This window comes from Camelus ferus, chromosome 11, assembly GCF_009834535.1.
Source record: "Camelus ferus isolate YT-003-E chromosome 11, BCGSAC_Cfer_1.0, whole genome shotgun sequence".
In the NCBI taxonomy this organism is placed as follows: Eukaryota; Metazoa; Chordata; class Mammalia; order Artiodactyla; family Camelidae; genus Camelus; species Camelus ferus.
In genome coordinates this window covers 15,408,965-15,462,347 of record NC_045706.1, presented here as the reverse complement: position 1 = coordinate 15,462,347, position 53,383 = coordinate 15,408,965, and the positions used below count along the sequence as shown (strand labels likewise).

Genomic DNA, 53,383 nt, shown 5'->3' with positions numbered 1-53,383 from the left:
ACATGGGAGCAGCAAAGGCGAAAAACAAAGGCCTGTAGGTTCCCCAAATGCTTTGCTCTGTGCTCTGTGCAGGATTTCTCCAGCCTTCCCTGGACAGGGGCTGGAAGCCCCAAAAATCACGGAGAAGGAACTCTGCCCCCACCAGAGGGATGAGGAACCGCAGTCAGATTTCATTTAAAGAAAAAGCTACCTAACACTTCTTCTCTAAGGCTGTGATTACACTCCACAGCTCCGGAAAGGCGTTAAATTCAACTTGTATTATCACTTCTGCTTTTAAAAGGCACTTTTTACGTATCAGAAATTGTGAGGCAAAACAACCCCACTGAACTGGAAGTGGGACGGTTTAAGGACGAAAAATGAACACACGCTGCCGGGGCAAGAGACATATCTCCTTCATGGACTTTGTGGTTGGTCTTCCCTGTGTCCATCCCACCCCTCCCCCATCCGGTAGAGCCCCTCCCCCTTGGCACAGTGATTACATCAGGCCCTCCAAGCCTTAGCCAATGAGCACACATGCTCCCCGGGCCCCTGGGATCGGTTCAGACAACATGTGTTAGCCGGGTTCCCCAGGAAACAGAACCTGATGCAAAGGTTTATGTGCAAGGACTTATTCAGAAGTGTGATCCCAGGGAGCAGAAATAAGGACGCAAGAAACGGAGGCGGGGGGAGAGTCAACAAGAGGGTCCTTTCTCAAAGAGGCGACGGCCTGATGTAAAGTGCATCGGGTCTCTTGGTCTCCACCTTCCAAGAGGCCACACCAACCACTACTCAGGAAGATCTGCCAGAGGAAGAGTATCTATTGGCCTCAGTCTCCCATTGGTGAGAGTTTGGCCCCACTGAGTGTTAACTCCCCCACACATCCATGCGATGTATGTGCCCAGGGAGTCCCACAGCATCTTATGGCTCAATAGCAACAAGAAAAAAGCAGCAGGTCAAAGACACTGTCGGTTGTGCCCCTGTGAAGATGGCCAGAGCCCACCCAGAGCCAGCTACCCCTGCCAAGGCTGGACCGGCACAAGCAGGCAAAGGACCTAAGACAGGTGAGGCTGGGCAAGTGGCTCCCGAGAGGAGGCTGACATGCTGTCTGATCAGCAGAGAGTCCAGGACTGGGGCTTGGTGGTGGTGAGCCAGGGCCAGATTGTGTGGTCTTGTTGATCCTTGATCTGGATGCTTCTGCCAACAGTATCCTATATGGTTTGGCTATTTTTTTTTTAAGTCTTGATTCATAGGGAGATTATGATCAATGAAAACCCCCACATTTTGTTTCACATCAGTTCATGTTCAGTAGACAGGCACGTGAGGTCTTTCTGACCTGAGACAGAGCAATCATTCCTCTCTAAGTCACCTCCTATGGACTGGGGCCTCCTTGCTTCAGCCGGTCAAGATCTCTTTGTGCCTTGGTTCTGTCATCAAGAATATGAGGTAATTCTTCTCAGCTCTGAATCATTTCCAGTGCTCTCCAGGGAGGTGGATGAGAAATGGTTTTGAAATTACAGAGAGATGACAAATGTGAAGGAAAAAGAAAGCTACCAAGCCTTCACTCTGTCATCGTCACTCTGGTTAGACTGGGGTTGTTCCTCCCATGCTGGGGATGTGTGCCAACCTTAGTTTAGATTCACCCAAAAGCATGACTCAGGGTCTGGACTTGGGTGCAGGTCATTTATTTGGGAGGTGATCCCACAAGACAAGACTGAGGGTTTGAGGTGAGTGAGCCAAAGCAGTCAATAAAGGGCACATTCTGAGCTAACCACTATCACAGGCAACCACAGCTCCTTCTTGCTGAGGATCCTCTGAAGAATTGTGTAGAATGTGCCCCCAAACTGTGCCGCTGAAGGACACGAGGCTGGGACACTTATCCACCCAAATGTCATCTCCCACTGGCTGCAGGTTACTCTCGGGTTCAACAGCTCCCTACACCTCTAGGTTACACCTGTCTACGAGCTGAATCGACTTCTGCAGCTTTGAAGAAAGCCCAGAGGCAGAGAAGCAGAAGGACACTGCTTCAGGAACTGAAGGAGGTCCTGGTGACATGCTGGAGCTATCGGCGAGCCGAGGGGATGCGGCATAGGGTACCCCAAGGGTCAGTCACTCAAGAAAACTGACTGTGGGGAGGGTAAAGGAAAGGGTTTACATGAGATCCACCAGGAACTCCCACTGTCCTCTTTTCTGGCTGATAGTGTCTATTCTGTTCCATCCTTCCACTTCTCTGTGCTGTGCAACGCTGTGTCCAGATACTAGGGATGGAAGATTCATGAAGCAAGAGCTGTCACTAGCTTTCATGCTTTCCCAGGTCAGAACTCCCACTGCACACTCATGCCCATCGCTTGGTGTTTACAGGTGCCTGGGGGAAGTTGTTGGTGGCGTTCATGTGAGGTTAGACAGGGGCAGAGCAAACTTCCATGGGCACCTGTTGGTGGCTTCAGAGCCAAGTTCCTCCATGCAGCCATAATGCCTGCACACTAGATGGTGGTGACATCTCTCTGTAATAGTTAAGTATCTCTCCTCACCCTGGTGAGGTGACCTAGCTGGTCAGGGTCAGGCTTTACCTTGAGATGTCAAGCAGACGATCTGTTGGTTTATGTAAATTGGGTCCATGGGAAATAATGTGCCCAGGAAAATCACAAAAAAATATTTTACCTCCCTTCAAACATAAATCTGGTTTGAGACTACTCTTTAATTGAAAGTTACCATTTGCCCTGGAGGTGGGACTATGTCATTTGGTCTAAGACAGAGTCCGCAAACTTCTTCTCTAAAAGGTCAGATCATAACTATTTTAGGCTTTGCAGGCCACATACAATCTCTGTTGCATCTTTATTTTCATCTTCTTTTTTTTTTTAACAAATCTTTAAAAATGTAAAACCATTCTCAGCTTGGGTACCACATACAAACAGGCCACAAGCAGCCCACAGGCCACAGTGCACCAACCCTCGTCTCAGGACTTGCTCATAAGACATCAGACGCGACTAGCCCTGAACTTTTCTTGGGAGGAGGAACGTGAGAAAAAGGATTTGGAATTGGTTCACCCCCGTCTGACCTGGGCTTTAGCTGTTTGCAGGCAGAATCTTATTCCAGCGTGAACAGAAATACCCAACTGCCGTGGATGCCATTCTTGGACTGGGGGACCACAACACACTCTGTGGGTGAGATGCAGCTTCCCCTCTGAGTCAAGAAATGGTATTCTCACTGCTGAAGGCCACAGAATCAGAGAGGAGGCAGCCCCTGGATTTGGGATACACAGGTCTAGCTGTCTGGGTCCAGTCAAGAGAAAGAAACCACCCAGTAATATGAACAGGGAAAGGTTAATATATTGAATTATTAACTATAGCAGGGAATTGGAATATCAAGAGATTGGCCAATAAGAAGTAAAGAGAACCTTAAAAAATACAGCAATTCCAGATACAGTAACTTGCAGATAACGCACATCCTAGTTTGTCAGGACTGCCACACAGAATGCCACAGACTGGGCGGCTTCACAGCAGAAATTTATGTTCTTACAGTTCTGGAGGCTGGAAGTCTAAGATCAAAGTGTCAGCAGGGCTGATTTCTTGTAAGGCCTCTCTCCTCGGCTTGTAGACAGCCATCTTCTCCTGTGTCTTCACACGGTATTCCCCCTGTGTGTACCTGGGTCCTAATTTTTTCTCGTAAGGTCATCAGTCACACTGGTCATACATAGCCTACCCTAATGATCTCACTTTACCTCTTTAAAAACTGTCTCCAAATCAAGTCACATTCCTTGGTAGTGGTGGTTAGGATTGCAACTTACAAATTTTGGAGGCAGGAGACACAATTTATTCTATAATAACATAACATAACATAACATAACATAACATAACATAACATAACCTGCCTCTACCTCTAGAGGGCTTGAGGAAGAGCCCCCTACCTTCTCCCCACCCCAGGGCTGTGATCTAAACCTTACTGGGGAGAGCACGTTCATGGCTCACTAGATGCAGGGAAGTTACTGTGGTGTTGCGCTAGTGGAACTTGCTAGAAATCTGTCCTCTAGAACTTTCTGGAAATCTACCCTCTAGGTGCCAGAGAGGTGTCTGCTCAAGGAGAGATGTCTCAATGGTGGCACTTTGCTACAAAATCACCTGAACGGGGCGCCGGGGAAGTTGTTAGCAGCAATAGGTGGTACTACTGGCCACCAGGCACAGCAGGGGCTGGGCAGGGGGAAGTAGGTATGCTAGAGGAACTTGAGAACCACCCTTTTTGCGGAAGCCGGATGCTTCAGAAGCACGACAGACACACAGAACCAAAAGCCTTTTCTCCTGCAATCTTTCTCCAGCGCCCCCTACTGGCAAAGTTGAACATGCGGTTACAGGCAATGGAAAACCACTTAAAGGGCCCGGTTCCATTTTCACAGAACAGATCTGGGAGCTTAGAGGCAGTGGGTAATAGGAACAGCATCAATTCCTCCTTTCAGGGAATTTTGCCTGGACTCCCACTCACCCCTTTCCCTCCTTGCAGAAGCCTGCCGGTGCCTCAGCCAGAGTCCGGGTTTGAGACTGTGAGCCGTAAGAGTGGCATTTCTGTGACTTCAGGGATTATCCTTCAGTGGAGCCCTGTATGAAGTCATAGCCTGGCCTGCGCTGTCCTGTAAAGAACTGGAAAAGCAATCATTGGTGGAACCCCTTGGGGGCACTGTGCCCAGCAGGGTGAGGGTGGGATTGGGGAACGGAGCAGGGTTAGCAGCAGCAGCCTGGTGACCAGAGGAGAGGGCTGGAGGGAACGTATGGAAGGACCAGCCCAGGAGCTCCCATGAGGCCAGCCCTTGGGAAACCATCTGAATAATGGAGTTGGGGATTTTTCTGGAGTGAAGAGGAAGACTTGTGCTCTAATCACGAGTTTAGAAAGGAAACATAGAACAATGACATGGGGCCAAGGCTGGAGAAACACAGGAATTGCAAGCAGGAGAGAGTATCATTTAGATCTAAAGGGTCAGTATGATTATTATAGAGGGAAAAGTTCAAAACTGTTTCCCCCTTTCCATAGCACCACGATTTTATTTGTTAGTACTGTGACAATCCAGCCTTGGAGTAATATATTCGGAGTTCCCCCATGCCAGCCCACCCAGCACAACTGAAAAATGAAAGTTTTCCTTCAGATCTGCTTTCTGTCTGAGCCAGCCACAAATTCCTTTGTGCAACACATTTTAAAAATTGCTCGATATAATTTATGGTAGGACCTTCATGTGGATGGAACATTCATTCTTTTTCTAGGCAACTTGATCCTGGTTCTGCCACTAGCAAGCTTGGGATGGGGGCAATTGCTCTGAGCCTGGGATTTTTCATCCATCGTATGAGCAGAAGAGTCAGTTATTAAGGCCCCTTCCACATCTAACACTGTGTTTCATCATCATTCAGGAATAACTTGCAAAAACTTAAATTTATAAATATAGATAAATTAGAGCATAACTTATTTGCTTTACTAATAGGATTTTTCATTTCTCAAATGCTTCACAACTGAATCTTTCAAAAAGCAAGTTATCTTTGTGTCTACCATGATTCCGTTTGCCCTCAACATTTCAGAAGTATGAGTATTAAAGAAAGAGTAGTGCAACCTGTCTCAGTCTGTTCTGGCTGCTGTAACAAACATACGACAGGCTGGGCAGCTTATAAACAACAGAAATTTATATTTCTCACAGTTCTAGAGGCTAGGACACCAAGATCAGAGTGCCAGCATGGTTGGGGTCTGGTCAAAGGCCTCTTTGAGGTTGTGGACTGCAATTTTTTTGTGTGTCCTCACATGATGGAAAAGGCCAGGGAGCTCTGTCTGGCTTCCTTTACAAAGGCACTAATCTCATTCACCAGCGCTCCACCCTCATGATTTAAGCATGTCCCAAAGACCTCACCTCCTAATGCCATCACATAGGGGATTAAGTTTCAACATATGAATGGGGGTGGGGGACGGCAAAAGTGGTCAGTCTAAAGCACAGCCATATTGGAAACAGCGTAACAGCTCGCTTAAAATATTCAGGATTTCAGGATTCTCACATTAGTTAATTAGTTAAGAAATCAGTATAATTTATTACCCTTACACTTGCCTGGGGCCATTCTTTCTTAAATCAAGAAAGTGTCCTTACCTGGTGAGATTTTTATGGACAATATTGAAGTCTCAGGCCCAGAGAAGAGCAAACAAGCAAAAAGACGAGATGTGGTTCTTGCCTGATGTCACACGATGAAGATTCACTCCTTTCAAAGCAGCTATCTTTGGTATGAATAAAACTGGTATAAAACTCCTCAGCTATTTACATCTCAATGTGACTGAGTTCATTAGTGGGTCCCCTGAGGAGTCTTGGAGAGCAAAGCGTTGGAGGCCTCACTCGGAGGCTCGAGGGCGAAGAAAGACCAATGTGGACGCGTGCACGCGTGATGCGGGGTGCGTGGATGCAGGGTAGCGGGGAAGTGGACTTGGTGGGAGTACACAGTCTCTCCCGTATTAGACTAACTCCTGGCCACGTACCCAGTGGCTGACACACGGGGGCGCTCCGTAAATAGTCCATGGATGATTCTGGCGCTACATCCAGGCCAGTTGAGTGTGTTAGGAGGTGGGAACGCACTCGGGAGAGAACCGAGTTAGCGTCCGGCCGCCCACGCGCGTGGAAGCAAGTTCTGGGAGGCGGGAGCGCCCCGCGGCTCGCACGTCTGGCCCTTGGGAGAAGGTAACTCCCGCAAATGCGGGCGGCCAGGCCCGCCGGGAGAAGGCGCGAACCTCACAGACTGGGGTCAGAGTCTGGCTGGGGAGGGGCCTTCGGGCCCTGGGAACTGGCTCCCGGAGCTGGTTTGGAGGCCAAAGTCGGGGTGTAGACTCGGGGCAGCAGCGGGAGGGCAGGAGCGGGGACTCTGACGAGCGCCCCATCCTGGAGCACCGGGAAGTCGGCAGGGCGCGCTCTTCAGTTCGCGCGGCGGGGGACACTGCGTGCGGCAGGCTTGCGGAGCGCGCTCTCCCGGTCACCGGGAGCGCGGTCACTTCTGCAGAATTTCCTCGCGGAGACCCCGAGCGCGGCGGCGGGATCCCTTTAGTCTCCGCAAACTTCGCCCAGCACGCTCTGCGGTGCGCGCGGCCAGCCCGGCCAGGGACGCTCTCCGGGTACGCCGCGCGCGGTGCCCGCGGCCAGCCTTGCCGGGGGCGCCCTCCGGCGACGGCGCGCGCGACCCTGGGCCCGCCGGGCGTGGCGCGCTCTCCCCGACGGGGCGCGCGGCGGCGCGGCGGTCCTGCGCGCCCCCGACTTCGCAGAGCGCGGGGTCCCGAGCCGGAGGTGGCGCCCCCAGCCGCGCCCGCCCCGTCCACCTCCCGCCCGGGGGCGACTCCTCCCCCAGCTGCGTCGGGGCTTTTACTTTCGCTTCCGTTCGAGCGACCCGGGGCCCTCGCCGCGGAGGGACGGAGCCGGCCGCCAGCTCGGGCCGCCGGGCCACCGTGGGAACGGTAACTTCGGCCCCCACCTCCACCGGCGCGTCTCCCGCCCAGTCGCCGCACTTCCGCCCTGCTTTCCTCTGCTTCCTCCCTTCCCGCCCGGGTCGCCTCTCCCCTGCCGCCCCGAGCTCTGTCTAAAGGAGCCGGGTCCTTGGGGCAGGGCGGCCCGACGGCGGGCGCTGAACTAAGGGGAGAAGGCTCTCCCCGCCCCCCAAGCATCGCCTGCTTTGCTCAGCTTGTCCTCCCTTCCCTCCTAGACCCGTACTACTGGGGATTTGGAAAGGGGGGCTGGTTTTAGGAGGGCGGGAAGGGTTCGTTCTCTGGCCTGGCTGACAGCGAGGGCTCCCGTGTTAGACAGCCCTGGGTTCCAGTTCCTGCTTGTCAGCTATGGAGCCTTGGCCCTCTCCATGCCCTGTCTGTGAAATGGGGATGGTGGTCAGGTTGACAGTCGCTACGAGGATGGAATGAGGTGATAATGGTTCATTGCAGGGCCTCTGTCAGGGCTTAGTACGATACACATGAGCTGCTGTCACCGTTGTTGGGGTACCCTTGTGTAGGGATCTTCAAGGACCCTTGAGGAAATTTTGTTTTAAAGGACGGGCAGGACTGTCAGGCTGCAGCCTTTGACTCTTGTGTTCAAATTTGCCTTTTATGAGGCAGTAAAATTAATTGTGGGTGATTCGAAGTGAGTCATTCCCAGGGCTTTTCCTCTTGAATTCCTGGGTTGGCCAAGAACATGGCCCTAACCTTTGTTTACTTACAAGCTATTTCCTCCATCAGGGTCTACAGCCTGATCTTCATCATAGGATAGCCAGACATCGCCTAGGTTCATAATCCACTTCTGCCTCTTATTAGCCATGCAGCTTTGGGCAGGTTACTTAACCTCTGAGGAAAGCAAAGTTTCTTCTGCAGTACAGGCTCCAGCCTCCTAGCCGTGCTATATCAGATGACAGTGGAGTACTTGAGTGCCCAGGAGAGCCCCCTCCTCCAGGTGCTGGAGGTGAGAGGTGGAGGTCCTTCCAGCTTCTTCTCTCTGAGCCTCTTAGGAAGATTGTCTTTACTTGGGCAACAGTAAGGCTGCTGTCACAAGTTGTATTGTGTCAACATTCATAATAGGGGAAGCAGCTGCACTGAAATTCAGACAGTAGCTGGGAAGTGACTTTCTACCAGATGTGTACCAGTCGCCTGTTAAGCATGTATAGAAATAATTGCTAGAGGAATCTTTTTTTCAGTCTCCACAAAAGCTGCTTGAAATATGAATGTGATTTCCAAGTACCAATGAGGGTTGACAGTTGAATGTTGCCTTGATCTTGAGTTCTGTGGACAGTGGTGATAATAAGGAATATTTATAGAACATTTATAGACGCCATGCTTAGCATTTTACATGGATTGTTCCTTTCGTCTTCACAGCCATGTGTGATTTAGGCATTACTGTTTTCCCAGTTTTACAGATGAAGAAACTGAGTTTTGGAGAGGTTGAGATCTTTTGTTCAAGGTCCCATGGCTAATAGGTGGACCCCTGATCTGCAGTTCACCATGACTGGGCTCTCAACCACCCTCCTGGGTCCCTTTAGTTCTGTTGTCTGTCCCATATCAACAGTTTATTCAGGGCCCTGAAGGATTTAAAAATTTTAAGTACATTTCAGTTGTAACATTTATAAAGAATTATTTATTAAGTGCCTACCGTGTACCTGACACTTTTCTATGACTGGAACAAAAAAAGGATGTTTAAGATAAGCTCTCAATCTATAAATAAGAGTCCCCGTAGGTAAAAGAGTCATAATAATATCTAAGAGTGCTTACAGAGAGTTCCTGGCACTGTTAATGCGTTGTATGAATTACATATTAATTAATTTAAAGGGAAGATAGATGTGTTTAACAATTGAATAAGAAATATTCCTTGAATAACTGACTGCTCTTTGCAGCCTAAGTTTTAACGAAGGGAACGAATACAAGAAAATAAGGCCAGGGCATGCCCTCTCCAGGTGTAGCAGACAGAGGATAGCCTTGGATTGTCTTGGGCTGTGGAGATGAGTAGAAATGAAAGGCCATCACCAAGTCTTGGCTTGACTGAATGATGTGACCAAAATCAGGCACCCCACCCAGACATCACTCTCGTACTGGGTGAACTTGATTTCACCCAGAAATCAAGCGCAGCCTCAAAGGAATAAGAAAGTCGCTGAATGTTTAGCCTTACAGATTTAAGAGTAAAGTCCCACCACACTGCCTTGCTTCAGATGCACACTCCAGCAGGTTGTTAAAAAGGACTCTTGCTGCCCTCTAGACAGAGTTCAGCATCCACCCAGGAAGATGCTGTAGGTTTCAAACGGAAGACCCTTCTGGCCTAATGTTTGCAGAGAAAGCTCTGAGAGTCTCTCGCCCCTGAGCCATAGAAATCAGCCTGTAGCGAAGGCCAAAGTCCCCACTAAGCATCTGGGAAGGATGAGAGGTTTAAGCCATGCCCCTCCGGTGATGGAGCATGTCAGGTATTTAATAAGTGTGCGGTGCCTTGTGCCTCCCTCACTTCCACCCTCTCTGCTCCACCTTCTCAGACTAACATTTCCTCCCCTGAGAACCCTCCCTAACTCCTCAGGGGCTCAGTCGGGTCCCCTACTGTGCCTACAAGTTGTTCATCCTAATGGCACTGACCACAGTTGCTCTCAACATTGGTGCCATCTGTTTATCAGTGCCTGTCTTCCAACAAGAAAGGACCAGGTCAGGTGTATCCCTGGCTCCTAGTACACACCTGGTGCACTGGACTTCCAGGAAACATACACATGTATAATATACATATAATGGTCGTGTTGTTTTATCATTATGTGTCCTAGATTCAGTCTTTAAGATTAGCCTTGTTAAAAGACTCAAAGCTTCAACACCACATGTCAAAGTTAGTGTCTTTTTCTGGTGGACTTTGGTATAATATTAACTTGTGACTTTGAAAATATTTCAGTGCTTTGCTAATAAAGCTCCATGGTGAAAAGTAAGGCTGTATAAAGGAGATGAAATAAAAACGATCGAGTGTTTCCTTCATGCCTGGAATCGTGTTCATCTCCTTTGGTGTTAGGGTTATCTATGTTTTCGAGAAACATTTTGGGTCCTAATCTGCAACATCTTACTGCCTCCCAACCGGAAACAGGCTAGTGGTGACAGTGGGAGGTTCACGATGTGTTGAGAAACAGAATGGCTGTGGGACTTCTCACTATCTTTGTAGAGGTTTGGCCGCAGGACTCACACTCCCTCTCTCCTCTCCTCACTGCCCAGCTCAGGCCTAAATAAGCTGTAAGGTGACATGACGATGACACATGGGGCTTCAGGCCACAAGGACAGTGCTTTGTCATCCTGGACGTCTCCCCCAGCTGGATTCCTTCTGCCCACCTCCAAAAGCCATTACCTGTGCCCTGGGGCAAAGTGTGTTCTGTCTGCCTTCTTGTTTTCCAGCCACATGAAGACATCCCTGGGAGGGCCTGATAGGAACATAGACCTGCATCTGCCAACCGTGGCCCGCTCTGTACGGTTGCTCAGAGATTGAGACCGGCAGGAGTCTGGAGAGGCTTCCCTTTGTTACCGAAGGCCAGTCCCTTTACGGGAAAGGAAACAGGACTTGGTTCCGGAGAAATGACTCTAGAACAGCCTCTATCACTTTTAGCTTATCCTCTTCCCCTGGGGCGTCTGTTTCTCCCAGTTTTCCATTCGATGCATATTTATTTAGCAAGTACCATTTGTGTGCCACTCGCCTCTGCCATAGTAAACTTGCACTGTTGTGTTGGAGCCAAGCAATAAGTAGAGTGCAAATAAACAAGACAAATACAAGGGCCATATGTAAAGGAAAGGAGGGGAGGGAGGGAGCTGGTGATGCAGTTGTAACCACGGAGTTCTCCCTGCAAAGGTGCCATTAAACTGAATTCTGAAGATTGAGAACTAGCCAGCCAGGCAAAGATGGCATGGCCAGGAAAGTTATGGGTGGTGACTTCCAGAAAGGGAGAACCAAGAGTCTTGATGGGGCCTGAAATGAGCCCAGTGGGCCCAGCGACGCTCGGGTGCTGGGAGGCTGAGTGGTACGATGTGAGGGGTGGGCTCTCAGTGCTTGCTGCTGCCTTCAGATCCTAGTCTAGTTGGCTGGTTACTTAGCCTGGGACCAGTTACTAAGCTTTTCTAGCCTCAGCTTCCTCATCTGTCAAAAGATAGTCATCACAGGGCTGATCTAACAGCATTTGGGGGAGGTATTGAATAAGGTCATGCTTACGAAACAATTAGCACAGCGAATAATCAAAGTGAGTTTCTGTTCTTATTGTTGCTGTTTTTACTTCTCAAAGTAGAGGGAGTAGTAGGTGAGTAGGGGGTCCTATTGGCTGCTGGCTCTCCTAGATCTGGGGGTGGAAAACCTCTTTAGTCTAGGTGTTTGGGGCCATAGGCGCTCGGTCACAATTACTCAACTCTGCTTGTGGTGGGAAAGCAGCCACAGACAATGTATAAATGAATGGGTGTGGCTGTGTTCCAGTAAAGCTTTATTTATTAAAACTGTTGGTGGGTCATAGCTTGCTGTCGACTCCAGGACTAGATAATGAAGAACCTTAAAATCCAAGGAGTTCAGATTTGAACTTTCCAGTTTTAGAGACCTCTTGAAGACTTGAGCAGGAAAATAATTCAATGGGGATCTGTTTTAGTAGAACCACGTAAAATCGTCTGAAACATGAGGAGCGCTTTATGCCCCAGGTCGCTGCTGTTTTTGAACTGAGTTGGAGTGATGCCAGCAGAAGAGTTCAGGAGTTCAGGAGAAGTTTCTTATTGTTGCAGACCTTGATGGACCTTCCTCAGCTTCTCCAACACAGGAAACATTTAACAATTGTGAATGCTGCATTGGAAGCTCCCAGAGGGGCAGGGACTCTGCTTTCTTGGCCGCTGTGTACCCAGTCTCTGAAATGAGGCTGAAACGGAGCTGGCACTCAAGCATTTGAATGAATTTGTTGGTCCAGCAACCCTGGAGTCCAAATATGCAGGGTTGCTCATCTCTAGGCTTAATTAAAAATTGTGTCACCAAGTGAGTGTTATTTAAAAATATCATGAGGCCAGTGATGCCACTGGGTACCAATTTTCTCATTGGCTTTCTTCCTTGCAGATGGCAGACGATCAGAGCTCTGTTGTGGAGCAGGGGGCTGGGGATTCAGCAAGCAACGATTTAGTTGATGCGAAGCCAGATCGGTCCTCTTTTGTCCCATCGCTCTTCGGGTAAGTTTCCTTCCATCCTTGCTGAGTTAAAGAGGAACCCTGGGGCAGCCTGCCATGCCTCTGTCATCTCCGCCCACCCATGCGGAAAGCGGGCATTCCAGAAGGTCTATGCTGTGTGTGGGAGATTTGCACAGAATCCTGCTAGCTGTGTGTGACAACACATGGGGTTCCCATGAGCACTCCCATGTTTCCAGGGCAAGCCCAGGTGTAAGGGACCCAAGCCCTGGGGGTCTTCTGCTCAGTTTTTGTGCATCTAGATGGCAGCTGTCCAGGAGTGAGGGGCTGGCCCTGTCAGAGGTGATTTGCGGCCAACTTCCTGCAGGGCAGAGATGGGCTTCTACTGCAAGTTGGGACCAGGCTTGGCTGAAAGGCAGAATCTGGGATTGGTGGCATAGGAGGTTTTAGGGTGGTACTCCATCGAAGGGGGGAGCATCTTGTCTGCTATTCCTTCCGTTTCCTTTCTGGAGTTCACTTTTTAAATTCTAAATTTTACATTTAATAATAATAATGATAACTTCATTTATTAAGCCTTTGTATGCCAGCTCACTGTTGCATGTAGTCCTCACAGTCCCAGGAGATGGTTCTATTACCATTATTTAGCAGGTAAGTGAACTGAGGCGCTAAGAGGCTTAGTAGCCTCCCTTTCTGATGGCGGTTTATAAATGATGGAGCTGAGATGAGAACCCAAACGGTACCAATGCCACTCACTCTGCTGTGCTTTCCATTTAAAAGTAGGGCTGCAGGGATGTGGAGGAGCCCTTTACCTGCTCTTAACCTTGATCATGGAGGGGCAGTGAGTGGGGCTTCCTGGCAAGAGGCAGGAGAGGTCTTTGCATCAAAAGCATCAGACTTCTTAGAAGCTCCTATGCCAAGCCCCATGTAAGAGGGACAGTGAGGGGGATAAAGGTTAGGGAGTGCTCCCAAGCAGCGCTCAGGAGGGGTAGAGCTGATGATGAGGGGCATCCTGGCTCCCTACAGCATCCCACAGGAAGCCCTGGGTCAGATCATCCCAAACAAGACTCAGAAAAGTGAGAAGATGCCAGCATCCTGGACCTGAATTCCATTGGCATCATAGCCATTTAGGGCCAAGGATATCTGATGAGATGACCAGAAAATACAGCTCCATGTCCTGAAAACTTTCCAAAGCTACGAGGTTAAGTGGTCCAGGCTAAACCGTTCCCCAGAGCAGACCCTTTAGAGCAGTGGCCTTCAAATGTTTTTGCTCACGTGCCCCTGAAATAATGTAAAACTACCCACCCTCTCCTATACTTTAAGGCGACATATAAATTTCTTGTCAGAATAGCTGCAAAGGATGTAGTATCTCAGGTTTCCCATCTCTCCAAATATTAGGGTTATGCAAGTTGCCTCTAAGTGAAAGAGAAACAGAAATTGTGTAATAGTCATTTCGTAAGTCTCAGTAAAGCTTTTTGTTGTACTTTCCAGAAAACAAACTGTTTGTTGTAAATACTGGTATTTAAAAATCATCTCTTTAAGTGTATCCAGTGAAATCTAAATCCTTAGTAATTTTATCCATTAAAAATGTACATGAACAAGCTGTCTTGTAACATCTAGAATTTTTATGTTATTTCTTTTTCCCCACTGAACTCTTTTCTTCATGGTTTCTCCCTACAATATTTTATTCTGATGTAATAGATTTGGTCGCTTGAAAGTCATTCATCAATCACCTCTTCATACATCTCTGTGACCTATATGTGTGCATACGTATGCGTGCTTAAGTTTGAAGACATTTTTCCATTAAAAGAAATTCCTCCTAGACTAAGTTACTGTTTATTATTAACCATGGATCCAAGTAAATACATGTTGATAAATTAGTGCTGTTAAGTCATTTTTCATCATAATAATTATTAAATAAAAATTGCATTGAGACTGCAATTTATAATGGACTGGAAGGGCATTTAAAAAGCTAGTTTATGAATAAATGGATAAATAATATGTATTAGAATACGAAAGAGTTCAGTATCACCTTTTTTATTTTTAGAGATAGAAGCACTGAGAAACCATGAATAAATACATGGGATGGCAGGAATTTTGTTATAATAATGTCGCTTAATTCTTTGAATTCCTTCCAAGTTCTCTGCCAAAAAATGACAACGCAATTAGGTCCTTCTTCAGCTGCATTGAAAATAAAGAATTGGAAATTACCTGACTTAGAAAAGAAATTATTATTCAGCCCTGAGAGACATTTTGGTTTTTTCAGTTTCTAGGAAATACACCAAAAAGACTTTATCAAAACTTCTCTAACAACTGTTAATTAAACCTGTTCCTTTTTCACTTAAAGGCAACTTGTTTAACCCAAACTGTTCCAATAGAGATAAGAAAATTAAAAAAGCATTAATGAGCATTTGTCAGTATCCCTTTTTTTGGGTAAGATGCTTTTAAGTTAGATGCTGATTATTTATACATTGGTCCTTTCTCCTCCTAAACCTCCTCTCCTTCTTTGTTCTCTGCCTCAGTTGTTGTCACTATCATTCATCAGCCAGCCGAGCTGGAATCCTAGAAGTCATCCTTGACTCCTGTCTTTGTCTTGACACTTGCCTTCCACCTCTGCTCCTCATCAAATCAGTCATTAGGATCTAACAGTTTTGCCCCTTCCACTCTTTCATTTTATGTTCTTCCCCTTTTCTTGATTAAAAACCTCTTAAAAGGTGGCTATTCAAGGCCAAAGCCAAGGTCCTAGCTCTGAGGAAGTTCATGATGTTGGTGGCAAAGACAAGCTCCCGTGTTGGATGATATTATTCAGAATATTTTCTGCCCCTGCCTCTGGGACCTGGAGAAGGAATGTGCATCTCAGCCACACTGGTGTCTGGCTCGGCCATTGACTTGCACTGGCCAGTGGAATGTGAGCACATGTGACGTGCTCAAGTTCTGAGCAGAAGCTCTAAGAATTATTGGGTGGTTCCACCATTGCTCTTTTCTGCTGCTGTGACACCACCATGTCCCAAATAGGACCTGCCCCTTCAGCCTAAATCACAAATGAAAAAGATGAAACATGGCAGCAGCCAATACATATTATATACTCAGGATGATCAAGAAATAAAGCTTTCTTGTTGTTAGGATATTGGAATCACTTGTTACTGCATCATAACCTAGCCTAAACTGACGGATACAACTCTCTTCGGGATCATTTATAGAGTATCTGAAGCTCATGTACCATGCTACGGAAATCAGGGAGGCATAATGATGCCAGGCACAGTGTTCCCCACCGAAGTAGGAAAGCTTGATGTGCTGACAATCACAGATACCTCACACATGAAGATTCTTCTTCTGGTCATAGTCCTGTTTGGCAAAGTAAAATTTTACTACTTTGAAGATGAGATTAGCTGTAGGAGTTTCAAAAAGAGGTGAACAAAGTCAGACTTAAAAAAAAATCTGTTTGATGTATATATAATGGGGAGGGGTGGCAAAACAAGAGCTGACTGAACCAAGAGATGGTTATTTAAAATATGTATATTTTTTAAGACCTCAGGAGCTGCACTTGTAGCTCCTTCATTTGTGTGAGTAATCTAATCTAGTGTGCTGAGTAATCTAGTTGACGAAGCCAGTTCTCCTTGTCAGACCAGGCAGCCACACCAGACTTGCTTTCCATCAGTCTAAATGAAAGGTCTGAGGCCGTTTTTTCAGTTCAGCGACTGCTGTTAGGCACCCCCGTGGCTGCCGTCTTCTGAATTCTAATTCTCAAGTGGATGGATGGATGGATAGGGAGGCAAAGAAGGAAGGAAGGTGGGAGGAAGGGGCACAGAGCCCAGTGCTGTGTTTACCTCCTTGAATAACTGCTCGGTTTGCTCTCCCAGGGCTCTCGCTCAAGTGAGGGTGATAGTGTCTTTAGGAATAATCAGGGGGTGAGAGAGGCAAAGTCATTAGACAAGAGTCACGTTACCCTCATTCTGTTCTCCATATATTTCTTCAGTATTTTCTCAACATGTAATTGGATCTGAAACAGCCCAATGTGGCCCCGAATAGTCCTGTTTCTTTCCTTTCACCCTTATCAGACTCTTGTATAAGTAGGAAGCCCCTGTGCACAGCACGGTGTCAGATTCAAGGAGACTCACGGATACTGATGTGTGAATTGTCCCTTTGTTAGATGACATGGAGGTTTCAACGTCATCTAAGGTCCAGGGTGGGTGAGAAGTCTGCCCAGCTTTTATGTAGCAGGAGATGGGAGACTGAGAAAGGGGAGGTGGTATCATACTCAGGCAGACCAATTTTAGGAAAACTACAAGTGGAAATAGAGGATCTGACAGTCCATTCACTCAAAACTTTCTTCTCTGCACCCCTTGGAAAGTCTCTGAGTACCCTGGTTGGAGACCACTGCCTTAAAGGCCCATTATTTTGCAAAAATGGATATGTTCTGTGATGTGGGGTTTACCCCCTTAAATTTGGGGGAAGGTAAACAAGCCTGGAGTATCTTCTGGTATTCTAGTCCGTTGTACTTCTTCTATAGCATGGCTGATACTGCCATCAGGCTTCATGTTATCAAAATAAATAGTAAGTATCCTTGCAACGTATTTAAATTAGATTCCATTTTCTGAACTGCTTATTTCAGTTGCATGCATTCTAAGACATGATCGTTGAATTAGTAAGCAATACTGAGCTACAATAGGTGTCAATTTAATGTCTTACTTGCCCAGGTTGTGAAATGTTAGTTGCTTATTTTCTCTGCCGTCACCCGGCATCTGACTCATCCCCACGTGTTAGGTGATACACCGACCACCTACCGAGGATGCAATCATTGCAAATAAAATTTTATCAGAATTTGTAACATACCCTTAAAATTTAGATGTTTCCTTCCATTTTTTTTTCACTTCAGTAGGATGGAAGTTTCTTTTATCTAGTGAAGTGTCTCTGGCTTTCAAATTAACCACTTGAGATGCCATTTTTGGTCACTAATTCATAATTTCATCCATTCGTTAAATATTTATGGAGTGACAGAGAACCAGGATTTGAACGTATGTCCACCTGCCTCTCAAGCCGAGCTCTCAACCATGGCTCTCTTGCCGCCTTTTTCGGCCAGGTTCTGTGTTTGGTCCTGGGTCTGCTGCCGGGACCAAGACCAACAAGGTCAGCATGGCCTCTGTCTCAGACACCCCCATTCTGGCAGGGAAGGCAGACATGGAAAGGGTAATTGAGGTGCAGTGGCGCCAGGAGCAGGTGGAGCAGAGATCGGGGGAGAGGGGCTGAGCCAGGCTTTAGAAGGGCTTGGCTGCAGGTCACATAAAGGATTTGGGATCAATCCTAAGGACGGGGATGTCACTAAAGGGTTTAAGCTGTAGAGTAACTTGTTCAGTTATCCCTGCAAAGCCCCACAAGACCACCGGAGCTGCAGTGTGGAGAGGGAGGCTCTGAGGAGTGGGGAAGTGAGTTAGGAGGCTGTGGTGGTTTCCCAGGTCTGAGAGGGTGGTGTAGATGGAGGGGGACTGGGGCCTCCAGAGATGCCTGGAAGGTAGAAGCCACCAGACTTTGACCAAGTGGAAGGAGAGGCCAAAGAAGGGATGATGACCAGGAAAGGGGCACCTGGACCACAGGGAATAGTTGAAGTTGGCTGGTGCCCACCAATCCCTGTTGCTGGGCAGAGGGGAGACGCAGTTTATATCTGCTGCCGTTTGTTGTTCCCCTTGCACCTGCTGCCTTGTCTTTGCTGACCGAGACCTTGTGAGAAACTTGGATGGTGTCAGGGACCTCATATGTGATGGGGTGGGACTCTGTGACTCAGTGTGATTTGAAGCAGAGAGGGAGTGTCCATTATCACACCTGGCCCACAGGACATCCTGCACTTAACCTCTGTGCATTAGGGACTCTAACTGGGATTGTTTATCTTGCTAAAATATAACTAACTAACGGGGGTGGCCTGAATATGGCATCGGGGGTTGGTTTTTTTCCTGCACGTCTGGCAGGTGCTGTAGCCTCTCCCGTGGTCCCGTCTGTGGTGTGTTTGGAACTTTGCGTCCCACACGTCAGAGGGGTGGGTGCAGCATGTGGAAGCCTTGCTGGCTGCTCCTGTCCCCTCCTGTCCCCTCGTCAGCTCCCTTCTCTAGGCTGTCAGAATTGCAGTGAGGTGAGGCAGTGGAGGGGGCAGTAGCACCCCCATCCCTCTCTAATTGAAGACCCTCACCCTCCGCTGGAAACCTCAAGGATTCCCAGAAACGGAAAGACACCTTTTCTCCCTGAAGCCTGCGTGGGACTCAGCGGCCCAGACAGTTCCAAGCCTTCAGACTTGTCTTCGCTCTTTTGTCTCATTGCCACTAGATGGCGCAGCAGCATCGTTTTATTCCCATTTCATCGGGCCCTGAATAAACCAGACTATTCTTTAATTCACTTTTCTTAAAAGATAAAAATGTATTAAAATGTCTTCTTACCTGATTATTGAAGAAAAATTTGGGAAGCACAGAAAACCACAAAGAAGACGCATTTAGAATGTAATTTTAAAATTAGTAGTGTTTGGACTTCAAACAATGACTTAAAGTAAGTACAATCTGCCCTCTGTATCCATGGGTTCCACACCCGTGGTTTCAACCAACCTTGGATCGAAAAATAGCAGAGAGGTGAGGGGAATTCCAGAAATGTTCCAAGAAGCAAAACTTGAAATTGCTGAGTGCCGGCAACTATTTGCGTAGAATTTACATTGTATTAAATACTATAAGTAATCTAGAGATAAATTTGAAGTATAAGGTTATATGCAAATACTGCTCCATTTTCTATGAGGGACTTGAGCATCCGAGGATTTTGGTATCCTCGGGGGTTCCTGGAACCAGTCATATGAGTGAACAATTGTATGTGCACAGTCTACGTTCCTTATGAGCCATAGTTTATGAACAAGATTTATATCATCTGCAAACTTGAAGTGGGATCCCCCTTGGTATAAAGGTCATCCCTAGCACATGGCCCAGGTTACCTGCCATCCATGTTAACGATGTGGCCCCTGCCCTGATTATGAACTCAAGTTCTTACTGAATGTCTAAGCACAGCTACAGAAAATAGCTAATCACAGGAAATGACCAATTGTTGAATTGTAGAGTATTGGGAGCTATGGGAGGCTGGAGGAAGGATGAGGGGGAGGGCTGGAGGAGGAGTTGGGACTTGTCAGAGAAAAGGCCACAGGGTTATCAGGGGACTGGAAGAGCCTGCCTGCCAGGGGCCAGGGCCACGGTGGGAACGATGGTTAGGCCAGGCCACGCAACGCAGGTCCGGGAAAGTGGCTGGAGGCCCTTGGACAGGGTGAGTTTGGTCCTGGTGGCACCACCTGGAGCAGTTGCAGAATCGAGACCAAGCCCTGCCAGGTGGCCTGGAATATGTCCCCTGCTAGGAACACTTCAGCTGTGAAATCAGGCTCCTTTCTGACCTCTGCTCAAGGCCAATATTAAAGGAACTAAAAAACAAAGTAGCCAACAGATTACACACACTCTTAGATTTCCCCAGGGCCTTGGTGGAGCCTTGAGTGTCTCTGCTGAGGGGTGTGTTTATCCTTCCCAGTCCCCAGTGAAAAGCGCAGGAGAAAAAGCTTGTTTTCAAAGCTTGATAAACTCCCTATTTTTGAGGCACTGACTCGGATCACACGGGCTTTCTCCTCTGTGTCATCTTTGTTTTCCAGCCTTTGTCCTCCTGGAGTGTGTTTCATAAAAGCCACTTGGTTGTAATTTTTCTTCCTCCTGGACTGCAACTTGAGTTGCTCCACCAGTAAGTGCTATCTGTAAGCAGGTCCCTGTTTTAAAAAAATGTGTTGTTTGTGTAATTATAAGAAAGATCCAGGTGGTCTGCCTTTTTCATTTTGGGAGGGGTTGGGGGAGTTGTTTAGAAGAAGCACTGCTTTGGAATTGGAGAAAAGAATAAAGAAAGAAGGTCTTAATTCATTCCAAAGACTATGTTCCAAATTGAGTGAAAGCTGTTCAGTCTCACCCATTGATTGAAAGAGGCCAGGCCTGAGTCCTGTAAAAGAAAAGGAACATTAAACCATACCTGGGGCAAGGGCCAGGGGAGCTGGGGAGACTATAGCTCCGTGGTAGTGTGTGCTTAGCATGCACGAGGTCCTGGGTTCAATCCCTAGTACCTCCATTTTTAAAAAAAAGAAATTAAATAAATAAAAACATAAATAAAACATACACAAGGAATTTACTCTTCAGTAAAGGAAGCCTTCAAATTCAGGCTCCAGAGTAATGGATGCCTGTCTCCCAAATGGGTTTATAAAGAGTAGTAAAGATTTGATGCTGTGTTTGAAGCAGTGATGGTACCACTTAAAATGACAGCAGTGTCGGTAGGAAGTGGACACCCCAGGTTCAGATCCTGCCCTGCCTCCCACTCCCTAGTTGAGCAACTGGAGCAAGTGTTTTGACCTTTGTGAGCCTCAGTGCCCTCATCTGCATAATAGGGATATGAATACCTACTCAGTGGGTTATTTGTGAGAATTAAATAAAGCAGCTGTCAGCTTGCTGAATTACCTGATGCGGAAGAAATCATGAGTCATAATTGCAAACAGGAAGATTCCTTAAAAGGTAATTTATCCAATTCCCTCCTGTAACCATTAAAGAAGGTTAAGACCAGAGAGGTAAAGCTCTCTACCCAGAGTCACCCAGCAGGACCTGGACCAAGACCCAGGTCTAACTCAGGGTCCTGCGCTCCCCCTCATCCGTCAAGTGCCACCCACAACCGTAGTGGCATCGAGCTATTCAACCACATTAATCCACCAGCAGAGCGGTTTTTTCTTCCACCTAAGTGGGTCAGCAGGTTTAATTCTTCCTGGAAACTGCTCCCTTTCTGCTCCACTGCAGCTGAGGGAGGGGATACGGACAGCGTTTCAGCAGGGCCCACGATGGGCTTTCTGGTAGAGAGGGCCACGTGCCCATTTCAGGAGCAGTGAGCCACACCTCTAAAATGCGGTCACGGGGTCTGGGAACTTTGAAGTCATACGTGTGTAGTGAACTTCTGGTTATTTTAGGTTATTGCTCTTCTGGGAAGGAAAAAATAAGCTCTGAGGTTAACAGAAGTGAGGAAGGGAAGTGAATGACCAGGTCTTCACAGTGATGGAACTTTTAATACACCGCTAGTGTAGAATGAAGTCCAGGAATAGGAAAGTACTATGAAAATAAGCGCTGTTCCTTCTCAAGGGAACGTGTCGTCCCAAGTGAGGAATGTGCATTAGGGCCCTGCAGGTTCAGACCCCAGGCCTAACGGCGCTCGGGGCTTTCTCCCTGGCGTGCATTTGTTAGGGTGGGTTTGTCTGCTGCTCAGCTCAGAGTGAGAAAGATGGGTGAAGCGGTTGTGTGAGAATAAGGACTGGGCATGTGAGCGGTTCTAACTTCTGGAGCCTGCAATACAGACACCACTGTGTCTTCCATTCCGTTCGAGGCTATTTAAAGAGAAGTCAGTCCTTTATTTCTCCTGAATGATTTTTTTAAGACATTTTTCAGTTTTTACTGCCATAAATCTCTGGGGTTTTTTGTTATATTTTGTTTTGTTTTGTTTTTAGAGGGAAGTAGGGAAAATGTGGAGGTTGAGAATTCTCCTTAGCCTCTTCTACACTGACTTTGTTTCCCAATGTAAGTGAAGTTTTGCAAACTTGAGTTTCAGAAAAGAATATGTGGAGTCAGTTTTCTCTCCTTCACAGACCTGAGGATGGCAGGCGAGGTTTGCCCGGGAGAGCAGGTGGCGTGGCTCTGCTTCATCAGTCTCACACCCTTCGTTGACTATGACCTTGAACCAGGAAATTGAGAAAAGCATTGCTGAGCTGTCTGCTTAATAATTTGGTTTTCCCGTGTTCAACCTTTTCCTCATTGCATTTGAAGAAGTGAAGCAAGAAAGTGTAGTAACTCCTGAATCATTCCCTTTATTCAAGACCCTCGGAAAAACATTTATATGACTCATTTGAAAATTAAGGGATTTGGCATGCCTCTTTGCCAATCAATCTTCTTTGATTACTTATATTACCACCTTGAATACCTTTATAAGGAAAAAAATAACCTAATGAATTTGAACTCTTTGATTCAGCATAAACTCACTTCCTGTTTTTGTTCACTCTCTTACATGTAATGGTACATATTTTGCAATTCCTGCGTGTGCTGTTTTGCCCCCGTTTGTAGATTTGGCACTTCGGTGGGTTGACCACGTCTGCATGCTCATCACTTTAAACAGCTGTGTAGTATTTTATTCTACTGATCCTCAGTCCCCTGCTTAGCTGTTTCCCCATTGTTTTCACCTTTTCACTCTTAAAGATGGTGCTACTGGCTGCATCTTTGTGGAAATGCAGGATTTTCCCCCTAGGGACCCCATGTTCCTAGAAAGTCACTTTTTCTCTAGGGAGCTGTCCCAGAGTGGGGAGGATGCAGCCATGTGGCGCCTGGGCATTTCTGCCGGTCAGCAGAGAAGGGGGAGGCCAGTGTGACTTTCCCAGCCCCAGTGTGAATGGTCCTATGGAAAACTCCAGCGTGCAGCTCACTGCTGATTCAGTCACAGGCCTTCAGGGCCAGGAGGGCTGTGCCAGTCTTCTGCCCCTGCTGAGCTCCGAGCATGTTGAGTTTTTATTATTTCAGAGAAGAAGGAAACTCACTGCCTGTCATCGCAGGGCGAAGCCTAGTTCTGATGCAGAGGGAGATGCTTTCAGATGGAGACATGAGGTACCGCCTTCACTCTCTCCTTTCCTCTTGGTCTTGTTCTGTGCCTTGGTATGTCAGGACTGCTGGGGATGCCCTCTGTTGAAATCTTGAAACCATGAATGAATCATCCCAAAAATATTTAGACAAAGCAGCTACGAAAACCAGAGCTCTAGTTCCGAATGAAGTAGCCCCGGGGAAATGTGTGCTCGGTGGTGTGTTTACTTTCATGCTGATGAATGTCTGCAAACAGACAGAGCTACTGGGAATCCTATTCATGGAGGCACTTTAGAAAATAAATAGGAGGAGGTTTGCGTGCTTATATACCCTTCCAAATATAGAAAGATATAATTCAGGTTCCAAGCAGCCTGGGAGATCTGTAAGAAAATAAAACCTGTATTTATCCACTTCGGTGATAGGGAAAATTGTACCCGCACCCAGAGTGGATTGTAAAAATTTATCGCATAGTTTCTAAGATTTTTTTCACTTCTCGGTGAAGTAGGCACAGTCTTTTTATCCTACACTGTTTTCTGGTATGAGTTGCTGCAGGCTCTTCAGGGAAGTCTTTTTCCATAAATAACCAGCAGAGCTTGGTTGTAATTTTTTCCCTCTTGACTTTGTTGACATGATGGAGTTGGCCTCGCACTGCAAAATATGAGGTTCCAAAAAATGACTCTCGACCTAAGAAGTTAGGGTAATAATCTAGTTCCTTCTTGATAATCCGTGCTGGCATTACCTGTGTTCCTAGCAGAGATGTGAGCTTACCGGAACGCATCTGGAAGATGAAGACAGTGGTACTTGCCCATATTAGCAAGGAAATACAACACCAGGAGACGTTAAGGGTGGTTAAGAAGCACCGTCATCAACCAACCTGCTTCTGTAAATCCTCTGCCCATTGTATCTTAGTGCAACTTAAACCCACTTCATAAGTCATTCTACCAGGCTTTCCTGGTTGTTGTGATCTTGCTTGTCTGGCCCTAACCAAGCACAGTGATTTTGCGGCCAGATTTATTTTTTAAAATCTGCAGCTAATTATGGAACACATGAGCTTTTAAGAGGATTTGGAACTTTCAAAATTCTCTGGTCTGGTTTCTCATAGCCTTGCACTTAGCAGCAGGTTCCAAAACCAGACTCCTGCGTTTCGCCTCAGCATGGGAACGTTGGCCGACTCGCTCGTGTTACCAAACGCAAGTGGGTGTGCCCAGCACACAGGCCATACATGTCGGAGTTTGGAGCAACGGAAGGTTTATTGCGGGGCTAAGCAAGGAGAATGGGTGGCTTGTGCTCAAAAAACCCAAACTCCCCAATGGTTTTTAGGGGGAAGTTTTTATAGGCAAAATTGGGGATGAGGACGGGAAGGAGGTATGGCTTTCTTCTGACTGGTTGAATGGTGACAGGACAAGTCTTCCAGGAGTCTTGTGCTCCAGCTTGAAGTTATCATCCTCCGTCTGAGTGGGGGCCTTAGTTCCTGCAGAAGAACTCAAAGCTACTGTCACGTATATTCCTTCAGGAGGAACCCGGCCCTTGCCCCATGGGATGCACTGTTGTTTCTTGACTGCTCCTCCTTGGTTTCTGCATTCCCTGCCTTCTCTGATTAGCAACTGTCTGAATCTGCCCTTTGGAACTCAGGGAAGGTCAAGGAGGCAGGCTGAATGAAGCCTATTTCCTACAAAGAAGAAATGAGGGTCGGCGGGGAGGACACAGAAAGGATTTGTACCAGGGAAAGCCCCATTTCATTCCGAATGTAAAAAGGTCAAGTTAAAGACTAAGTTTATCGGCAGGAAATCAGCAGGGGCCGGGGGTGGGGATGGGGCCAAGGGGTGGAATAAGGAGTAATAGAATCTGGCTTTAAAAATACCCTGGCCAGCCTTCCTTTGCTGTGTGTTTCTATACCTCTCGTCTGTACTTTGCAGAACAAATGGGGTAATGATTATTAACACACTTGGTAAATCATAAAACACTATTAGAAATATTAACAATTCTTGTTCCTGGTGACTTAGGGGATATCTAAAGTAGTTCCTCCACCGTTTGTACCGTTTGTCAGATTCAGGAGAACTGCTGGTTTCCACTGGTCTAGACTTGAAAGAAGCGCAGGTGCCCACCTGTTAGGGTCCGTGTAATGACAGTTCTCACGTGTTCTGGCATCTCCTGCAGAAAGGCCGTGTGGACCCGGGACGAAAAGAACAGCCACTTTCAGAAAATCTTATATTTGGGGGAGGATCCCCAGCTGAAGAAGTTTCTAATCTGGATCTTTGCAAGCTTCTTATCATAACCCTCTCCATTCCCTCACCCGCCCCGACCCCTGGGGAACCTGCGGTGCTGAGCTGTGGACCGTTGCCATCTCTCGGCAGTTGGCTAATTAATTAGCACCATCTCTTTGGAGCCCTTGAGGGCCTTGCTTCTGTCCAGTAGCAGTTGTTTATCTGATGATCTGCTTGGCTCCAGCCATCGATCTCCAAACAGACAGTAAGTCTTTGTGATCTGCTAGCACTGGGATGGCAGAGTTCACCTCCACCGACTGTGCTGGTGGTGAGTGACAGGGCCACCAAATGTTGTGCAAACAAGGGAGAATAAGGATGGCGTTGCCTGCACAGTGGCATTTTCTGGAAGCGTTTTGGTTGTGATGTTATAGTAATTTCGGTTTAATGTTCAGCTTGGCTGTCACCACTGGGAGACCTTCAGTTTTCATGAAGAGCCATAAACCCTACACTTGACCCTAAATATAACCACGCCGCTGCCCAAGGGTATCTCCCCAAGGCCTGCTCCTCGAGGCACATCTTGTTTGACCTTCTGGGCAAGAGCTAAGGAGCCCAAAGGCTGCAGCCACCTGGGGAGAGGTGTTTGGTAGGGTGGGACAAGCTGGTGCTCTCTGCCCTGCGGGGAGGGAGGGAGACTGGCCGGGCAGGGACCTCTGCTTCCATGGGCTCTGGAAGGGACCAAAGGGGCCTGACCCAAGAGCAGAGACAGCAATAAAAGGTCAGGGCCAGGAGAGCCCAGGCAGTGGGCAGACAGGCTAGTGCTGAGGCCCTCAGGCATCAGAGGGTGTGAGCGCCTGGCTCTGGTCCTCTGGGTCTGGCTTGGGAATCTGAATTTTACCAGGAAACTCCTGGCATAAGGGACTTGGTATCAGACCTCAGAATAAACCTGGAATCTACCACTGTCGCTTTGTTATCTTGGACCAGCTAATATGACCTTTTTCTATGAAATGGGATTAATGCCTTACAGAGTTATTGTAAAGATTGCATGAGATAATATATGTAAAGCAGGAAGTATTTAGTAAGTGGTACTTATTAAAACTGTATTTATTGTTGTTGTTACTGTTGACACATAGAGGAGGAAGAAGTTTAAAAGGCGAGGGAGAGGGGTGAAATCACAGTAGAAAACAGAAAAATGGGGTGTCCAGGGAGTCCTTTCGACAATTAACATAAAAAAGTATAAATCCAGAAAATCCGAAGTGGTAATTTTCCAAACAGGCCAGATCTCAAAATCCATCTGCAGCAAGTGATTTTTAGCTATTAAGTTAGAAGTTTTATTTGAATCTTTTGAGTAATTAACCTATTCACATATATAAAAAAAAAAGATATACAGTCAAAATTCTTTCTCCTTTCTGCTGTCCTGCTCTTGGTCCCCTAGAACACAGGTAACCACTTTTGATGATATTTAATAAATAACATTAGTAATAATAGTGGCATTTATTTACCACTTACCACATGCTGCACTGTTCTGGTGCTTTGTGAATTCTAACTTGCTTACCAGCTCTAAGGCACATGCTGTAATTTTGTCTTTTTTCAAGTGAGGAAACTGAGGCACAGAGAGGTTAAGTAACTTGCCCACAATCACTCAGCTGTGTGGGGGAGCAGGGTTTCAAACCCAGGCAGTCCAACTCTGGAATCCATGGATTTATCCATTATATCATCCTTCAAGAGTCTCTATGTATAAATACAAGGAATATATTACTTTTTCCCGAAAGTTAATGTTCTCAATTGTTCTGCCCCTTTGTTTTGTTCCACACTTAACACTACTTATTGGAAATCACCCCACATCAGGACAGGAAGAGCTTCCTCATTATTTTTTAACAATATTATGTGATTTGGAGTCAAGATCTTCCCCTTTATAGTCCAACCAGTGGAGCCCAGCAGAACCCTGTGGGGCCTCCCCAAGTACAAAGGCCCCTCTGTGTCCCCTGCCTCTTGTTTGTAGAAAAGCTGAAGTCTCCCAGGCCTCCCAGAGTCACAAAAGAGCAGGCTCAAGCAGTTAATGAGGAGGACAATAGAGTTACAGACTCAGTGTCTGATGACAGAATGGGATCACCACTATTGCTCCTAATAATCTGTATCTTTAGAGGCACTGAAATAATTGTAGCTTGTTCTGCCCGTACGTGTAAGCAGGCAACTAAAATTGTCATCAGGGAGATGCTATAGACCCATGTCGACATCTTCCACTCTTAAAATACGGTGCCCTGTGTCAGCTTGAAGAAGTTACAGAAGACGGACCTTCGCCCCTAGTCCCGTAGAAATGGGATGATGTCTGACAGTGTAAGCAGCTCTTTGGCCCCTTTTCTGTTTGTTCATCTCTGTTTTCCTCAGACCTTAATTATAGAGATGAGATCACTAGGAAACATTTAACATAACTCCTGATTTTTGCTCTGTTGAATGTACACAAATGCCTTGTTTGAACTATTGATTCCTTTCCTGGATTACAAGGAGTAAGAGTGAAGAATTAAGTAGCTGAAGACTTTATACCCCTGGCTCCGCCTTAGCAAATCTGCAGGCGGACCACGCAGGCAAGAGAGCATGCAAAAGGAGGTCAGGAGAAGTCAGCAGGTCTGCTCACGGTGGGAAAGTGACGAAGAATCTGACCTCCTACCTTAATAATTAACTGAGATTGTCTTCCTCTTTTTTCCTTTAAAAATCGTCGTGGCTGAGCAGAATCTTTGGAGCTGGTCTGTGGACATGGGTCCACCTTCTCCTGCAAATGGCCAGCTTTGTCTGAATAAAGCACCTTGCCTTTCTACTGACGTTTGCCCCTGGATTATTAACTGTTGAGTGGCAAGCAGCCGAACCTAGTTTGGTAACACCAGGAAGTAGAGACTGAACTGGATCTGGATACCTGCCCTGCTGGTTATTATAGGAGTGAGTGGTCAATTGAATCAACTTATGTCTGCCAGACAGGTCTTTTCATTGAGACCTGCTGTAAAGGTTCAAAACTGGAAATGAGAGCAGCAGGGGGAAAAAGGGAAGAGAACTTGTCAGTCCAAAAGTGTTCCCAAATCACATTAGATATTACACACGAAAGACTCGAGCAAAACAGTTGTCCTGTGTTCGCGCAGAATTGGCAACTGAAGGTTCCCTAAGGTGGGGTCCCTCTCAGGAATCTGTCCCCTTCCTGAATGTGAGGCTGTACCTACCTTGTGTCTCTGCAGCAGCCTGGCAGCAGGAACTGGCAGATGGAAGTGACGGCACTGCTCCCACGGGAGTCTCGGGGAGGATGGGGTGAGGGGGAGATAATCCCCAGAGCCTCACAACTAGTAGGTGGTAGGCTCGAGTCTCTTGGACCCGTTTTCTTGCAGTGTGTCTACAGGCAGTAGACGAGTCCACTGTGTTTTTTCCTGGCACTTTCTCCCTGATGCCTCTGGACAATCGTTTCTCCCTCTGATTTGTCTCTTGTTACATGCTTTAAGTTAATCACCAGATTGGCTTCCTGAAGCTTAAGCTACAGATGGACTTTTCCCAAGGCCACTGCCTCTTAGGAAGATGAATTCGGTGGCATTGAGTTGATAGTCGCTCTCTGACGCATTTCTGTGGTGTGGGAAGACCTGGGTTTAACAAAAAGCTATTTTGGTTAGAAGGAAAAATTAATATTGACTGACTCAAATCCAGGAAGAAAAAGCAAATATTAAGCTCATTTTGAAACAAAATGAGAGTTCAGTTTAGGGGAAGGATAGGTAAGGGAAATTTTCCTTACCTCCTTCTTGAGATATTTACCAAGGATAAGAACCACATTTCATATTCATTTTTAAGGTACTTTTCATAGTCATGGGAAGTATTCTCTTTACAATGTGTATATCTTTATTCCCCTTTTGTGTTCCTTTTTTTTTAAGCAGTTAATTTTCCAAATTCTATTCCAATAGAAACAGAGTCCTTTTTTCTAACTTACATCTGAGCCTGTTTTTCTTATAAATGATGCTCGCTAATGTAGTTTTTTGCTTATCACTGAGGATGGGCTAATGGCAGCCCAAAAAACAATCACAGTTTGTTTGTTTTTTGGATATCATGGTACAGTTTGTTTTAAAATAATCCATATTACGGAAGACGGAAGTGGAATTTTATCTCTCAAGGGGCATAAACTGCGACCTCCAGCCTGCCACACTCAGTGATCCTCTTGTAGGGATCTTTGGCCTTAAATTAGCTGAAGACCTGTCGGGAGCCAATGAGAAGATGCAGGTGGGAGTTTTATCAACATCCCAGCCCCTAGTAATAAGCCCTGACAAATGCTAATTGTCATTATTACTGCCTACAAAATGAGAGTGCATGTGCCTCCTCCACATACCTCAGAGGCTTCAGCTGAAGACCAAAGATTCTGCGTACACGTGAAAGATGGGGCAGGCATTTCAATCTGCACAGAGGGCACTATCAGTAGAGGTCACTGACAGGGTGGCAATAAGGAAGTAAACCCTACTCCTCCCCAAATGGCGTGTCCTTGAACAGTGCAGACTCCCACTTTGCTGATACGCATCTCCTCTGAGCTTTTATGGAGGCCTGGGAGCAGGAGGAAACTCCACGGGAGCACTCGCTGCCACAGACCTCCCATCCACTTTGTGACAGTCGCAGAGGCCTTGGCCCTGGCACACGGGCAGGTGGATGCAGACCTCAGTCTGACCGCAGGGCCGGTGCTCTTTTGTGCTGCCTCTCTTGGGTAAGAAGCTTAAAGAAAAACTGGCCTCACCCCTGTAAACAGACAGGGAACAAAGGGAGGGGCGAGTCTTGTGAAGGTAGGAGACCAGACTGAGGACATTTCTCTTTAAGGTACAAAATGATATCAGGGATGAAACGTGCCCTTCTAGAAATAAAATGAGACCATGGGAGAAATTTGGCATTATAAAAGTGGAGGATGAAGTCATGTTGTAGTTGAAAATAGCAATAAGGAACCTGAAGGTTCGACACACAGATCTCACCTGTAATCTGGACCAAGGTAGGAAGGGAAAGGGAAATGGCCAGGTCCCTTTGGAGATTGTGAGAAACTCAGATAACGTTCAGTGGAAACTCAGAGTGAAATACCCTTGGGCGCACCCTTATTGATCAGGTGACAAGCTCAGTTTTTACTTTCACTTTACTTCTCCCAACTTTTGATCGAAGCTTTGGGAGGATGGCGGACAAGTCATTCTAACAAATACTGAAGAGCACAGGGCTCTGGAACTCTGACATAAGTCGGTGGCTTGTGTGGTTGTCCCACTTTGCTGATCATTAGGTGGGGGATCTTGGACAACTTCCTGCCTCTCTGTGGACCTCAGTTTCCAAATCCACGATAGGAGCAAATAAAACCTGAATCTTTCATTCATATGACAAAAAATTTTAACCTAACTGCCCCACATAAAACCTCCCGTATGGTATTTAGTAGAAGTGGCAAGAGTGGCTTTATTTGACTTGTTCCTGATCTTAGGAGGGAAGCATTCAACCTTTCACCATTAAGTATGTCGACAAAAATTCAGTTAACTTTCAAGTCAAAGAAAAAAAGAGGAATTTTATCCGAGCCAAACTGAGGATTATAACCCAGGAAGCAGATTCTCAGAGAGCTCTGCGAACTGTTCCATCTGTGAGAATTGGCTCAGTCATAAACATTTTTGAGACAAAGGACCATACTTCAAAATGACTCACTGATAATCTTACATAAAATTCACCAAAGATACACAGTCCAAGTAAGCATGTACAAAACCAGCAGCAAGTCACCATGACCCCCTACAGAGCTGGGAAAAAATGCTGTTCTTTAAAGAAGCTCCATTGCTAGCATCAGAAGAAAGAAAAAAAATTGATCTTTACTGCCAAGCAGGCATTCCCAACTTTGAGGTGTTCTGATTAAAATGAAATGCAGATGCACACTGCACACTGTGGAGGGAGGGAGGAGGCCCAAACAAACACTGAGAATTTTATGTTTAATTTTTTTTGGTCCTGCCTTAAAATACAGATTTTATTTAATCAAGTATGACATTATCAGTGGGTTTTTCATAGATGCTCTTTTTAAGTTTGTCAGTTCCACTGTAACCTAGTTTATTTAGCATTTTTACCGTTAACAGGGTGTTGGATTTTGTCAAATGCTTTTTTGCACCAATTGATCATATGGTTTTTGTCCTTTATTCTGTTAATATGATGGATGACACTAGTTGATTTTTGGATGTTAAACCAACCTTGTATTCCTGAGATCAGTCATACTTGGTCATGGTGTATAATCTTATTTATAGATTGCTGGATTGGCTTGCTAACATTTCATTAAGGATTTTTGCATCTGTGTTTGTTAGAGATATTGGTCTAGTTTATAACAAATATTTGTTGAGCAGCTCACATGCCAGGCATTGTTCTAGGTATTGGGGACTCCGCGAGTTTTCAGAACAGATTGAAAGATCCCTTCTCTCATTCAGGTGACTAACTAGCAATACAGCTCCCCGCTGGCATTTGACATTTTTTTCCTCTGCCCTCTTAACTATGCCCCATGTTCCAGTCTTGATGCCTGAGTGCCAGACTTTGCTAAATTGAATGGTTACTGTCTGGAGACTGGAAGGGGCCTACTATTTTTAAATTGCTCTTCCTTTTTTATTAATGTAAATGTTAATTATGGCATCCACATAGCAGATTACACACACTTAGGAGTTTCCACTAACTGATGCACTCGTGTAACCAGCCCCCAGATCAAGAAACAAAATATGGCCAGCATCTGAGAAAGTCTGTCCATCGCCTACAGTCCCCAACCCTCCCACCATAGGGGAAAACTGCCTTTCAACTTTGAATACCAGGTATTCATTTTTTGAACTTTATGAAAACAGAGTCATACAATAGGTACCCTTTCGTATATGGTTCTTTCACTCACGTATCAGATGTGTGTGATGCATCCATGTGGCTGTGTTGTCATGATCTGTTCACTCCCATTGGAGGCATACCATGCATGTTTTATTACACCTGCTTTACCGTGCATCACAGATACTGTGTTTTTTTACAGATTGAAGGTTCATGCGACCCTTTGTTGTCAGATGATGGTTAGCATTTTTTAGCAATAACGTATTTTCAGATTACGGTTGTGTACATTGTTTTCAGACATAATGCTGTTGCACACTTAATAGACTACAGTATAGTGTAAATGTAACTTTTATGTGCACTGAGAAACCAAAAATATCCCACGTCTTGCTTTATTGTGGTAGTCGCTTTATTGCAGTGGTCTGGACCGAACCCACAGTATCTCCGAGGGATGCCTGTCTATTCTGTTGCATTATATGAATATCCCATGGCTTATCCATCCTACTGTAAATGGACATTTGGATTATTTCCTGTTGGGGGCTATTACTAAATAGTACTGTGTGCTCATGTGCGGACCTGGCTTTGGGTAAATGTTTGCTTTCCTTTGGGCTGTATACCCAGGAGTAGAATTGCCATGTCATAGGATATGTTTAGTTCAGTTTTAGTAGATTCTGCTAGTTTTCCACAGTGGATGTACACAGTGGGCGCCCTCCCCCCCGCAATGTATAATAATTCCAGATGCTAAATAATTCCAGTCACTATAGCCTTTCTGAGGAATCCGTACTGGTATTGCAGTGTGATTTCAACTTGCATTTCTCTAGCATCTAATGAAATTAGGCAGGAGATCCTGTTCACTTTAAAACTGACAATTAAACAGAATCATCGGTCCACCCCAAGGTCTTTTTTTCAAGACACTGCAGCTTTCCTGGGTACCCCTTTCATGCTGGGAGTAAAATTAAGAGGTCATTACTGTCCAGACGTCTTCCACAGCCCCTGACTGGCTTCATATTTCCCCAGTAAGAAGAAAAATGGCTCAGGGAGATCAGTCAAGACCCCCCGGGACCGAGTGCCTACATATCAGTATAACATGAATTTTGAGAAGGTGGGCAAATGCATCATAATAAACAACAAGAACTTCGACAAAGTGACAGGTAGGTGCTGTGGGCACGGGCTGACCTCTTCTGTTCCCTTCCATTTTCTTCAGCTTGAGTTAAGACCTGTACATTCATCAGAAAAACGCCGCGCCCATCCGCTGTGGCCACCGCCCCTCCGCAGGTGGTACTCCCGTGCCCAGGAGAAAGGGACGCAGGGAAATCCGGAGCTTTCAGACTGAGATCCCACCGTGTGCATTAGCTGATATGGGACTTGAACCAGAGGGCCTTAGGGGAGCCTTTTGGCCTTGGCTGGACCCGAGAGATGTCGTGATGGGGCTCACCTGTTGTGGGTGGGCTGTCACCATCTCCTCTGAGTTTGCTTCTTATTTCGGTTGTGCATCTGAATTGTGACCTTGGCAGCATCTATGCCGGAGCACCTGGCCTGATGGTGCCAGCCCACAGGACTCACCGTGCACTCGGTGTCTGCTCCCACAGGAATGGGCGTCCGAAATGGAACAGACAAAGACGCCGAGGCTCTTTTCAAGTGCTTCCGGAACCTGGGTTTCGAGGTGGCCGTCTATAATGACTGCTCTTGTGCCAAGATGCAAGATCTGCTGAAAAAAGGTACGCTCCTGCCCCTCCTCTGCCTCCTGTCTTCTTCCTGCTCCCAAGTGGGGCAAGGCTCCACCCGGTCTCCGGAAGACGCCTTCCCCGTAGGGGAGGGATTTCAGCGGGAAGCCTTTCCTTCCTCCAGTTACTCCATCCCTGTCTCTGGGGCACCTGTCTCTCTCGGGAAACTCAGCTCCCTCCCTAAAAGGATGGAATCAGCTTACATTACAGCAAGAGAAGTAGGTCCCATACCTGCAGAACAGTCTTAAGCTCAAAAGGCTAATCCCTAGGGAAGTAACAAATCTAGCTTTCTTTGCAGAACGGAGTTTAAGTGTAAGCTTTCCCTGGTGCTGGACAGAGAATAACCATCCCTGTACACTACAGAACTACCTTGTTTTAAATATACAACATGTTCACAAAATTGTTTTCTCAGATCTTTAACACAACCCCTGCCACGTTGGCCAACAATATTACCATGCCCATTTCATAAATGTAGGGACGGAGCTTAGGATAAGGGACATACTGAAGGCTCAGTTAGTTGGGGCAGAACCAAAACTCAAGCCTTGGTCTTCTGATCCCAGAACGATTACGTTTTCTGTCACATCACACTCTCTGCTGGATGCCACCTAGGGCACTCTCGCATTTAGGGCAAGGGTTTGAAAGTAATGCCTTACTCATCAATGAGTGGCCCATGGGCAGTGAGTGGGCACACAGTTTGGACCACTGCTGCCTTTTTGAGCTATGTAGCTAAATAAGAAAAAGAGATCCCCCTCTCCCTTATAACACCCTCTCTTAAATACCCTCTCTTACGTTTTTAAAAACTAGGCATCTTTCCCTAATTTCTTCAATCATGAATCCTAAAAGCCGACCTTTTATGCCCTTGTAGGCCACAGGGTGGAGCAGACTGGAAATCAGGAGTAGAGTTTAGGGTCTAGTCCAAGTTCCAGCAGCTGGGCGTCCTCGTCGAGGCGTCTGTGCCCTCCTGGTTTTTTGCTTTCCTGAGATACGGATCCTGACACCAGCTCCTCCTGCTTCTTGAGCTTGCAGTGAGGATTAGCCGAGAAAAAGCTTGTGAACGTGCTTTGAGAAGCAGCCTATACCGACGTAAGGTTCCAGTTGCGGTTTCTGTTCTTATGGAGAGTGAGTTATTCCACCCGAGCCCAGGGCATGCCATGATCACAGAATTCTCATTTATTGTCCCATCAGAATAGCAAAGTGGTCATTTTTCTTGACTGGGCAAAGTTATAGGACCTCTCCAAGATTCCATTTTTTATCAGTGAAATAAAGATAAACCAGGCCTACTTCAAGGGGCTCTTGTAGGGATTAACTCAGATAACTCAGGTGAAGTACCTAGATCACTGTCTGGATGTGGCAGGTGCTCGAGAAGTTCTAAATCTTATTCTTCCCTCATTAGTGGTCATGGCGAAGAAGGAAGGATAGGTTGTAAGTTAGCTAGCTAGCTGGTTAGTCAGAACCACAGAACCACAGATAAGTTCAAGCTGAGGCAACCTATTACGTAATTTATTATTCCTCTCGTCAGTATCCTGGATTGACAGCCAACCTAGCATGTTTTTCTCTCCTTTTTTGTAATTTTATTTTTTGTTTTTAAATTGTAAAATAAAGCTTAAATTTACCATCTTCAGCATCTTTAAGTCTGCAGTTCGGTGGCAGTAAGTCCATTCACATTGTTTGGCAACCGTCACCACCATCCACCTCTGGAAGAACTCTTTTCATCTTGCAAAACTGCAACTCTGTCCCTAGTAAACAGTAACGCCCCATTTCCCCAAACCCCCAGCCCCTGGAAACCCCCATTCTCCTTTCTGCCTCTGTAAACCTGACTCCAGGAACCTCATAGAAGTGGAATCAAAATAGTTGTCCTTTAGTAAACGGCTTATTTCGCTTAGCATGATGTTTTATTTTCTTTAGCAGATACTCGCACAATACTTACGTGGTCTGCTTTACAAATATTAACTCATTTAATAGGTACTGTTATATCCATTTTACAAACAAGGAAACTGAGGCACAAAATAATTGTCACTTGCCCAGCGTCACAGACCTAACAAAGACCACATCCTTCAGCAACTCAACATACTACCTGCCAGCAGCTGCCTGAACCCTTCCTGCACTTGGTTTGGGCTCTTTTCCTCAGGAGGCAGCCCCATTCTGGTTCCAGACAGAGTGAGAATTCTAGAGTTCTCCATCTCTCCAACTTCTCCCAGTGCCATTGTCCTCTCCAGAGGGAGCTCCTTCACCCTCTCTCTGCCCACTCTAACAGTTAGTCACAGCTGCCAGGCCGGAAGGGAATCTGAGGTCCCGCAGGACTGGTGTTTTAACTTTCCAATGTTTACTTTGCTTGCTTGCAGCTTCCGAGGAGGACCACAGAAATTCAGCCTGCTTCGCCTGCATCTTATTAAGCCACGGAGAAGAAAACTTAATTTATGGAACAGATGGTGTGACAGCAATAAAGGACTTGACAGCCCATTTTAGGGGGGACCGATGCAAAACCCTTTTAGAGAAACCCAAACTCTTCTTCATTCAGGTAATCACTTTTCGAAGCTAACACAGTTGAAAATAGGTAAAGATGACAGAGTGACTTGGAGTGTATCATTTTTCCAAATCTACATGCTGTTTCCATCGGGGTATGCAGATTTGAGTTTTGTTTTTCCGCCTCTAAATGCTTGGCTACCTGTGTTTGCACTGTATCACAAATTATAAGAGTCTTTAAGACACTGCAGTATTTTTACTTGCTTTACCTACTAACTCGACACAACAACATTCATTCATTTTTTTCATTCATCAAATTATGGTTGAGTCCCATTTGCAGCAAGATGGATGGACCTAGAGATTATCATATTAAGTGAAGTAAAAGTCAGACAGGAGAAAGAAAAGTATCATATGATATCATTTACATAATAAGGAATTAACAAATGAAACAAATGAACTTATATACATAACAGAAACAGACTCACAGACATAGAAAACAAACTTACAGTTACCAAAGGGGAAAGAGAGGGAGAGGGATAAATTAGGAGTTTCGGATTTGTAGATACACACTACTATATATAAAGTAGATAAACAAGAATAATCTACTGTATTGCACAGGGAACTATATTCAGTATCATGTAATAACTTATAATGAAAAAGAATACATATATATATATATATATATATACACACACATGTATAACTGAATCACTATCCTGTACACCAGAAACTAACACAGCATTGTAAATCAACTTTACTTGAATTTAAAAAAAAATTATCATTAAGTTGCTGGTACACGCCAAGCACAGTTCTGGAACAACCCTGGGACACAGCAGTGAACCACACACTTGTTCCTATTCCCGACTTCATGGCGCGATCTCTGCTTTGATATTTAGGCTTGCCGGGGGACAGAGCTGGATGATGGCATCCAGGCGGACTCAGGGCCCATCAATGACACAGATGCCAATCCCCGATACAAGGTCCCTGTTGAAGCCGACTTTCTCTTCGCCTATTCCACAGTTCCAGGTATCAGGTCCATTGTCTGCTAACCAGACCGTGCCATTCCACCATCGAAATGCAGGCTTGGAGCTCTATTCCTTCCCTGTTGCTGCAGCAATAAATTACCACAATATAGAGGCTTAACACACACAGATGTATTGTCTGACAGTTCCAGAGGTCGGAATTCCAAGTGGGTTGGCAGGGTTACATTCCTTCTGGAGACTTCGGTGATGGGGGGTAAAATCTACATCCTTGCTTTTCCCAGCATGTTAGAACCTCCAGCATTACTTGGCCTGTGGCCCCCTTCCTCCAGCTTCAAAGTCAGCAGCTTCACATTGCTAACCCTTCTTCTGTCCTCGCGTCGGTCTCTCTGACCTCCGGTGGGAAAGATTCTCCTCTTTTTGACGCCTGTGATTAGATTGGTTCCACCTAGGCAATCCAGGAGCCTCTCCCCGTCTCATTTCCTTAACTTCAGTCACATCTGCAAAGTCCTTTCTGCCATGTCAGGTAACATATTCGTAGGCCCCAGGGTTAGGGTGTGACATCTCTTGGGGGGGCCATGGTTCTGCCTACCGCGGGGATGTGTTCACTTTCCTCTCTAAGAAAACTGAGTTTTCTCGTTTATGATGATGACGATTGGTCATTATAAACACAGACATTTCTATAGCACTTTACAATTTGCAGTGTGTTTTTCATGCCTTCTACCTCATTCCTGTGATACTTGTGTAGGTAGTTAGGAAAGGTGTTACTGCTGTCTTAATTTTACAGATGAAAGAAGAAAATTGAGCTTGGGCGAGTTTAAGTGATGTCCCCAAGGTCACATAGAGATTTTGGCAGATAGTAGAGCGCCAACTCAGACCAGGAATCCTTTATACGGCAGCCTGTAAACAGGCACCAGAAATGCCAGTAGTGAGCAAGCCTCCTCGTTGTTTACCAAGCTCTGGGTTTGCCTGAGTCAGTTCATTGTAGTTCCTTTGTTTTGGGTAAAAGCCATCGCTAAGTTAGAATTCTCCCAGCTGCAGTAATAGTTTGGCAAGTGCTTGAGACAGAGGTATTGGTTACAGTAAATAGATCATTGTGTTTGGAAAAGCAGCTTCAGCAGGATCTCCAGGTGGGGTTTTGTGAGAATGATAACTTCAGAAGTTTTAAGGATCCTGTAAGAAAGTAATTTGATCTTCTGCGCTCAGAGGGAGGCCGAGTCCTGGGGGCATGTATCTGTGTAAATCAACCTGTAGGTCGAGTTGTAGCGCGCTCTGAGCCAGGCCTGGCAGAACTCAAGGAAGAAGGGTGAATTCTGGAGAGGCAGGTGAGAGAGGCTTCTGGGAAAAAGAGCTGCTGTAACTGAGTCTTGAAAAAGTAAACGGGGGGGGGGGGGGGGGAGGGAGAGATGGTTGAGCAGATGGGGTGCCTGGGGCAGACAGCTGAGTGCACTGGTGAAACTCAGAGGCCTGGACCACAGGGTGTGTTCGCCTGCTTGGGCTGCTGTAACAAAATGCCACAGATTGGGGGACAGAAATTCATTTCTCACAGTTCTGGAGGCTGGGAGGTTTGAGATCAAGGTGCCGAGCAGCGTGGCCTCTCATGAGAGCTCTCACCCTGGCTCGTAGATGGCCATCTTTTCACTCACATGGCAGAGGGAGAGAGAGAAAGGCCATAGCCCAGGGTGTGACAGGGCACTGGCAAAGTTCAAACCTGGGCAGGTAGGCAAGGAGCCCGTTGTATTGAGCCATGCTGAGCAGCCTGAACTTCACCCTGTGCAGGGGAACTGTTTTAGGTAGGGGAGTCGCAGGATGAGATTTGCATTTTAGGATGGTGACCTATAGGACAGGGGTTAGAGGACACACATCCCACATGGAGAAGCGGGGACAACTGTCATTTCAGAAAAGGCCCCAAACACTAAGAGCTGAGTTGCTTCTTGGTGGAGAGCAGAGCTGTGGCCAGATCAGCTGATGCGATCTCCTTTCTCTCCTGTTGAAGGCTATTACTCATGGAGGAACCCAGGGAGCGGCTCCTGGTTTGTGCAGGCCCTCTGCTCCATCCTGAACGAGCACGGGAAAAGCCTGGAGATCTTGCAGATCCTCACCAGGGTGAATAACAGGGTGGCCAGGCACTTTGAATCTCAGTCTGACGACCCGCGCTTCCACGAGAAGAAGCAGATCCCGTGTGTGGTATCCATGCTCACCAAGGAACTCTACTTCTGAAGATAACCTTTCCAGGGGCGCCTTCTGCTGAGAAGCCACATTCATCTGTTGATGAATCAGATTTTTTTTTTTTTTTGATGCTCTTGAAAGATCCGGAAATTCTAAAGGATTTTATTTTCAGGAAAATTATTGATTCAACAGGAAAGAAACTTTCTGGTGCTGTCTTACGTTCTCTGAATTTTCAGAGACTTTTTTTTTTTACACTGTTATCCATTTGATGACTTTTTCTCTTGAGATTAATTTTCTGTTTGTCTTTCTTTCTCCTTGTTGTCACATTTAGTATATACAACAAAAATGACCTCCGCAGATGACTTTTGTCTGTGTCCAACGTGATTGGTGGTGACACTGGTAGACTGTCAGAGTCATATTTGTACCCCGGCAAAGAGAGTGCTTGACTGACAAAACAGCCAAAGGGATATTCATTTGCCTGTATTGCAGAAAGTGGCAACTGAGTGTGGTTTGAGTGATTTTTTTTTTTAATTGGCTTAGGGCAGATTCTCAATGCAAAGATTCCCAGATATGTTAGAAGGGGGAAAAGTTAATGATTCTGTTACGCAGCAGTCAGGATCCAGTCAAGAAAACAGAAACCATTCTATGTGTTTCAACAGAGGAAATTTAATAGAGGAAATCGACATACGTAGATGATGAAAGAGAAGATAAATAAAAGGAAACTGTTGCCACCCCGGTCTATGAGAAGATGTGGTTCCCTGAGTCCAGAAATTGGGGTGGTCCACAGGAGCTGGAACCATGTTGGGGGCTGGCTGGTAGAGACTGGTACCACCCAAGAATTGTGAGCAGTAGAGCCATGGCAGGGCAAAGCCACTGCCTGAGATGGGGCAACACCAGATGAGTTGGACATGGAAAAACATCCTGGTTTCACCTCTTCTTCTGCCCTCTAGTCTTCCTCCAGCACCTCACCTCCAGCAGCCCTACCTGGAAGCGGTCTGGCAAGGGCTCTGTGATTTCCTGCAATACAAAGCATAGCAAGGGATAGTGAGGCAGGGGAGGAACAAGAAATAAACACAGGCCTGGCTTACAATGTGAATAGAAAGAATCCTACTTTCTGATGTTCAGTGATTCATCCATTCAGTCATTTATTCATTGAGTTGTCCAGTAATTTCTGTATTGCCCACTATGTGCAAAATCATCTGTTCTAGCTTTAAAGTATCCTTGGAACTTTTTAGGTTATTCCAAGCCTTATTCTGAGTAAATTTTTTGTTACCTCTAATTTTCTAAATGGGGAAGGTTTATGGCAAAGATATTTGCACTTTGTCTTCAAGGTAGTGTTGCCTTTTGAATTCTTGACAAATTACTATTTTATTCTACCTAATAACTTGTTAACAAACAGATGTTTATATTTATTGATTAAAATGTGGTTGCTTAATTCCTAACCTGCTCAGTTTTGCTTTCCTTTTGAAGTTTTGTTTTGTTTTAAACGGCAGTGGGAAAATGAGAAAACAGGATAAGAATTGACGCTAGTGACTTGACCTCAACAAAAAATGTAGGTCATGTTTCTTTTGAAGCTAGAACACTAATAAAACAAGTAAACAATCACCAAGGAAGCTGAAACTCTTCTCATAAAAGGGTTAATGAACTTGTAAAGCTGTTTGTGATGAGCTGCCATTTATTAATTTGGCAACAAAATCAGATGGTGTAAAAGATGGTATTCTTTCAATAAGAAAACTAACTTATGGCCAGTTTATTAGACTTGTCCCTGGTTTCCTGCCATCTAAAATATACCAAATGTTCAAATTTTAAGTGGTGATCATGAGTCAAGAGAATCAACAAGCATCTACCTTACTTTTTTCAGAATTCACAGGCTGTTCCCTGGGAAATAGAGTATCCTATTAAAGGTCCCTGACTTAGAAGGAAATATGCCTAAATGCATTGTCGTTTGAAGTAAAAATCATAACACTCTAGTTATTTGCCTTGTAAGCTTCATTAAATAGACAGAATTGATCCCAAGTATCAGCATTATTTTTTTTTAATTCTCTGACCAGTCACTTTTTTAGGTTTATAAATAATGAATATTATATGCCCCTTAGGCCAGAGATGTAAATCGCTGTTAAGAAAGAGGCTTCGTCCTTGAGTACTTCATTGGGCAGACACTCTTGTTTATCCAGATCAGAAATCCTGCTCCAAGGTGGATATGTATTCAATCACATCTTCTTCATTCTTAAACTTCTCGATCCTTTTATAATCTGAAATCCTGATGACAAGTTACCAGAAAGGAGAGTTCAATCCTGGTGAATTTACATCCCTTGTTACTGGTTTTTGGGGTTTTTTCCTGCTTTTTTGGGCTGGGTGGTAATTAGGTTTATTTATTTATTTTAATGGAGGTACTGGGGATTGAACCCAGGGCCTCGTGCATGCTGAGCATGCGCTCTACCTAGTTACCATTACTTAGAACCCAAGCTTCCAAATGCAAAAGCATCAGGCATCTGTTGTCGGATGCAGAAGACAGGTCTGCAGTGTCCTTACTGCCATCATAGCCTCAAATCTGGGTTTCTCTTTGTTTTTTTCTCAAGGTGCCACTAGCCTATTTTAAGTGCCAGTTTTAGGCTCTGCTCTGAGATTTTTTTCTCTGAGCAAATTTCCATAAACCATCATAAGTCTATTAATATGCTTATAAATTGCACAAAATAGGTCTCAAAGTGCTGGGATGCCGTGTATTCGACAGGGTTTAAAAACCTCAAGGAAACCAAGATTTCTCTGTGATAAAGAAGATAGTGTCCACTGAAAGAACTTAGATACTGGCTGACAAATCTTTTCTTTTGTCCAGTCTTGCAGTGCATCACCTGAAATCTTTTGTCCAGATACTCTGGCTACCAAGGATGCCTTTTGACTTCCTGGGAACACAGACTTCCTCTGACTTTCCATCTCTCAGGCCCTTTTCCAGCAGACGTTTGGCCAGGTGAGAAGCTGCAGTGGTCACTAATGTAAAGCCCCAACTGAAAGCGGTTTCATTCCACAGGAAGACAAACAGCAGTAGCTCTGGTATCACCAATTTCCACAGGAATGTGATCCTTCAGAGTTCTTCAAAGATATGCAAGATGAAAGGTTCTTTTGCACGGTTTTGCCTTGTAAATATTTTTGACTTATAAATACCAAGTTGACATGCACAGTGCCATCTGCCCCCCCGGGAGCAGAAATGCAGAACCCCTCCCACCCTCCCAACCTACTCAATAAGAACCTACATTTTAACTAAATCCTTGGGGTATCCATGTGTACATGACAATTTGAGATGCTCAGTTTTGAGGGCAAGGACCACTTGTTTACATTTTTTGCTTCCCCTCTGCACTGAAGCTGGGGCTGTGATACAGTGTCTGCCTAAAAAGAATTCATGAAAGGACATACATCTTCTGGAGCTTTCACAGAAGACATGTTTTCAACTATGTCTTAACCTTCAGCAAAAGCTTGTAAAACTACATGATGCCCTTAATTTACTTGGTGTATTTTCTATGCCCTTCCTTTTTTTAAATGAACCGTCTCTGAGTGATATAGTGGGATTGTTTATATGTTCTCAAAGTGTCTGAAAATGTGAATTTCAGCCTTTACAATGTCTTCATAAACAGAATGGGATTAAGAGAGCCATTCTTTGCATGTTTTCCTTGCGGGCAAAAGCTGTTACGCGTTGAAGGCACAGAGCCTGTCTCTCCCCACCTGTGCTGGGAGCCAGGTCAGAGAATTATTGCCTCTCCCTGCCAGGGTGCCCGCAGGCCATAGATCACCCTTCTGCTAGATTTCAGGACTTTGTTTTGGATCAGATGGCAAATAATTCTTTCTGACTCATAAATCATTAACATAAATGCTCCAAGAACACATTTGGAAGGCCCCAGCCGCCACCGCAGTACTGATGGGGACGTGGAAACTCCATTAGCTCGCAGGTTCATGCATGAGCAGCCCTCTAAAAGTACATGATCAACATCTGAAAGCCCAAAAGCCAAATATGATGAGTTGGCTTTGGCGTGAGTTTCGGTTTATATAAATACTTGTGGTACTGCAGTTTTCTAATAAATTTGTTTTAAGCATTTAAGGCCAAACCGTGTCAAAGGATTTAAATTTGGAAGGCACCTGGGGGTTAGGAATGCAGAAATACAAGGCCAAGCACTTCTTGAGCTTGGACGGTCTGACCCAGGTAGATGGCATGAGGTTCAGGAAGGATTTGGGGGGAAAAGGAGGTAGAAACAGTCTGATAGGTTTGGTCTTAATTGCTAGTTCCAGCTTAAGTTGTTTAAGATATATGTCAACCAGACTTTTTTTTTCCTGAAGATCCAGGGTTAGCCAAGGTGCTTTTAAACATCAGTATTTAGAAATCTGGCTCTGAGTCCTGTTAAAAGATAAACTGAGGCATATTAAAATTTTAGGAAATTATGTGAGTCAAACGAGAAGTGGTTAGAAGCACTCCCTCAGCGGGAGCTGGAGAACACCTACCTACGGAGAAAAAGTGGAGGGAAAGTAAGGACATTATTGATTGGCTAAAGCTTAAACCCTAGTTGGCTGTGACTGGTTGTCCTTAGGTTTTGCTTTCCTAAACCTGAGGTGTCTGCAAGCTTAGATTTTGGTTTAATACGGAGGTGCAGCAGCATTAAAACTACCTTGAGTCGAATGGCCTCCTTGTTCAATTAATTAAACAGTCTGATCCAAGTTCTAATCCCAGCCCTGCCACTTGACCATTTCGTGCTCATGTTACCTTAGGCCATCTTTATGTTTCCTCATCAGCCCTTGAGAATACTAACGTTGTGAAGATCAAATGAGATAACGTATGTAAAGTGCTTAGCACAATGCCTGGCACAAAACACTCAGTGCTGGGGGGAGGGGTGTAGATAGCTCAGGTGGTAGAGTGCATGCTTGCATGCACGAGGTCCTGGCTTCAATCCCCAGTACCTCCTCTAAGACTAAATAAATAAGCCAAATACTACCCCCTCCCTAAAAAAAGGTAGGTATCAAAGAATGATGTGAAGACAATGATTTTGATGTGAAACTTACGGAAAACGCTCTACTGGACACTTTCTGCCTCAAAGTGAGGTCTTCCAAAAGTGTGGGAATTTACACCAAGGGTTGATTTATGCAGCAAACATTTAGAGAGTCGTACTAAATTCCAGTTGTTGTGTTAGGGGTGGGGTTAAAAAGATGCCTAAGAAATGATACTTTCCCCAGAAGAGATAAACAAATCACTCCAGTAAAACAGTGGCTGTAACAACGTTGTACATACATTACTCTAGTGTACAAGTGAGGAGGTGTCCCTCTGCTTGGGGATTCAGAGACAGGTTACCAAAGGAAATATCTAATCCTCTCCCATTTCAGCCTCTCAACAAGGAAGCTCATCAGATAGAAGATGATTCCTTTACCCTAGTGATTCTCAAGTTTTGGGGTGCCTAAGAATCCTGGAGGATCTGTATGGAGCAGATTCATGCACCCGACTCCACCCTCATTGTGATTTCAGTATTTCTCGGGTGGAGACCAGGAATCTGCATGTTTAACTAACCTGCCTGGAGATTCTAGGAGAATGTGCTTTATACTGATACCAAAAGACTCCTGTGCAGATCAGCGTGAGTGGCAGCAAAACCAATATTAAACAGCTAGGCAAGACCGTCGATTGACCATCATGCATTGACTATTCAGACCTGGTGTCTTAGTCAGTTTGAACCGCTAACAAATTACCACAGAATGAGAGACTTAAACAACAGACATTTATTTCTCACGGTTCTGGAGGTGTAAAGTCCAAGATCAAGGCCCCAGCAGATTCAGTGTCTGGTGAGAGCCTGCTTCCTGGTTCATAGACAGCTGTCTTGTCACTGTGTCCTCACATGGCACAAGAGAGCTCTCTGAGGTCTTTCTTGTAAGGGCACTAATCCTATTCATGAGAGCTTCACCCTCATGACCTGATCACCTCCCAAAGGCCCCACCTCCTAATACTGTTACATTGTGGGGGTTAAGATTTCAACATATGCATTTGGGGGAAAGACATAAACATTCAGTTTATAATAGCCAGCTAGCCATCCTATCCTGACTCAAGGCACAAATGTGCTCAGAGCTAGAGAACTCTTGCCCAGGAACTTCCAGAGTCTGAATAGTAAATTCAAGCCACGACAACTTTTGGAGGAAGCCTGCAAAGTGTAAAGGGAGCAGCACCCCGGCAGACAACTTGCAGTGAACGTGTCCAGGTGCACTGGCTTCTTCGGCTGGTGTCAGCTGGCACACCTCTTTCCTCTTTCTCTCGCGTCACTTAGGCAGTCATTTCTAGGCAAGATGGGTCACTCATGTTTCCCCTCTCCTCCAGTGCCTCGTAAGGACCACAATGCAAAACACTCCCTTTAACAACATCACTGACATTTCTAAAGAAACTTCTCTACCACGCCTTTGATTAATGTTGACTGAATTAATGCTAAGGAAGGAAGGGAAAAATTAGTTCTCAAGTGAGTGTTTTTTATGCTAGGGTGTAGGACGAACTCCTAATAGCTTAGAGAAGTCAGCTTTTGCAAATTGTCTTTTCTAAAGCTTCTAGCTGTATTAAATGTTGACAGTTTTTAAGCACTGAGATGAAAGATACAAATTTTTTTCTTTTGTCTTACTAATTACAATTTTGCTTGGCATTATGAAGCCTGCTTTTCTCTTGAGACGTTTGCCAGCATACATTAATTGCACAAATATTTACAGACTGCTAAAGATTAGGGGCAGTTTATACCAAAAAAGATAGGGAACACTTGAAAAAAAGCCTTTCTGACACGTTGTATTTGTGGCCAGTTACCCCGAATCAGCATAAACTATTTGCCCCTTAGCCTCAGCAAACATGTTCAAAGAACATTGTCCCTGTGTTGACTGAGAGTTTATTTACTTTGCTGGCAATGGATGCTGAAGTCTTTCTTCAAGAGCCTTATGGGTGACACTTCTTTTTTTTAGGGTTAAAAATAAAGTTTCCAAAAATATGTATGCATCTTATAGATTGCTACACTGTCAACAGTTTTCTTCTCCCCGGCCACCCACGTGGCATGGAAGAGGTGGAGCCAATGGTTGTTCCAAATCCCAGGAGCTTCAGAAAGCTAAACTGAACAAGCTGGAAAACTTGAACAGCAAAGCCACAAGGCTTTTCATCTGGTTTTTCTAGTATGCTGGTGCAGAACAAAGGCTCTGGACTCAGAAAGCCCTGTTCAAATCCCAGCTTTGGCACTTCCCAGTTGTAGGACCTTAGGAATCTCTCAAGCTCTCTAAACCTCAGTTTCTCCATCTTAAAACAGAAACAGCTGTATGTAGGAGCCTAGGAAATGGTACCTACCTCCAAGAGCCTGGTGAGGAACAAATGAAGTACTGAGTACAAAGCACTTAGCACAATGCCCGGCCCATGGAAAATACTCAGTAAATGTTTGTGTTTTATAAACCAGCCTGACCTGATTAATAATTTAGGACACAGGAAGGAGATTGGGAGGGGAAAATAGGAAGTGCAAGTGGATTCTAGTATACACGAGAGGCTTTCTGAGGATTATGGCTACCCCTTCAGAGGAGAGGAGGAACAAGGGTGGGACCTGGTTGCCAAGGTCCTGGGACACTACAAGAAGACATAGCCACTAGCCTGAGCTTCAGAAGAGGAATGGACACTGAGTGTAGAGATGACCAATAAAATTCAGGTACCTGTTTTTACATTGAAATTGCAGATAGAACTTTTTTTTTAAATGTATGTCCAAAATATTGCATGGAATATACTTATACTAAGAAATTATTTGTTGTTCATCTGGAATTCCAATTTAACTGGGCATCCTGTTTTTGTGGGATTGTTTTTGTTTGTTTCTTTTGCTCCATCTGGCTGCCCCAGCCCTAACTCTGCAGACCGTTGTCCCAGCTGCCATCACTTCACCTTGCCCAGAATGCCCACCTCACAGGGATGTTGGGAGAAGTTAGAGGAAAACAATGTGTGCATAGGGCTGTACGAACTCCAAGGTACTATAAAATCAAGTAAGGAGACATCTCCTTTGTTGGGTGTTGTTATGAGTCATCAGGCAAAAGCCTGTTCTTTGCACATTGCAACAGATAAATGGAAAATTCCAAGGAGTCTGAGGAGTTTATTCAGAAAGGGGGTTCTAAAGACCCTAATGAGAGGGACTAGATGTGATGGTTCTCAACTGTGGCTACTCCTTAGAATCACCTAGAGATCTTTTCCAGTCCCAGTGCCCAGGCAGCATCCCAAACTGACTAAGTTGGGATCTCTGAGGATGGGACCAGGAATCAGTGTTGTTTAACTTCAGTTTGCAGCCAAGTTTGTAAACCAGTGGTAAAATACACCTGGGAAGGGGTAAGTTGAACAGTTTAGAAACTTTGGAGCCTGGGGAGGGTCCCAAGGGATAGTTACACTCTTCAGTGAAACTGAGTAACACGAGAGAAAGGAATTGTAAAGATAGATGTATTCTATCTGCTAAACATTTAAAACATAACATAAGCACCAAGAGCAAATGAGTATGGCTAACTTTTAAAACCAGGAGATTTGGATGTGTGCTGGAGGCAATGGTTAGGAAAGAATACCAGGGAAGAATTTCCTGTAATTAATCAACCGGCACCTAACAGTCACACAGCCAATGTGAACAGTGGTCCCTCTCATTTGAGAGGGCAAAAGTCATCCATTTGTGATTGAAGAGGGCTGCGCTATTGGATTTGTACTTTCAACGAAGTCATAGTTGGTTCACAACTTCTCTTCCAACCTATGACAGGACTTGTGGGAGCTGAAAACCAATTTCTCTTTCAGGTATAAAGATACAGAAGGTGTGGATGGGTATGTAAAAATGCACTAATTTGTGTTCTGAGTAAACATCACCTACATAAGAAGGCAACACTTGCCCTTTCACCAATCATGAAAGAGACCAAAAAGGAGATAACCATTTATATATATTTTTTTCCTCAATCAACAGTTATTTATAGAGCTCTTTGCCAAGCACTGTTCTTAGCACTGGAGATACAGCAGGTAACAAGATAGTCCTAGCTCTCATAGAATCTGCATTTTAGTGAAGAAGACAGTTAATGTGATTTCACATGGCGAGAAGTGTTATGAAGAAAGGTAACTCAGGATAAGGAGCTTGGGAGTTAAGTGAGGTGGAACTGTTGCCGATAGATGCAACCGGTGTTCCGGGTTCTTGTCCTGTCCCAGAAAGAATTCAGAGACAAGACTTAGAGGTTAAAAAAAGGTAAAGTGGGGATTATATTAAAGGATGGATAGTACACTCTCGGGGAGAGCGGGCAGGCTCAGGTGAGCGGCTGCCCTGAGTTTCTTTCGCAAGTTAGCTACATAGGGTGTAAACATGAATGGGCAGAATATTCAATGGGGAGGGAAGGGTTTGGGGTCGTATTCCCTGATTATCATCCCAGCTCCACCTTCCCAAAGGGAGGGGGGATTTTTGTCCTTATTTAGTCTGGATTGGAGGTGTCATGGTGTCGGTGCATGATGGGTACTTCTGATCTGCAAGGCTAATTTTATTAAAATGAGGGCACAATGAGCAAAAGGTTACATTCGGACACTAGAAATTCCTGCCTTTTCTCACCTTTCTTTGTTCTTCTCCAGGCCACTTGTCATCCCAAAAGGCATGATCCCTTATCAGCCCCAAGGTTCCTGCTCTTCTTTCTATACCCAAGGATCCCTGCTGCTCACATGATGTGTGGTTTCCTGCATTTGGCCTGTGCCCCTCCTTTCTGCCCAATTCCTGCCATTTGGTCTGTGTCCCCCTTTCTCTGCTCATATCTAGCCATCTGCCTGCTCTGACAGAATGACTGGGAAAGGCTGCTAAGGCCTATATCTGAGCAGAAATTTGAGCAGAGTGTTGGAGTGGGCCATGTGGATATGCAAAGAAGGGTGTTTCTAGGCAGAGCAAGCAGTGAGTGCAAAGGCCCTGGGGCAGCTACCACTTGGGCCCATTTGAGAAGCATCAAGAAATCTAGTACTGCAGAGCAGGATGCTGGGAAATAATGGTGAAAGGTGACAGGGCCAGATTGTGTAGGGCTTTCAACCCTGGTGAGCACATTGGATTTCATTCTAATGCAATGGGAAGCCATTGGAGGGATCTGAGCAGGAAGGTGATGGAATCAATGAACTATTGTCAGAGATAATAGGATAATGAGATTAAAGAGAGAAAGAGTAGAAGTGGGGAACCCAGGTGTTACAGAAGTGGCCTGGGTAAGAGATATGGCAAGTTGGCGTGGCCGTGGACGTCAGGGGAAGTGGTCGGGTGTGGGCTTTGTCTTGAAGGTAGAGACAGCAGGATTTGCTGACAGATTTGGAGTAAGGATGTTTGAAAAGGCTAGAAATCAGGTTTATAGTCTAAGCAGGTGCTGTTTCCTGAGACTAGGAAGAGGTGGGAGGGTTAAGAACAGTGAAAATCAAGATTTCCGTTTTGCACAAGTTTGAGCTGGCTACTACACATACATGGTAGACCCTTATGTTAACCCACCCAACACCCATTCTCTCTGCATTAGTTTCCAGTTGCTGCTGTGATAAATTACCACATATTTAGTGGCTCTTATAGTTACAGAGTTCAGAAATATAAAGCCAAGGTGTCAGTAAAGCCATGTTCCTTTTGGAGCTTCAGGGAAAAATCTATTTCCTTGCTTTTTCCAGCCTCTGGAGGATCAGTGCTGGTCTTTTTGGCTGTCTCCCCAGCCTCTAACCTTTGGGCCACCTCCTACCACCTATGCACATTCTCTAGTCCCCAGAAAATGAACCCAAGGGTTCTTTTGAAACAAAGAGGATTCTGACTTCAATCTTCTATGGATCCGAAGGTCCTCCTTTGACATTTTATCTACTTTTGCTTTTACAAATGAATCCAAATATAAAAATAAACACTGATGTATATATGTGTTAGGAGAGATGGGCAGAGAATGATTAACTTTATTCTGTTTCTCATTTCAAAAAACTTCAGAGAATTTCAAAAGGATTTGGTTTCATGAACTGGATGCCCACATGGATGTCCAAACACCTTAGCCTTTAAGTTCCTTGACTCTCTCATGGCCTCTGACCTTTCCCTACACTAGAGCTCAGCCACTCACCTCCTGCAGCTGGTCTGCTTTTAAGATCGTCAACTCAATCATGTTTCTCCAAACACCACCTCCTACCCTTCTGGCCTGTTTATTCCATCTTCTTCAGTCTCACCAATACTTTCTCCCCAGGAGCCCCTCCTATCATCTCTTCCCTCCTTATGCCCCTCTGACTCCATATTTCATCTATTTGAGCACTCTTTTGCAAGTATCCTAAGCTTGTTTACTTTTTTGTTCTTCTGTGTCATCTCTCCAGCAAAAACACTAACCCAGAATGAACCTCGCCACCTGGCTCCCCCATGTCTGCTCCTGAACAGCTCAATACCACTGAAGAGAAATCACACATCAGGCAGCTAGGAATCTTGCCAGATTTATGGTCACCAACTTCAATGGACCCTCCACACTTCCAATGTTAAGAAATACTTGTAAAGTGGGGAAATGTCTAAGAAAAGAACTCTGGGGATTCAGAAACATAAGGATTGCATGCAAGTAGAGGACTGAGCAAAAGAGACAAAGAAAATAGATCAATGCCAAAGAGAATCATATGTAGAGTAACTTGGAATTTCGACAAGGCTTCCCTAACTGCCACTGCCACGTTTGAGCAAAACTCTGTGTCATGTCGCTCTATGGACCACCAGGCAACCAATCGACAGGCAGCCCCAGGGTCACGTGCTCACCCTGATCCAATCAGTGGTTAGACTTGTACAAAGCCTAGGCTGGCTCACCTCCGTTGACAAGGGGTTGAGGGAACGGTAGTTTCAGCTGGAAAAGGTCACTGATCACAAAAGACGTGTGAAAGCATGAGGAAGGGTTGAGAATCTTGAGGGCTTGAAGAGGCTGAAGAACAAGTTTGGTTGAAGTGAGGAAATAGAAAAGGTGGAAGGATGGGAGGTTGCAGTCAGAAGGTGAGATACCAGAATTAAAGTTATCAAAGACCAGACAGGGATGGGTAGCTATCAGGTCCGAAGTGTGGACATGAGAGTGAAGTATGAAAGTGAAATAGAAGTGATTATCTTTGGAGTATTAATGTTCATTGTCTCTGATCTCCCTGGCCAAGTTTTAAGCTTTCAAAAGACATTGGTTTTTTTCATTTATCTATTGATCCATAATATAACACCTTGTGCATAGTAAGCACACAGTAAGTAAAGCATGGGAGAGGCATTTATGCCAGCTACTGGAGGTACAACAGTCAGCAGAAGCAGATATAAAATTAATAGTCCTCATGGTTTTACTGTCTCGTGGAGGAAGATACAGACATTAATCAAATACTCAGACAAATGAATACAAAATTACAAATGGGAAAATGTGTTCTGAAGTTAACAGAGCACCATGATAGTGTATCAAAAGAGAATCTGGCTTTGTCTGAGGGAGAGAGGGAATCACTTAAGAAGTGATATTTGGATGAGATCTGAAGGATGAGTAGTAGTTAGCCAGGTGAAGAGTTTGGAGAAGAATGAATCAGAGAAGGGGAACAGTGTGTACACAAGTTCAAGGTGCCTGGAGGGCAGAGAACATGAGTGGGAGTTCTCAGAGGTGATCTTGGAGAAGGAGGCAGGGGCCAGGTAATGATGATGTCCACAACAGACTTTCTGGCTCACTGTACCTCAGGTTTGTTTAGATGGTAAGGGAAAAAATCATGATTGGTCCAAGCCAGCCCAGGAAACCTGGCCAATGATTGGTCTTGAAGGTGACACAAGACCTACTTTGTATAGTTTGATGTAAGGGGGAGTCTTCTGCAAGCCTTGAAGGATAAAGTTTCCTCCTTAAAGTGGAAGGTCCATAAAGAGAACCCTCCTTTTCCCTCAACCCTTCTCTGCTGCTTGAGATGCTATCTTGTGAAAACATGATTCTTCTGACTGCAAATGTATGGCCATCTGGAAAAGACCAAGAAAATCAGAGACATGAACTCAATGTTCTGACATCAATGAATTGTCAGACCAACTCTGGAACTGCTTTACTTCAGACATCACACACGAAGTATGACAAGCAAATTATAAGCTGCTATTGTTGAGTGCTTTTTTTCTTTTACTTGCAGCCCAAAGCAATCCAAACTGTGTAACAGTTTTCAAATCCAATCATAGACCAGAATGATATAAAATACTTTATATTACCAGTCCTATTCCCTTTACAAATTTAAGATGATTCAGACCACCACCAAATAGGTGATAGAAAATAGATTTTAGTCTGTTATCATTTTAACACAGTCCAGAAGTCACCCTTGTTATTATTTTTTATCTGTGTACAGCTTTCTCCTTACTTCTGTCGGATTCCTTGTTCCAAAGAAGAGGTACAGCAAGGATGACCTGAAGTGATGTGGCTGATGTCACCCCTTCACTGGGGACATCAGCAAAGGCATATTCACTGTCCACATGGAGAACAAGAATGCGTCATGCAGTGAGACAGCCTGCATGCTAAGTCGTTGGCTTTGCTTCAAGGGCATGGTCATAATCAGGACTGAATGGGTACTTACAGCTCTTTGACAAAGGGACAGCAATGGGGTTATGAGGCCCAGAGAGCTGGAAACCTATGCAGTGTCACACAGTTGGTGGCAGGGCAGGCCAAGAGCCCAGGCCAACGGATCCCAGCCTTGGATCCAACACAGTATACGGTACAAAAAGTCATGTGTAGGCTTAATAGCCAAGACAGACCAGAGTTTGATTTCTGGAGCTCACTTACTAGGTCTCTGACTTTGAGCAAGTCATTTTTTTCTCTCCAAATTTCAATTTCCTCCTCTTAAAATTGAG

General features: G+C 45.3%; 1 protein-coding gene across 4 annotated transcripts; it reads left to right on the top strand.

The window, feature by feature from the left end:
• Window positions 1–6,528: 6,528 nt before the first annotated feature.
• Window positions 6,529–41,020, top strand: CASP7 (caspase 7). 4 transcript variants are annotated; one of them, XM_014558239.2, is made up of 7 exons: window positions 6,529–6,664; window positions 12,533–12,642; window positions 33,260–33,393; window positions 33,832–33,960; window positions 36,309–36,484; window positions 37,326–37,455; window positions 39,406–41,020. In XM_014558239.2, the coding sequence occupies exons 2-7, from the start codon at window positions 12,533–12,535 to the stop codon at window positions 39,627–39,629; spliced, it is 903 nt and encodes a 300-aa protein (XP_014413725.1). In that variant the 5' UTR covers window positions 6,529–6,664; the 3' UTR covers window positions 39,630–41,020. The 4 variants fall into 4 exon arrangements, with proteins under 4 accessions (XP_014413725.1, XP_032346772.1, XP_032346770.1 ...); XM_032490881.1 differs by lacking the exon at window positions 6,529–6,664 and adding an exon at window positions 6,969–7,092; XM_032490879.1 differs by lacking the exon at window positions 6,529–6,664 and adding an exon at window positions 7,183–7,428.
• The last annotated feature ends 12,363 nt before the right edge of the window (window positions 41,021–53,383 follow it).

Excerpts from the sequence above, each read along its gene's own strand:
- CASP7 (XM_014558239.2), top strand. The coding sequence starts at position 12,533 with ATGGCAGACGATCAGAGCTCTGTTGTGGAGCAGGGGGCTGGGGATTCA. Across the intron at positions 33,394-33,831 it reads GAACTTCGACAAAGTGACAG|GAATGGGCGTCCGAAATGGA; the intron begins GTAGGTGCTGTG and ends CTGCTCCCACAG. Across the intron at positions 37,456-39,405 it reads CGCCTATTCCACAGTTCCAG|GCTATTACTCATGGAGGAAC; the intron begins GTATCAGGTCCA and ends CTCCTGTTGAAG.